The 72,089-nt window shown below is 44.6% G+C and overlaps 1 long non-coding RNA gene across 1 annotated transcript; it reads left to right on the top strand.

The window, feature by feature from the left end:
- Window positions 1-58,315: 58,315 nt before the first annotated feature.
- Window positions 58,316-65,641, top strand: LOC141278088 (uncharacterized). The gene is made up of 2 exons (XR_012330358.1): window positions 58,316-59,553; window positions 62,830-65,641. It is a non-coding gene; the product is annotated as an uncharacterized lncRNA (long non-coding RNA).
- Window positions 65,642-72,089: the final 6,448 nt, after the last annotated feature.

Below are 72,089 nucleotides of genomic sequence, written 5' to 3'. Positions count from 1 at the left end.
AAGTTCTTCCACCCGCTCTTACCCCACTACCCAGTCTGAGACAGGTGGTGTCTGAAGATCTGGGGAGTATGCGTACGTGAGGACTGGTCTATTCCATTCAAGGAGCTCAAGCTTTATTCAAGTCGCACTCCAGACTGGATTTTATTGGAACCAGTCTACACTCTCTTGGGTGCTAACTTCCTGAAGTTGGCTGGGAAGAGTACACATTATGGGAAAATCCAGGAATGTCTAGATGTGGTAAACATACCAACGTTCCTCTGGTATGCACAGCCAGACTCTGCTCCTCGACTAGGTTGTTGATCTGTTTACCCTGAAGGCAATTAAGCCTGAGCTCCTCTGGAACATCTATTTCACATTCCTTATGTCCTTCTGGAAAGCTTCCATTAGAAATATCTTTGTGTATTTGTGTATTTGTGTAGTGAGGTGGATGGACCTAGAGTCTGTCATACAGAGTGAAGTAAGTCAGAAAGACAAAAACAAATACCGTACGCCAACACATATATATGGAATCTAAAAGAAAAAAGGTTCTGATGAACCTAGGGGCAGGACAGGAATAAAAACACAGATGTAGGTAATGGACTTGAGAACACGGGGAGAGGGAAGGGTAAGCTGGGAGGAAGTGAGAGAGTAGCGTGGACATATATACGCTACCAAATGTAAAATAGATAGCTAGTGGGAAAGAGCCGCATAGCACAGGGAGATCAGCTCGGTGCTTTGTGACCACCTAGAGGGGTGGGATAGGGAGGGTGGGAGGGAGACGCAAGAGGGAGGAGATATGGGGATATATGTATATGTATAGCTGATTCACTTTGTTATAAAGCAGAAACTAACACACCACTGTAAAGTAATTATACTCCAATAAAGATGTTAAAAAAAAAAAAGAAATATCCCTGTTAACTTTTCATGATAGCATCTCAGGCTGCCAGCAGTAAAATGAACCGAAGTAGGAGCAGTTAGATTAAATTCTAGATCAAGATGCTGAAACTCTTCTAAAATGGGGCCTAGAGACTAAATGCTCTAGGTTAGTTTAGATGCAATTTTTGCCTAAGACCAGGCTCTTATGATCTCTTCTAATCCTAGAACTCTGTAATCCTAAACTCATTGAAAAAAATTACATATCAATGAAAAGGCTACCACCAACTACATACTAAATACTTAATATATGCCAAGTTCTTTAAGACAGTAAGAACAGTCTTACTATTCTTACTGGCAATAAGAGACTGACAATGAGACAGTCTCTTATTTAATCCCCACAGTACACTTAAGAGTAGGTATGAATAACTGCCTTTTAGAGACAGAGAATCTAAGACTCAGAGAAGTCAAGCAACTCTGCGAAAGTCACACAGCTAGAGAGCATCAGATCAGAAATCAGAATCCAAGTCTGTGTGATACCAAAATCTTTACCTTTCTATTAGAGACAAGCTCAGTTCTTGGTGTGAGGCCAACAAAGTGAATTGTCTGAACAGTAACTGATAAAAATCTGGGATCATAATGGAACTGACATTACAGAAAGCATTTTGCATAATAAAAGAAAAAGGGTCTCCACCGCCTGGGAATTTCTAGTCTATAAAGCAACACGGGGCATGCCGCCCAGTGAGAAGAAGCTGAAATTGAATGATCTTATTCATGCCCTTCCCAATCCCACCCTAAGGTAGGGAAGCTAGGAGGTCATGGGCTCCTGGGATCCTCTCAATTCTTTTCCCACTATAGTTGTCCTCAAGCAACTACTATAAAGAGGTAATACAGTTCCAATTTTCACCGGTATGGCGCACACTAGATATCCTCACCAATTCTCCCAGTGAAGATGAGCAAAAGTGTTGGCCAAACATCTCTTTAAAAGCACTGATAAGATGGCAAAAAGCGGAGGACATTTAGAGGTCAAATAATAAGAAACTCAAGGAGGCAAATCTGCTCTCACCTTGATGGCATTTTCTATAGCAAGTGGATTTGAGCTTATATCTTAAACTTAAGGATACAGAAGGATAAAGATAAAAGTTGCAATTATATACACACACACCAGGCAAATACTAACCACAAGAAAACTGGTATGAGTGTATCAATATATATTAATATCCAACAAAATAAACTCTAAGGAAAAAGCATTACCAGGGTATTAAAGGCTCAATCCACCAGGAATATATATCAATTCTAAAATTTTATATACATAATACAATAGCTTCATTAGCTACAAAGCAAAAACTAACAGAGCTAGATAAATTTACGATGATTGTAGGAGATGTCAGCCTACATTTAATGCTGGGGTTCCTTAGAAAATAGCCTGAAGCAAAGTTTATCCAGGGGGTGCTATCCTAGGGAAGCAAGATAAATAAAATATATACCACCACTATCCCACCAATGCCCCCAGCCCCCATGCTATATGCTCCTCTTAGGGAAAGGCCAAGTCACGGAGTTAGTAGTTAAACTCGCTTCAACTGGTCAATCTATTTCTCCTCCTCCCTGGAAAACCAGACACGTGAAATCACAAGAAAGAGATACTGGGTGACCTTAAATCATGATTTACTTTCAACCAAGTCAACAAGCTTCCTTAGTAGCAAGAAGCATCTATTGAATCTCTAAGCATTGAAAAAGAAAATTGTATTAGTCAGGGTACCCCAGGGAAAGAGAACTAGGAAATATGTTATATATGCATATTTAGAGAGAAGATTTACTATAAGGACTTGGCTCACGTCATTATGACGGCTGACAAGTCCCAGGTGCCGGTGACCCAGCAAGCTGGTGTCCCAGGAGAGCTGAGGGTGCAGTTTTTGTCCAAAGGCCAGTTAAGCTCAAGATCAAGGAAGAGGCAATGTTTCCGTTCAAGTCTGAAAGCAAGAAAAAGCCCATGTCCCAGTTCGAAAGTGATCAGGCAGGAGGAATTCTCCCGTACTCTGGGGAGAATCAGTCTTTTTGTTCTATTCAGGTCTTCAACTGATCGGATGAAGCCCACCCACATGAGGGAGGACAATCTGCTTTACTCAGTCTATTGATTTAAATGTTAACTGCATCAAAAACACCCTCATGGGGGCTTCCCTGGTGGCGCAGTGGTTGAGAGTCCGCCTGCCGATGCAGGGGACGCGGGTTCGTGACCCGGTCCGGGAAGATCCCACATGCCGTGGAGCGGCTGGGCCCGTTGAGCCATGGCCACTGAGCCTGCACGTCCGGAGCCTGTGCTCCGCAACGGGAGAGGCCACAGCGGTGAGAGGCCCGCGTACCGCAAAAAGACAAACAAAAACCACCCTCACGGAAACACCTTAAATACTGTTTGACCAAATATCTGGGCACCCTGTGACCAGTCAAGCTGACACCTAAAATTAACTATCACAAATGCTATGCGCAGCATCCCTTCCATCCTTTGCCCAGAGGCTTCTTCACCAAGGAGCTCCTCTAAGAATTAGGGAAATGCTACTGTGAGCTCTGAGAGCCTGTACACCAACGTCCACCATGAGAGGGATCCAGGCACATCTTCATCATGACTGAGCAAATCAACTCTAACCAGTTCCTGCCCTTCTGGATCACACAGACCACTGCTCCTCATAGCACATCCTTCCAACACATGGTCAGGCTAAAGCAGTGCTTCTGAGACTAGAACGCGCATAGCAATCGCTCGGAGCTCCTGTTAACATGCAGATCCTGGTTCAGTCGGTCTGGGGTGGATCCCGAGGCTCAGTATTTCTTGTAAAGTCCCGGGAGCTGTTGACGCTGCTGGTGCACAGACCACACTCTGAGCTGTGAGGTCTAGAATAGCCATAGCTTCTTGACACCATCTCCAGAGACAGAAAAGGTCCAACTTTTCTCCTACTTCCCTTTCATTTATGACCAGGACTTGATCTATATCGTATCTGCTCTTACCAACTCCAGCCCTATGGCTTAGCCTTTATAACGAATAAGATTCAGTCAGAGAAACTGGCTTATCTATTAGGATACTCAACCGGAAATCCTGTCGAAGATGCTACAGTCCATTATACCTAGTCAGTGTGCAGAAGATGCTATCTGATGTCCTGTCACTGTTCCTCTAACACACCCGTAGCCTCAGGTGCACAGCGCTAAACAGCTTAGCTTTGTCCTGCTGTTGTTTCTGTGGCATTTTCTAGGTTTAACTGCCATGCTTCCCCCCAGATACTACAAGCCCTCAAAGACAACAATAACACCACCACCATATTTAATAGTAAACACACTGCAGAATGGTTTTGTAGTATGCCTGAGAACACACTGTCCCACCTCCACGTGACACACATCCTTAAAAGCAAGCTTCACCTGCTCTGAAAGCTCTTCAGAGGCCGATGAGAAGAGCACTTCTCACACCTCGATGTTTTGCTTATCTGCATATTTGCATATTTGTTTTGCATATTTCCCACTATAAACTGCTCGAAGATAGAAACTGTGTCTCACACACCTACGGTCTGTGCTGTTCAGAACACCATCCAGAATGAATGAGCGAACTGATTTTACATTTATAATGTATAACCACCCTGTCAAGTAGGTCACTTTTTCTTACCTCCATTTTGCTGACGAGGAAACCAAGGCTGAGAAAATAAGTGACCTGCCCAAGGTCACACTGGTTGTTGCCAAAATTCTGACAGAGTGGGAGTACTCTGCCACATTACCACCCTCCCAACTCCCTGAATCTTTACTAGATCGCCCAAGAGGTTTTGCTGAATTTGCCCCTCAAATGAAGGAGTGTGACACGCCCTGCTCCACAGGTGATGACTTAGTCACACATGGAAGTGTCATGATTTACCTGAGCTCCCAGAGCTAGCCACCGGCGGGTAGCGAACTGAATCCCAGCCCGAGTTCCCGTGTGTCACCAGCATTGACTTCACATCTCCACCCTTACTGGGGACCAGTTTCTGCACAGGGTCCAGTCCTGTGCAATTATAGTGCTTAACCCCCAGGATGATGACCCAGGGTTAACTGTCAACTTCAGAATAGGATTTTCCAAAAGCGACTCTTTCTAGCTTTCAAGTGGTTTGAGTTTAGCATTTTAAAATGTGTACTATGTAATATTTTTCCCTTCTTTGGCATTTAAAATTTTCCATGTGTCTAAGTGAAATCGAATATGTGAATAAACACAAATTAACTCATCAAAATGAAAGCGGTAAGAGAAGCCAGTTATTTCCGAGACTTTTTGCCAAAGCCTCCCTTTACTCTCTCCAGAGAGGCAGAACCAGCTGTCTGCTGGCATTCAGGTGACACTTTACAAACCTGGCGTCCATTTTCAATAATTATTGCACATAAAAGCCCAAAAAGAGAAGCTGGGGACACAGGTCTGTCCAAAATATAAAAGACACATAATACATTTAATTAGTAGAAATAGGAGTTGGGCTGGTGAGATACTTTATAGTCTTCCTTAATGTTTATTTTTTTCCTAAAACATGTTAGTTTTATAATTTTTTTTAAAAAACTCAGTAAAAGTTCTAAAAATAAAGTTTACTGTTGACATGCCAGGTGACCTGAATCAACTCAGTCATTCAAAGTTATCAGACTCTAGGTCCATCCACCTCACTACAAATAACTCAATTTCGTTTCTTTTTATGGCTGAGTAATATCCCATTGTATATATGTGCCACATCTTCTTTATCCATTTATCTGTCGATGGACATTTAGGTTGGTTCCATGCCCTGGCTATTGTAAATAGAGCTGCAATGAACATTTTGGTACATGACTCTTTTTGAATTATGGTTTTCTCTGGGTATATGCCCAGTAGTGGGATTGCTGGGTCGTATAGTAGTTCTATTTGTAGTTTTTTAAGGAACCGCCATACTGTTCTCCATAGTGGCAGTATCAATTTACATTCCCACCAACAGTGCAAGAGGGTTCCCTTTTCACTACACCCTTTCCAGCATTTATTGTTGCTAGATTTTTTGATAATGGTCATTCTGACCAGCTTGGGGTGATACCTCACTGTAGTTTTGATTTGCATTTCTCTAATAATTAGTGATGTTGAGCATCTTTTCATGTGCCTCTGGCCATCTGTATGTCTTCCTCGGTGAAATGTGAAGGAATTTTACTCCAATAAAGATCTATTAAAAAAAAGTATCAGACCGTTTGCATATCCCATAGCTAAAGGTGAATAAGAACTACAGGCCTCATCACCCATTACCATGCTCCGAGGAGTTGTGTGATCCAGACAGCAAAGCCCGGAACAAATTCTTCCACATATAAAAATATTTATTAGCGAGTAGGCACAAAAACAGCCGTCCGTGTAAGCTCTATGAAGGACCAGGGCTCGGACCTTTCCGTGAAGTGTTAACTCAAGACAGACTTAAGAACATTCTAGCAGTGGTGTTCAGCTACCACACTAGTGCGATCAGTTTGCTCGAACCATCTGTTAATATCTGGACGCAAGACAAATTGGTGTATCTGGCTTAGACAACACTCCAAAGTTTACAACTCGCTAACATTACCGGATTTCTACACCCTGTTCAAGCAAAGGCAAGGGTGTCTTTAAATAGTTCTAGCCAACTCACACATCCTGAACACCACTTAATTCTCCAATGAAAAATAGCTTCATAAATTTTAGGCTCATTAGGGAGCCCTCTAGGGCTGACCAGAGATTAATAGCACAAAACCCTTACAGTACTAACATATTAACAACCACTCCCAAAGGGTATGTCCAGTTAGAATATTTCAAATGTTAACTAACAACCCCATAGAGGATTAGGAATGAACACACACACACACACACACACACACACACATGCCATTGTCTATACTGAAATAAAGTAAATTTTAAAAGTAAAATATTTAAAAGTAAATTTTATGTACATATAACAGCTAGATAAAACAAAAGAATACAACAGTGACAGAGGGATTTTATGAAGACATACAAAAGGACAATGACGGCTTCTCCCATAAAAACAAGAACATCTTTTTAACCTTAGTTTGGTTCTTAATTACACAAAAAAATCACAGATTAGTCTCTTCATTTTAAATCCAGAACAGAGCTCGAAGTAAGTGACAAGACTTGCCCAAGGTTGTGCCGAGAATTAATGGCAAAGCCCAAACTGGCACGAATCTTTAGTCTTCCCAGCTTCTGGGGGGAAAAAAACTTTTCAAATATAAAAACGATCCAGAACTTTTTGTAGAAAATATATATGAGAAAATAAAAATACGAAGGTGTAATAAAGGTTATCCACAATTCCCGCACTGAGCCCCCACTGGTGCATCTCCTTCTAGACGTGAACACATCATATATCCACCCTTGTCATTTTAATTTACAAAATTACATGATACCTCACATGTAGTTTTCTGGACTGCCTTTATTTCATTTGGTTTTACATAGGAAACAATCCCCCATGATATGTAACAGCCTTCAAAAACATGATTTCTCTAATGGTTACATGACAGTCACCATATTATCATTTATTTATTCATTCCTCTATTTTTGGACATAAAGGTTATCTCAAGGAGTTTGTTAGAATCACTCTAAACTGACATTTTGCCCCTAGAAGGTAACCCTATGAAGGTAGGGGCTTTGTTTGTCTTACTGATCATAGGACCCTCAGCCCCCCAGGAGTATCCAGTACATAGTATCCAGTACTCTATAAGAATGGATGACAGATGGACATGGATGGATGGGTGGATGTAGATGGATGGATGGATGACTACGGATGAATGGATAGACATGGATGGATGGAGATGGATGGATGGAGATGGATGGATGGATGGATGGATGACTCTAGATGAATGGATAGATATGGATGGATGGAGATGAATGGATGGAGATGGATGGATGGATGGATGGACATGGATGGATGGATGGATGGACATGGATGGATGGATGGATGGATGGATGGATGACTCTGGATGAATGGATGGTTATGGTTAGATGGATGGATGGATGGATGGACAAATATGGATGGATGGAGATGGGTGGATGGAGATGGATGGATGGACGGATGGATGGATGACTCTAGATGAATGGATAGATATGGATGGATAGAGATGGATGGAGATGGATGGATGGAGATGGATGGATGGAGATGGATGGATGAATGGATGGTTATGGTTAGATGGATGGATGGATGGATGGAGATAGATGGATGGATGGATGGATGGATGGATGACTGAATGAATGGATGGATACGGATGGATAGACATGGATGGATGGGTTGATATGGAGGATACTTGCTTGCATCTCTGTTAACTTCCTGAAAGTCTTTTTAGTTTGAGCACTAATATTTATTCTGATTAAACTTGCTGTATAATATATAGGACACCAGTTTATCTGAAATGACTCTTGGTTCCATATTATATTTAAAATGTATTCATTTCTTATCAGACAATTATCTGAAATTATTTATTTACCTGCAATTCAAATTTAACTTGACTCGACCATATTTAGATTTCCTAAATCTGACAAACAGAATTCTTGATGTACCTTCACAAAACAGCCTGCCTAGAACGCCTCACTGGTCCCTGAGAAAAGCCTCAATCCTCTTAAAGAGTCTGAACCCACTGGCCTTTGGCAACAGTGAGTGCTGTAAACAGCCACTATCTTTTGAGCCCTTGATCTTCTTCATGACTCAAGACAAATGAGTAAAGCAATAGGAAAGAGAATCCCCAATCATGATAATCAAAGAGACAGAGTACGATCTCTCCAAACACAAATCACACGTAGGCAAACACAGAGTAAAAATTAAGACCACTGTCCTCTCAAGCTAACCTTTCTTCCAGCTGAAAATTTCCGAACTTACAGGTCCGTGGGGATCTTCACTTCTCAGTGGCACCATTTCATGCCAGTTTCCTCCTGGCGTAACCCCTGCACTGCATCCTTTATCAGGCCTAGACCTCTTTGCCCCTCAATCTAAATGACTACAGAAATGTTCAGACACACCCAAAAGTAAAAAGACCAACACCCATCATCCAGCTTCAACAAATATCAACTCGTGGCCAGTTTTCTTTCATCTCATACCTCACCCACTCTCCTTCCCAACATCACTGGATTATTTTGAAGCAAATTCCAGATATCATATTATTTCATCCATAAATATTTTAGTGTGTATTGCCAAAAAAAAGATAAAGATTTCCCTATATGTCCTGTAAATTTATTTTAATAATAACTGGCTTGTTCAAATTAGCACCCAAATAAGGACTACATGTCAGTTTGATTTTTGTGTCTAAGTCTTTAATCTATAGGTTCACTCTCCCTATTCTCCTTGAATTTCATTGATGAAGGAACAGGGTCGTTTGTCCTACCGAATTGCCCACACCATAGATTTTTGTTAATTGCATCCGCCAAGGTGTGGCTTAATGGCCCCCTGTAGTTCCTGACTATAAACTGGCAGTTAGATCTAGAGGCTTGATTGGATACAAATTTCACTTTGGGGCAAGTATATTTCATGGTGGCTCTGTGTACTTCCTATTATATTACCTCAGGAAGTTCATGGTATCTGGCTCTCCCTTTTTTGATGTTAAATATTAACCAGTGGGTTCAGGTGGTACCAGCTTGATTCATACGTTGAAACGTCCCCCATCAGCTTTTTCACGCATTGGTTTTAGCATTCCCCTACAGATGACAATTACACAGCTCTATGGTTTCATGAAGGGTTTCAAAATAGTGATACTCTAATTCCATCTTTCCTTCTAAATTTAGTAGCTGGATTTTTCCATGAAGAAGACATTTCCCTGGTCCACCCTTCAGTAAATGAGTATAGTTCGTACCAGAAAGACAGAATAAATGCTTGATTTTTCTCCCTCTATTTTGCTAGTTTGCAGAATAATCAAAGGCGACAAACTCCTCCAGAGAAAACAAATGAGCTTAGCTTTGTTGTTTTGAATATCATTATGAATTCATGGATTTAAACACATGTATGTGCATAAAATATTTATGTGTATGTGTTTCAATCCACTGAAGTGATTATGCTTTGCAACGTTCAAACTGTCCCATTTTTGGCCAGTGGGAGCGTTCGTGCCCTTCTGATATGACCCCAGTAACCTTTAATGGCTTTCTTGCTGATCTGACAAGATGTTCTTTGCTCCTCTTGCACAGTTCCTGACCCAAATCTGGATCAGCTATCTCTCCACGGATGCTTGGTCACTTGTACATTCTTATTCACCTATCGTTTCAATCTCCCCCTTTGATGATCAGATCACTCCCAATGGAACACTCTTGTAGAGGGGTCCAGAGTAAGCCACTGTGGCATAAAAATTATTTTGAGGGGCTTCCCTGGTGGCGCAGTGGTTGAGAGTCCACCTGCCGATGCAGGGGACGCGGGTTCGTGCCCCGGTCCAGGAGGATCCCGCGTGCCACGGAGCGGCTGTGCCCGTGAGCCATGGCCGCGGAGCCTGCACGTCCGGGGCCTGTGCTCCGCAACGGGAGAGGCCACAGCGGTGAGGGGCCCGCGTACCGCAAAAAACAACAACAAAAAAGAAAATTATTTTGAGCTGCTCCTGAAATCCCTTATCTGCCTAAAAGCTGAGCCTCCCCAAAGAATTCAATTGTCATGAATCCCAAGTCACCATTACACTCAAAGAGACGGTGGCAAAATTATCACATCTCCCATCCACTCTCTTATGGGACCATGTATCTTTTTAAGAAGAAAGATAACTGTTTTACATTTAAATATTTAAATTTTTCCCATAAGTGACCTTCTCTCCCCTGCCCAGATGGTGTATAAACTCCATATCCCAAGTGCCCTTTGAGTCACATTTCTTTGTCAACTCCCATGTGTACATATGTGATGAAAGTCTGTTTTTTCTTTTGCTAACTTGTCAGACTGAGTTTAATTTGCACGACCCCGAACACTGAACTTAAGAGAGCAGAGGGGAAGTTTTTCCTCTTACTGTTCTGATTTTCCTCCTGCACTACAGATCTATATACTTAGGGGACTGGACACTGCCATCTCTACATCCACTAGACACCTTTCAGATTCAGCTTGTTCAGATATGAACTCCTCTTTCCCCCACACCTACTACTTCATCAGTACGTAGGTATCAGTACTGAGAGTCAGGTTAGAGCAAGACACTGCCATAAACATATGGACTTCATCCATACCCTTATGAAGTGGTCCTCTGCCTGTTCTGCCTGGACCATCCAGTCCTCTTGAAATGTTTCAGGACACTGAACCATATTGAGGACTCTCCACCAGCCACGTCCCTTAATTTGCATGAGCCTGTGAGAAAAAAATCCTTGAAGAGGTCTGGCTGCCTGAGCAGGCCAGTATCGAAGAAGAAGGAAAGGACACGGCTTCCTGGAACACGAAGCTATGTCTGATCTTATTTTGACACCGTCCTGGAAACAAGAGGCTGGGATGTAAAAGTCCAGTGGCTCTGAGATGCCCCTCTGGAGAAGCTGGAGTAGAAGGGAGAAAAGCACTAGAAAGTACAGAGCTTTTCAAGTGGACACGGCACAGACATCCGCCTGGGGGCAGGAAAGGCACCACGGGAAAAGGACAAAAGCTGTGGATAGCAGAGCAGAAGGATGGCAACCACTTGGATGTGAAGGACAAATCAAGATGGGGTGACCGACCTATGTTATTAGCAGCGCTATTCACAATAGTCAAGACATGGAGACAACCTATATGTCCACTGACAGATGAATGGATAAAGAAGATGTGGTACATATATACAATGGAACATTACTCAGCCATACAAAAGAATGAAATAATGCCCTTTGCAGCAATATGGATGGACCTAGAGATTATCATACTAAGAGAAGTCAGAAAGATGAAGACAAGTATCATATGATATCACTTATATGTGGAATCTAAAAAATGATACAAATGAACTTATTTACAAAACAGAAATAGACTCACAGATGTAGAAAACAAACTTAAGTTTACCAAAGAGGAAAGGGGGTTGGTGAGGAATAAATTAGGAGTTTGGGATTAATAGAGGCAAACTATTATATACAGGATGGATAAACAACAAGGTCCTACCATATAGCACAGGGAGCTATATTCAATATCCTGTGATAAACCATAATGGAAAAGAATATGAAAAAGAATATATATATACGCATAAGTGGATCACTTTGCTGTACAGCAGAAATTAACACAACATCGTAAAACAACTATACTTCAGTAAAAGCAATTTTTAAAAAAAAGACGGCGTGGCTGAGGAGGGAAAAGACTGGACATCCTGCCAAGCAGTCAGATGGGACCTCAGAGCACTGAGATTTTGATAAATGTGAACTTGGACAGACTGGACACAAAAGCAACACCAGGCCCTCACCATCCAAGCCAAGCCCCTGCCCCCAGCACCTCTACGTCCCAGATGCCACACCCATCAGTCACCAGCTCTATGGATTCTGGCTCCTTCTCTCCTACAATGAGGGTCTCTGCCTTACTTGATGGTCTCCCTCCTGGATTACTTACCGCACTGCCTCCTGGCTATTGTGGAATTTAGTCTCCCTCCCCTTCAAGCCCTCCTCTGTTGCACAGTACTCCAAACATTTGTTTGCCCCCCTAAAGTACAAAAATTGGAGCCCACCCCCAAAATAGATTTATATTTATGTGCAAATCGAAACTGCCCTCCTGAACCAAAATGTAGGTATATTTAAGAACGTGAACCAAAGAGACACTAAAAAAGAAGGAGAAAGATAAACGGGCAGATGTGCTGATACTTTCTTTCATTTCCCCCAATGAGTTGTCTTAACAGCCTCAGCTGCAGACTCCCTGCAAAGTTACTGAAGGAGCTTGGGATTGTTGTGCAGCTGACATCTTAGTCAGACAGGACCAGATTATGAAACCCTGATCGTGAGTCTTAAACAGCTAAAGAGAAAACTATTCTTAGGGCTGAAAGTGACAGGAAAGAGGTGAATTAAGGAATCTGTCTAAGATGTCACCTTTGACAGCAGAGAGTGAAGATAAATTCATTTCCTGGTCCTCCCTCCATTAGATTCAATCTACTCGATACACTCTTTGCCTACAGCTGAACTAAATCTTCCTGGCTGGATTTTAAATTTCGGACTGGCCCTGGAATAAAACACGGACTTGGGTGGCTAGATAATCATCAGATGTTGCTTAGCTGGTGACTCATCAGATCACACAAAGGTATTACAGGTATAGGAGCGAAGGACAGGGGCGCTTCTTGTAACAGGGACCCTGCGGCCTGGCAGCCGTCCCACCAGACGGCAGCCGTGGAAAGGCCAAGATGGTTCTTGCAAGATCAAAAACCAATTTAGTCTGGCCCTAAAATAGATCTTCAAGCTTCGTTCTCTTCTCCTGTTTTCCCATCAAAGCAAATTAGCCTAAAGAAAACAGCATTCCAAGTGACCAAAGGTTAGAAAAATTGTCCCGCAAGTGTTTTGAATTCTTTGTCACCCCCAATTTCTTTCACAACTGAGTTCGGTCCATCAGGGAGGTTCCTGGCATGGGGCTTGACAGCTTAAATGGCAAAACAGGATGTGTCCCTACCAGGACTCCTGCTTGGCTGCGATCTCCTGGAATTAATTGATCTTGTGGGGGTGGGGGGTTGGTGGTGGTAACTGTGGGGTTTTTTTTTTTCCTTTTCTTTTCTTTTCCTTTTCTTTCTTATTTGAGAGCCTCAGATGGGCAGACGTGGAACGGCTTCTCATTTGCAGGGAGCTTGGCTGGCCGGGGTGAGCTGAGGACGCGGGAACTGCCTTCTTGGCCAAGGCAGGAAGTCAGCTGTAAGAAGCTACCACTTTTCCACCCTGGGTGGCTTTTTCTTTTTTCTCTCTCCGTCATTCATTTTGGAAGAAAACAGAAGTTTAATTTCAAACAGAGCACAGACCCTGGGAAGGGAGGAGAAAAGAAGGTAGCCCAGGGCTCCAGGATGGCCCGGTAATTCTTGCCTCCACTTTTTTTCTTCCTTAATTAGGGATGCTGAACCATCAACTTGAAAGCCAGAGGATGGCTGGTGACAACGGATGGTGGCAGACGGTACCCAAGGGTCCCCTTTCCACGTGGCGGGGAGTTGGCATTAAGAGGTGCAGTCTCTCTCCAGCCACCTGGGCAAGTCCAAGTGTGAGGGTTTTTTTTTTTGCCATTCCACCTGAGAGAAGCCTCTGTTTCAAGGAATGCTTCTGCACCAATGGGTGAGAAGTTTTAGCAGAACACGCCGGCACTGTGGGAAACGGCGACATCATTTCAACACAAATTGGTTCTCTCTCCCCATTTTTCAGGTGCAGTTCAATCCCCCCAGTTTCTTCTCTTGATTTGAATCTCTTTCACAGATTAACTGCCTCCTTCCCACTGACCGTGTGATTTGCAGCTCTGCCCTCGGCCACTGGTGACTCCATAGAAGATGTGCCCAGAGGCACAAGGGAACAACCTTGCTCTGCTATGGACATTGAAAGGGCAGGTGGGCACATAGCAAAGGAAATGCTGTTTCTGTGGGTGGCATGTGACCGCAATTCATGTCATCGCTCTCAGATAAAACAACACACTCTTCCCCAACGGAAGGAGCAAAAGTGCATAATACAGTGTATTTATATGTTGGCTTGTCACAAGGAACCAAAAATAGGAAGTTACAACACGGTAATAAGGTATGGGGTAATATTTAGACATGCATAAAAAGGTCATTTTTAAGAGAGCGTTTCACCATTTTTATAACAATTCTGAATTATCCTTTTCCCACATCAGAGTGCAATGGACTTTGTACATTGGTAAAAGATGTATTTCCAGATCTTTAGGATGCTCCCAATTACTGAACCAAAATAATGCCCACTGAGTCACAGTTCTAGAAATATCTTCATCCCACAAGTTGTCTTTTCAACTTTCATTAATATTTTCCCTTGGGCTTCCCTGGTGGCGCAGTGGTTGAGAGTCTGCCTGCCGATGCAGGGGACACGGGTTCGTGCCCTGGTCCGGGAAGATCCCACATGCCGTGGAGCGGCTGGGCCCGTAAGCCATGGCCGCTGAGCCTGTGTGTCCGGAGCCTGTGCTCCGCAGCGGGAGAGGCCACAACAGTGAGAGGCCCGCGTACCGCCAAAAAAAAAAAAAAAAAAAAAATTTTCTCTCATACCACATTGCTATCTGTATTTCTAACAACAACAAAGAAATATTTTATCACCTGAAAAGCTGACAGTGTTTGCTGGGCCCCTCACCCCCTCACTAGCTATGTATGTAACCCCAGATGGCCACTGGACAGAGCACCCATGGGTGACAAAGCATGTAAAACTGCACCTCTGTACCACCTCACACCAGTCAGAATGGCCATCATTAAAAAGGCTACAAATAACAAATGCTGGAGAGGGTGTGGAGAAAAAAGAACCCTCCTACACTGTTGGTGGGAATGTAAATTTGTGCAGTCACTATAAAAACAGTACGGACGTTCCTCAGAAAACTAAAAATAGAAGTACCATATGATCCCGCAATCCCACTCCTGGGCATATACCCAGACACATCTGTAATTCAGAGAGATAACAGGAGCCCCTACGTTCATAGCAGCACAATTTACAACAGCCAAGACATGGAAACAACCTACATGTCCATCGACAGATGAATGGATAAAGATGTGGTACATATACACAGTGGAATACTAGTCAGCCATAAAAAGGATGAAATAACGCCCTCTGCAGCAACATGGTTGCAACTAGAGATTATCATACTAAGTGAAGTAAGTCAGAAAGAGAAAGACAAACACCATATGATATCACTTTTATGTGGAATCTGAAATAGGGCACAAAGGAACCTATCTATGAAAGACAAACAGACTCACAGACATGGAGAACAGACTTGTGGCTGCCAAGGGGGAGGGCGGAGGGAGAGAGATGGACTTGGAGTTTGTGATTAGCAGATGCAAACTATTATTGATACATTTAGAATGGATAAACAACAAGGTCCTACTGTATAGCACAGGGAAGTATATCCAAACTCCTGGGATAAACCATAACGGAAAAGAATATTTAAAAAGTGAATGTATATATGTATATAACTGAGTCACTTTGCTATACAGTAGAAAATAGCACAACATTATAAATCAACTATACTTCAGTTTTAAAAATTTAATTTAACTTTCCTTTTCCTTTCCACGCTACCCAGACAAGGACCTGTATGGCGTTGTTCTGGATTTCCACCATAACTTAAAGGGAAACTTTCACAGTGTCCGGAGCCCTTGATGTTCTGCAAATGAAGGAAGAGAATGTCCTCAAATTCCTCGCAGCAGGAACCCACTGAGGTGACACCAACCTTGACTTCCAAATGGAACAGTACATCTACAAAAGGCCACAAACTCTTAAAATGGAAATAGGTTGATGGAAAAGAAACAGTTTCTGGGCTTCCCTGGTGGCGCAGTGGTTGAGAGTCTGCCTGCCGATGCAGGGGACACGGGTTCGTGCCCCGGTCTGGGAGGATCCCACATGCCGCGGAGCGGCTGGGCCCGTGAGCCATGGCCGCTGGGCCTGCGCGTCCGGAGCCTGTGCTCCACAACGGGAGAGGCCACAGCAGTGAGAGGCCTGCATACCGCGAAAAAAAAAAAAAAAAAGAAACAGTTTCTAAAAAAATTAAAAATTTAGTTTAATTTAAAAAAATAAAATAAAATTGCACCTCTGCAACACTGAAAAAAACTACATATTATGGACCTTCAGGGTTGATTTGGAGCTCAACACCAAAATACAATGTCCCAGAGTACGTGCTAACTTATCAAGTACAACAGAGTTATAATTCAGAATCCGGCCAAGGACTGGCAGCAAAGACTGCCTGGCTTTCTTCTACATGGTTATAACTGGGGAAGACAGGATTTGAAAGTGGATATATGTGAGTTGAGAGAATAAGTCGCCGTCTAGCAGGGTTTCACTTCTATTGACCATGGAGATGGGGTTTCATTAGTCTTTGCCACTAAAATGATGTCCTCTTATCCAACTTCCCTGATGACTCATCACTCCTTTTTACGGGGCTTTTTAAGGAAGTTTTCAGAGGGCAGGATAAATAAGAATAGCTTGTGCACGAAATCTTATATCGAAGGCCATTGAATAAAGGTGTTTGAAAAATCTGCCTTGTGTCTGCGCCATCAGTGTGCTTTGGCTGCGTGCTTGTCATGCAGACCTATAAGCCACTGCAAGCCAACCCTGAATGGTGGTTCGGTGTGTAGGGTTTAGAACCAGACAGACACATCCAAGCGGTATTCTGCTTTTAGCTCTTTGACCTCAGGCAAGTGTTTATATGTTTAGCCTCATTTCTTAATTTGCAGAACAGAGGCAATAATATTGCACAGGGTTCTTGTGGGGATTATATACATAAAGTGTCTAGCACAGTGCCTGAAAGTAGGTAGATATTCAAATATTTTGAAGGAAGAAGTGAGTTTATTTCTCAGAAACTCTTCCTGGGGCCAATCATCCATTACCCAAATGATAAAAGAAACGGTTCTCAGTGTCTCACCCTGTGAAGTATTACTAATTTTCAGCTCCATCTGGATAATCTCTTTCTGTATAGGAATTCCACTCATGATTTTTTCTCATTACTCTTGATCACAATTCAGTTCTGTTTGGGGAGATAGCACTCAGAGGAGATAACGGGGGGACCTAAAATTCACTCTTCTCTTTGACACCCAATTTCATAGTGTCATCAGATGTATCTATCCAACTCCACTGGGTCACTGTCTATAAAAATAACATTTTCTAATTCTTTGGGACAATGGTAGAGATAAATTAGATCATTTTTGCACAGAGCTATTAGCTCCTTAAAATGAAAGAATATATTCGTTTTACGGCACCAATTACGTTCATTGTTAATTTATGTTATCAATTAACCTTCATATCATGATACTGCTTACACAAGACTATCTTCCCCTAGTCTTATCCCGCGCCCCCTCAATCCCCCCTTATATTTATCACTAAACCAAACTCTACCTGATTTTGCTTTCACTGGCATCAGCAATCCCAATTCTGGGATCTGAGGCTAAATGATTTGGGACAAACCTCTCGATCTCCTGCCAATTTGACAGGGTCATATGGTGATAAGAAAAAGAGGGGAGTGGGGGGCAAAACAATGAGATAACATTTAAGGTCATTTTCGACCCCCTGATTCTGAGATTAGAATGGATATTGAATAAGCAAAGATGGTTCCCTCCCCCCAAGCCCTCCAAAGTCCAGATGCCCATGCTGGGCTCTCCATCCTGCTCCACAGGCACCTGCATCCCTGCCCTCTCTGGTCCCGAGAAGCATTCCCAGCTCCTCAGAGGCAGCTCTCCATGTCTAAACTGTGACGTTAGGTTTGGCTGGGCTCTGCTTTCCCTGAGTAAGGCATCATCTCCACACTCTCCAAACTCCTCTTTCCCCTCCCATGGGGACAAACTCGGGAACAGGGCAAGGCAAGGGAAACGGCAAATCCTCCATCCTGTGCCCAGGCTGGCATCGCTACCATTGATTTTTTTTTTTCTACCATTGATTTTTAATCAAGACAGACTTCTGGTAGCAATTTCCTTTCTTAGACCAACCTCAGAGCATGGCACGCCCTACAGTCCTTTCAGTTAGGAGGAAAAGACAACATCACCACGAACGAGCAACAAAGGCCCTCCCCTCCATCATCCTCTGTCTAGCTCAGCCCTGAGATGGTAAGGAGATGGAAGAAAAGCCTGCCCAGTGACCAGCCAGACTGTCTCCTACTTCTTCATTTACCAAAACCTTAAATGAGCCAGGGCTTCCCTGGTGGCGCAGTGGTTAAGAATCCGCCTGCCAATGCAGGGGACACAGGCTCGAGCCCTGGTCCGGGAAGATCCCACATGCCTCGGAGCAACTAAGCCCGTGCGCCACAACTACTGAGCCCACGTGCCACAACTACTGAAGCCTGTGCACCTAGAGCCCGTGCTCCGCAGCAAGAGAAGCCTCCGCAGTGAGAAGCCCGCGCAGCGCAAGGAAGAGAAGCCCCTGCTCGCCGCAACTAGAGAAAGCCCGCGTGCAGCAACGAAGACCCAACACAGCCAGAAATTAAAATAAATAAATTTATTTTTTTTTTAATTCAAATGAGCCAACTCTGCTGCTGAGTTCTCCTCCCCAGAGGCCCAGAGCCCAACACTGACCTCACAGAACCAGGCAGGGCGGGTACAGAGGAAGACCCCGCGGGGCTCGCCCAGAGACCCTGGCTGGAGGGGGACAGGTGCCTTCCGGCTGAGATTCTGTTCGCTTTGCCCCCAGGGCGCTCTCTGCGGCAGAGAGAAGAGTTACACTCAAACCTTCCGGCACTGACAGCACGTGGTTCCACTCCTGCACCAGGTGTACCTGCACCAGGTGGAGAGGCCGGCGTGGGCACATACCTGGAAGCGACGTGACATGCGCCCGCACATGCACGCACACGCACGACCTTGCTTCCCTCCTCGCTGTGTGCCCTGCTCATCTCACCCCGTTCTGGTCCTGCCTGCAGCCCGGACTCGGATCCAGCGCCCAGCAGAAAGCAGTGCAGCGTGGGGCCAGCACCAGGACAGTCTGCGTCCCCACCCTGGTTCTCACACACAGGAGGCCCTCGGGATGCTGAACCCCAATAACAAGCACCTCCCTCCATCACTGAACCCGGTACCCTTAGACTAGTTCCAGGGACCTAGTAGCCGGTGGTCAGCCCCTCTGCCTCCACCTGTCCACCTCCTCACCCACACTGCCTGTCTTCTTCTCCCTAATCCATCTTTTCCGACTCACGTCCTGGGACCTTCTCTGCCCTCCCGCCTGCACGGAAACCCAGATCCAAAGCCTGGTCTAAACCCCTGGGCTTTCCAGCCTGTCCACCTGGTTCACAACCCCGCCAGCCTGGGGGGCTGCCTCTGAGCTCTTTCCCCATTTAGTGTCCCCACCATGTCTCCCCGCAGCAGACATCCACTCCTCAGTGAGACACGGGCAGAGGTTATTATAACCCTAGCCTAGTCCAAGACTGTGAGTGGTCCATTCTCCCCAATGGAAATACCGATTTTTAGTAGCATTTGTTCTCAGTTCTTACGTATTCAGGAAAATCGTGATTATTATTTTTCGTTGTTTCATTTCTTTTTCTTTTTTTTTTTTTTTTGCGGTACGCGGGCCTCTCACTGCTGTGGCCTCTCCCGTTGCGGAGCACAGGCTCCGGACGCGCAGGCTCAGCGGCCATGGCTCACGGGTCCAGCCGCTCCGCGGCATGTGGGATCCTCCCGGACCAGGGCACGAACCCGTGTCCCCTGCATCGGCAGGCAGACTCTCAACCACTGCGCCACCAGGGAAGCCCTCATTTATTTTTTTTATTGAAGTATAGTTGATGTACAATGTTTCAAGTGTACAGCAAAGTGAGAAAAATCATGATGATTTATTCCCAAACTCGCTCCTCATTGATACCCATTTCTGGGCCAACTGGAGCATGTCCAGGAAATGCAAACTAATTGTAAGCTCCAAAAAAAGTCTCCCATAATGAGAGAGAGAGAGAGAGAGAGAGAGAGAGACAGAGGAGGAAGAAGAAGAAGGGAGGGGGGGAGGGGGAGGGGGGAGGAGGACTTCCCATTAAATACATGTACAAGGTAAAGTAGCTGACATTTTTATGACCATTATAATAGGAGACTCGTATTGCATCTCACTTAACGATGAGAAGGTTTGCCACCTAGGTTAGCTCACTCATTTGCCTGGTAATATCAAAGCTTCAGTCAGACTAGCTGAAGGAGAAGAGGGGCTTACCATTCCAACACAAGTAGACTGGAACAGGAAATGCCTTATATTTTGAGGTAGACCATGGATCTAGCTACCGTGTACCTCTCTCTTAGCCATCACACTTGGTCCTTTTTTCTCTCTTTCTCTTGTTCAGCCTCCCCAGGGAGACAGGAATTGCTCAGGTTGGTTTAGTCAGATCTCCTCCAGTCACCCAGACAGCCAAGAGTCTGCATTTTGCAATGGGGAGAGTCAGGGGTTTGGGTGACTCGCAGGCGCCACCAAGCTTCAGAGTCAGCCCTGTGCATTTGATTTCCATGCATTTTAAAAAATATTTGGCACTGGTGACTCTCATGTAAATGCTAACGTCTCTGGTTAAAGAGAAAAGCAACGGATTCACTGGAATTTAAGGTCAAGCTGTCCCACCTGGTGTGAGCTTGTTGCATTTCTTGGACTGCGTTTTTTCTCACTGGTCTACACTCTTTGCTTAGGCCATCTCATCCGACCCTGTCATCTCCCAGTTCCTACCTGTAACATTCTTCTGAGCTCCAGACCTGGATATCCAATCCCTGTTTGCTGGCTACAGCTGGATCGTCCATCGTCATCTCAAACGTAGTGTACCCACACCTGAGCATTTGAACCCCTCAACTCACAACCTCCCTCCACCTCTAGTATGCACGTCCTCCAGTGTTTGTTATTTCAATAAATGGTACGTCTAGTCTCATTGCTCATGCCAGAAACCTGGGTGCATCGTGCCCCAGACTCCCTGCCGCCACCTCCCTCACCATCACCTCCAGCTGGTCCACCTCCTAGCCCGGTGGAGTCAACCTTGAAAGTGAATTGAGAATCCATCCACTTCTCACCTCCACTGCTCCATCCTCATCCAAGCCATCCTGCTCTCCTACCAGGGCTGTGCGAGAGCCGGCGGGTGGTCTCTCATGCCCCCTATTTTGCTTCCCACCCTCGTGCCCCACCCCCAAATCCCAGTGCAACAACCATAACAAACTTTTTCTGTTATGGTAAAATAAACATAAAATGTACCATGTCAACCATTTTTAAGTGTACAATTCAGCGGCATCTGTACATTGCTGTGCAACCGTCACCACACCCATCTCCAGAAATTTATCTTTCCCAGCTGAAACTCTGTACCCATTAAATAACAATGACACCCCATCCTCCCCACTCCCTCACCCTCCCCAATGGCAACCACCATTCTACTTTCTGCTTCTATAAATCTGACTAGTCTAGGAGCCTCACATAAGTGGAATCATACAGTATTTGTCCTCTTGTATCTGGCTTGGCTCATTTAGCAGAATCTTTTTAAGATTCACCCATGTTGCTGCATGTGTCAGAATTTCATTCCTTTTTAAGGCTGAATAATACTCCATTGTACAAACCTACCGCATTTTGTTTTTTCTTTCATCTGTTGATGAACATGCGGGCTGTTTCTCTTTTTGGCTATTGAGAATAATGCTGCTATGAACATGGGTGTACAGATACCTGTTTGACTCCCTGCTTTCAGGTTTTTTGGGTATTTACCCGGGAGTAGAATGGCTGGATCAAATGGTAACCTTATGTTTAATTTTTTAAGGAACTATAACAAAGTTTCAAAAACATTAGTTTTTGAAAGATTATGTCTTGGTTTCTTAAAAGTCCTTTGATGCCTTCCCACTGCAGCTGGTAAGCAGCTTAAACAGGTCTGATCTTCCTGGCCTTCCCCCGTTTCATTCAGCTCCTTTCTCGCCTGTTCCGGCCTCATGGGTCTTCTTCCCATCATTCAAGAACACAGAGCTCTTCCTTATTTCTCTCCCCCTGCGCAGCCTTTCCCTACGCCTGGAATTTCCTTCTCCGCTTGTACTCTCCTCCAGGTCTCAGTTTCAATATCACGTACTCAGGAAAGTCTTCCCAAGCCAGTCCTAGGCCTCCCCCATCTAAACCTGATGCTCTGATACAGCCCATGTCTCCCCTTGACTGGTGTAGGGTGATGCAGTCAGAGGTGCCGACTCTCCCTTTCTCACTCTTGCTCACAGTATGAGCACATGATTGAATGAATGAAGAGCCCTGTTACCTTGTGGGGTTTTATTGTTGTTATATTTCTTGCTGTTGTTTTGGAGCAGAGCTAAAGTCCATCATCATGACAGCAAGACAATACTTGTCTTCATAAAATGATGGTTGAGTTTCTCCTATTGGTGCTTGCCCACTTTTATATGCCATACCCTCTGTAATGGACTGAGTTCTGTCATCCCCTCCCCCACCCCCAAATTCATTTGCTGAAGCCCTAATCCTCCATGTGATGGTATTTGGGGGTGGGCCTCTGGGAGGTGATTAGGTCATGAGGATTTGCCCCTCATCTGATAGGATTAGTGCCCTTATAAGAAAATACACCAGAGAGCTTGATCTCTCTCTCTTTCTCTGAGTGCACTAAGGAAAGGTCATGTGAGGACACAGGGAGGAGGTGGCCATCTGCAAACCAGGAAGAGGACTCTCATCAGAACCCAACCACACCGGCCCCTGATCTCCAGCTTCCAGAACTGTGAGGAAAATGTTGTTTAAGCTGCCCAGTCTATGGTGTTCTTTATGACAGTGGGAGCAGACTAGTGTACCATCTTCCTCACAACATCACCTTACACTGTGAGACTACTCTAACTTGAGCGTGTTACTCGGCTTCCCTTCCTCGCCACTGTCATTCCATCTTGTGACAGAATCAGTTGTTTACCTGCCCGTTTCTGTCACCAGACTTAAATCAGTTGGGGTGGGATGCACATGTGATTTATTTTATTTTTTATCTCACCTGTTATTAGCCCCACCCAGAGCCATACACTTATCAGGTGTGTTTTTAAAGTTGGCTGAAATGATTTGGTGGCTTGGTTCCAATATACTTCTGGAAATCTTATAGTCTATGAACATAATTTCTCTCCAAAAACAGTTTCAAATCAACTTCGTCTCTCAAGTGTTAGATAATTGTCAGACATTTTAAATTTCTATCTAGCCATAAACAGAACAAACATGATACATCAGTTATACTAACTAGTGAGTGATTTAAGTTATGAGATTTCTCTCTACATCTGTGAATGTTTTATCAGCATTCAGATGGTGTGCCTAAGTTATTAAAATGTCTCTGTGTGTGTACACACGAATGGTAATGAAAACTAGCCTTTGTTGAGCTCTTACATGTTGTAAGCCCATAGTGTTGGGCTCCTATTCTATGTTAAGTGTTCTATATATATGATATAATTTACTTATCTTCATATATATATATCCTTCAGGTTTATGGGAAGGAAAATGGACTTTCACTAAGGTTGAGTAACTCTCTAAGTAATCTGGCAGATGAGGGGTAGCACCAGGATTTGAACTCAAGGCTGCCTGATCCCAAAGGCTGTGCCCTTACATATTTTCCGTGAATAATAAGAGTGGGCTTTATCTTCACTGAAATCCAGGCTAAGTCCTTTTCCTTCTTTGATGCATCTTCAGTGCAATGGAAAACAACCACCACCTTTGAGTCAATCTTATATCTCAAGCTGAGGGGGCCTCTCTGAGGATGGAAAGTACAGTGTAGGGAAAATATCTGGTCGTATAACAGTCATGGCAGGCTAGGTCATGCTGTAGGGAGAGAAACGTCAAAACCTTCAAGGACTACTACAAAAACAGTTTACTTCTGGCTCACAGTATGTTCATTGCAGGTGCAGGGAAGCAAAATTTGCCACCCTCAAAGTGTGTCTCTTCGGCATGTTGATTATTTTGAGCTGAAAACAATCAAGGAACAAAAGACTCAGGAAGAACCTTTGACCTTCCCCCAACTGCCTAAAGGAATGTAGATAAAGGACTTGTTCCGGGCAGGGAGCTATCATCATAGATCGCTATCGTATGAACTAAGTGTTCAGGCAGAAAGGAACCCAGCAGAGTCTGTTTGTTAAAATTCCTCTCTTTGTCCCATTGCCTCTGCCTGGGCAGCAAACATTTTTTCCCCTTGAAATCCCAAACCACTACCCCAACATGGTTTTTTTTGTCTTTAGCTGAAGATGGTATTTAAGGGTAGGGTTTTGGCCATTTTGGTGACTTAGTTTTTCTGGGTCTCTCCCATGTATACACATTATTAAACTTTTGTGTGATTTTCTCCTGTAACTCTGTCTCATGTCAGTTTAAGAAGAATCTAGTCAGCCAGAAGAATCTAGAAGGATAGAGGTAAATGTCTTTCTCCCCAATACACGTCAGTTGAGGCTCAGTTCCATGTCCAGAACTCAAGCTGGTGGCAGCCTCTACGAGAAACATTGTCTATCTTCAGACTGAAGGAAAAGTGGGGGGATGGTGAAAACCCACGATGACTTCACTGGTCAAACTCTCACGGCCAAACCTGATGGCACTGGGTGGGAATCGTAATCCTTACCCAGAAAGGAGCCGCTACTACTTTGAATAATATTACAGCCTATCATAGAATCCTTCTGTGGAAGAAACAGATTATTTCAATCTGGCAAGAACACTTTTGTTCTTTATTCCACAAATCCACAACAATTCCTGCCAGAACACTATGGTAATTACTTTTTTGTTTTTAGTTTAAAAAGACATTTCATCTAAGAACTTAGAATTCAGAGTGTACATATTTTAAGGTATATGAAATAGAAGTCTTTTAAATAAACACTTCATGAATATACTAAAACTAATTTTCCAAAATTCAAACACAGACTCTTCCACATATATGTACATTATATTTCCTGAATAACAGTCATTGATACAAAAACTAGAAATATTTTCACCATTAAATTTTGGCCTTGTACCTTCACTACAGCTCTCTAATTAGGCATTCGGTTTGTCTTTTTCTCATTTCTGGAGGCTGGAGGTCTGAGATCACGGTCCAGGAGAGTCTGGTGAGGTCCTTCTTTCTGGATAATAGATGGCTGTCTTTTTGATGTAACCCCACATGAGGGAAGCAGGGAGGGAGCTCTCTGAGGTCTCTTTTATAAAAGCCCTAATCCCGTCACCTTGGGGGTTAGGTTTCCGCATATGAATTTGGGGGGACACAAATATTCAGTCCATAGCACCGGATGAGATGAGCATTGGAATTGATACGCTGAGCAAGGAAGATGGATCAACCTCCCCACTGTGGGTGGGCTGCATCCAATCCACTGGAGGCCTGAATGGAACAATAGGTTGAGTAAGAATAATCTGCGCTCTTTCTCTGCCTGACTACCTTCCAGCTGGGACACAGGTCTTCTGCTTTAAGACTCAGACTCGGCTCTCTGGGCGTCCAGCTTGTCAACCTCAGGTCTGGACACTTCTCAGCCTCCATAATTGGCATCAGCCAATTCCATATACACACATATATATATGGAATATTTCTTAACATATATGCCTTATGATTATATATATGTGCATATACATATATGTATATACATAGTGTTTATATAATGTTCCTTATAGTTAATATATATTCCTTATAATTATATATTTATATAAGTATATGTATATATGTACATATATAGTGTGTATATAATGTTCCTTAAAATATATATTCCTTATAATTATATATATGTATATGCATGTATACATGGAGATACGTGTATCTGTATATATATATGGTGTGCGTGTATCTGTGTGTGTACATATATCTCTTACTGGTTCTGTTTCTCCAGAGAACCCTACTAACACAAACATATTAGAAAATCCTCCTTCTATACAGACGGAAAAACTGGTTTAAAGAGAGCAGACTTTTCTTGGGTCACACCACAAGCAGTCTTTCTGGACGCCAGGCTGCAGACTCCCAGCTTGGCCGAGCCCTCAGTGGGCTGAAGGCTCGCGGTGTAACCTCAAACTGGCCAGCACGCCTCACCCCACCCTCAACCCCGAGGCCGGGGCAGCACCGGCTGGAGTGGGCTTTGCTGCCAGCGGCTGCTTCCATGAACCTGGCTCCAGAATCCATCGGAGGTCTGCCTCGCCCACACCCAGTACAGGGAAGGGCCTCTGCCTTTCACTTGGGCTCAGCAGGCAGGAGGCAGGAGGTGCTTTCCAATGGTTTGGCTCTTAGGAGGGGATTTTCAAGGACAAGGTCAGAGATGAGTCCGCTTGGCTTTCTCTGTGCCAGCCAAAGTATTCTTAACTATAATTAAAACAATAATGAAAAGAGCCAAATAAAACGTGCAGGGGCCAAACTTTCCATGCCTTAAACCTGATAACCTGTTTTAAGACCAAGGAATTAAATGAGGTCAAGCAAATTCTTCTGTTCAGCTGAAGTGACCCCGCACAACTTCCTGCTTCACGGAGGGGCCCTGATCTAAGCAGACACAAACAGCAATTCACCCGTGAAGCTAGCCTGCAGTTAAACAGGCTGCGTATGACACACACATGGCCAACAGGTACTCAACAGGAAAGGTGCTCAACATCACTAGTTATCAGGGAAATGGAAGTCAAAACCATTATAGTAGGTCATACAGTTTTTCAAACATGAAGAATTTATATGTCCGTATCAACATTTTAGTCCATTTCTGTTTGTGTCTCAAAGCATTGTATATTCATGTGTCAGCAAATGGATGTGGAGTGATTTATTTGTATAAATTTGTCATTAAATTTACACCTTTCTGCACTTAGAAAAAATATATAGTGAAATATCACCTGACTTCTGTTAGAAAGGCTTTTATCAAAAAGACAAGAGATAAGCGTTGGTGAGGATGTGGTGAAAAGGGAACCCTTGCGCACTATTCCTGGGAAAATAAATTGGTGCAACCACTATGGAAAACGGCATGGAGGGTCCTCAAAAAATTAAATAGAGCTATCTTATGATCCAGCAATCCCACGTCTGGGTATTTATTCAGAGGAGATGAAATCAGTATCTCAACAAGATTTCTGCACCCTCGTGTTCATTGCAGTGTTATTCACAATAGCCAAGATATGGAAACAGGGTTAAGTGTCCATGTGAATGGATAAAGAAAATGTTAAATGTTACACACACACGGAATATTATTCAGCCACAAAAAAGAAGGAAATCCTGACATTTGCAGCAACATGGTTGAATCTGGAGGACATTATGCTAATTGAAATAAGCCAGACACAGAAAGACAAATACTGCCTGATCTCACTTATATGCGGAATCTAAAAAGCCAAACTCATAGAAGCAGAGAGTAGCATGGTGGTTGCCACAGGCTGAGGGTAGGGGGAAATAGGGAGATGTTAGTCAAAGTACACAAAGTTTCAGTTACGCGGGATAAAAAATTTCTGGAAATCTAATGCACAGCACGGTGAGTATGGTTAACAACACAGTGTGTACTTGAACTTTGCAAAGAGAATAGATCTTAAGTGATCTCACCACACACACACACACAAACACACAGACGCACAAGATAACTATGTGAGGTGATACTATTTCACAACATATACATATGCCAAAACATCACATGGTACACCTTAAATACACCATTTTTACTTGTCGATTATACCTCAATAAAGCTGCAGGGAAAAATAAAACAAAACAAACAAAAATAAAAAACCAGGCTCAGCATGAGATGCCTGGCTTTGTGATTCACAATTCTGAATGGGTAAATCACCATCCTTGGCCCTCAGGATTCTTATTAGTAAAAGAAGTGTAATAATATCTAACTCATGCAGTCATTGCAAAAATTTAAATGAGATTCTATGTATCAGGGTTTCTCAACCTTAGTGCTATTGACATTTAGACGAGATAACCCTTTCTTATGGGGGCTGCCCGGTGCATTGTATAATAGGATGTTTAGCAGCATCTCTGGTCCCTGACCATTAAAGTAACATTCTCCCCAGCTGGGATGACAAAAAATGTCTCCAGACAATGCCAAATGGCTCCTGGTAGGGAGGGTGGGGTTCGCCCTTGATTGGGAACCACTGCTGTATTTTGGAAAATCATAAAGCATTGCCCAATTGTTGACTGTTATTAACACGCAATAATTTTAAAGTAACCACTTCCAAATCTTGACTGGTTATACTAATATATACAGAGGAGCAGTGGCACTGAAAACGTGAGAGCCACTGAGATTCTCCATGGGGATGTTGAACAGTTGTTGTTTGTCAGGCTGAAGTCCTGGTTGTTTCATGTTTCTAACAAAGTTTGAGCACAGGGCAACTGCTGATCGAGAAGGTAGTCAAGTGGTCCCTGAGCTTACAAGCAGCAGGGGAGAGCCAGTGACCAAATGCACAGGGCTCTCTCCCATCTGTGCTGTGTAGCCCCCAAACTGTGTCTGATCTGAGAACTGGGACCATTTCTTCATCTTTGTTCTCTCAACATCTGTCTTAGTCCATTTGGGCTGCTATAACAAAAATCCCATAGACTGGGGACTTAAACAACAGACACTGACGTCTCACAGTTCTGGAGGCTGGAGGTCCAAGATGAAGGCACCATCAGATTCAGTCTCTGGTGAGATTCTGCGTCCTGGTTTGTAGATGGCCATCTTCTCATTGTACCCTCATATGGTGGAGAGCAGAGAGGAAGCAAGCTCCCTAGTATCTCTCCTTATAAGGGCACTAATCCCATCACAAGTGCTCCACCCTCATGACCTCATCACCTCACAAAAACCACATGGGGGGTTAGGATTTCAACATATGGATTGAGGGGGGACACAAACATTCTGTCCTTAACAGCACCTGACACATGCCTGACACACGCATGACACAGGGAAGGTACTTAATAAATTTTAAAGTTGCATCCTACAGTCGTTCTCAACTTTGCCAGCATATTGGAATTCTCTGGACAGCTTAAAATATACAGTTGAACTTTGAACAACACAGGTTTGAACTGCACAGGTCCACTTATATATAGATTTTTTTCAATAAATGCATAATACAATACTTCACAATCTGAAGTTGGTTGAATCTGTGGATGGGGAATCGCAAATACACAGGTCCAACTATAAAGTTATCCGGAGATGTTTCGACTGCATAGAGGGTCGGCACCCTTAACCTTCATGTTGTTCAAGGGTCTACTGTAAATACTGATACACAAGCCCTATTCCTGGAGATTCTGATGTGGGGCAGGCATTGGACATTATATGCTCCACTGATGATTCTAACACGTGGTCAAGATGAGAACCACTGGTATAGAAAGAATATATAATGGAGCTATTGCCCTTCACTGCACAGGTGAAAATAGTCCAGAGGAGGATTCCCACCTGGACAGCTGCTTTGCTCTTGTCCAACGTTCAGGTCATCAGTGGTACCTGCCAGCCAGCCTAGATCCTCCTATCTCTCTCAGTAGGCACAGTCTCCAGTGCACTCCTTCCTCCACTTCTGTTTTAAATTCCCTTGAATGTTTATTGTGTCTCCTCTCAAGAGTCAGAGGCCACTTCACCTTACATCAAATGTCCTTCCTGGTGAAGTTCCAGAACCTTCATATAAAGATGACATGATGAAGAGGAAAAGGGAAGGACAATGTGGGGGAAACAGGTGATGGGGGAAGGAATCTCGACTCAGAGGCCTGATAAAAAGAAAAATTATTAACTAACTCACAAGTGTTTCAGTAGTTGATAACTGCTTGGGTGACTCCTCTGGAGAACAAAGCCTTGGGAATTTCAGTCATATTGGCAGAAGGGAATTTGGGGCTTGAAGAACCTTCTCAGCATCCTTCAAAGCACACCAATGATCGGCCCTCTCCTCTACCTGTGTGTGGAGCTCCTGCTAACTCCCTTGGAGCTGGTGGAAGGAGTAGGGGACAGAAAGTAAAAAAACTGCAGAAGGAAAAGTGGAAGAAAATAGATGTTTTTTTTTCCCTGGCTTTGGTACAAAGAACCTGTGGAGCGGGAACACGGGCAAACTGCCGGTCTTGGACCGTTTCTTAGTTCTGCACTTTGGGCAGCTGCCACTTCAAGAGCAAATACACAACCTGGCTCTGTGGTATTTAAGGCCCTGATTTTGTGCATGTTTCTTTTCCTGTTGATTTCTCATGGCATCAGAGAGCCCACATAAGGGCAACGATCCACTATAATCCCCTTAAAGAAAAAGTTGAAAACAGAACCAAGATCTTCCTAGTTTCTTATATGCTACTCTGGAGACGAGGAGCAATTAATATTTATGCTCTTAGTTTTCTGAAAGCTCTCAGCACGTAGAAGTCATGAACTGCATTTTTCAAACTTCAGATTATTTAACATTTGACGATAAGTGACCTGACGAGATACAGTCACTTAGAGTTTTCATATATGGAGGTGTAGGACCTGCTTTGCATGGATCTATCTGAATTAGTGCCTTCCAGAAAAACCAGTAGCCAAATAGAAATACTTTTATGAAATTATGTCAAAGATATTTCTCGATTCCTCTGGGGAGGGGTTTTTTTCATCCCTTTTACTTTCATGGATATGTTGTAGGTTTTAGCCAAGTGTAGAAGAACAGGCATGAGTGAACGGGGTCGGTAAAAATTTTACCCAGTATGGAGAGCTTTGTTGAACCCATTGGCAAGATAGCAGTCAGACACCACATTCTTGGTGAAAAGACTCTTTCACAGAGAGAGCGCATTCAAGAAGAGAATAAAACTTGAATTGCTATTGATAAAGCAAAGTTGGAAAGATGGATGGAAGGAGTGGGTTCCATGGGAAAGGAAAGAGAGAAAGAAAGGCAATGCAGGACTTGCCAAAGTACAGCTGGCTGTGGCCTAGAGCTCTTTCAAAAATGCCAGAGGCTTGGGAGTCAAACACTTTTCTCTCCTGGAGACCAGGGTGAAATGACAGTTCAGTAACTGGAAATGCCCTTCTCCAAGGCAGAGCCCCACTTGGAAAGTATTAAAAGAGTTAGCTAAGAGCCTTCTCTCCGTTAGTGATTCAATGGTGGAACCAGTAAGAAGCACAAAAAAATTCGAAGGAGGGGAGTTTTAAACCTGGACTCCGTGAATCTCTAGAAGGTTCAGGAATGAGCTCTAGGTGGTCTCTGGAAGCCCTAGATTCAGGCAGGTCAGGCAGAGTTGAGAAGAAGGGTTCTATGCCAGATTGGTCACATTTAGGTCTTTTCACATTATAACCACGTGCATTTTATTCTTCATTAATGCAGAGTTGAATACAAAGACTTTTTTGAGATAGTTAATCTTTCTTGATGTTCTCAAGTACCCGATAAATGTTCAAAGTAGAGGTAGTAAAGTAACATGTTTTGTAAATGTCTTTTCGTTAAAATCCAGAAGAAGTATCATCTTTTGGAAATGGCATGGCCAAAGGGCCTCTTGGAACATGTTGCATTTGTGCTCTGGTTTGAGAGGAGGGGGATGACAGGGGAGAGCAGTGGGCTCTGGGATAATCGGTCAGCCGGGGGGCCAGGGAATTGGCCCTTGTCCCCCTGGGTCTGCATTTGGTTTGACTTTGCTATGCATGTGGCGTATGCCATGGACAACTGAGCTCATTTTATAGCAGCTGGCCTTCCTAGGCGTTAAAGAGGTGGCCAGAGCTTGACCAAAGTAGAGTTGGTAAGCTATCTTGTACATTTTGTGTTAAGATTCATAGTAAAGGCTGTCTTCTGAAAAAGCACTTGTGGAAATTGTTAAAATCCCCTCTAAGCACTACAGATGCATAGAGTTGCCCACTGAGTTGACAGCAGGGAGAAAGCGAAGGGCTCTGGGCCAGAATGTTCCTATTTGGAAGGCGCTCTCCAGAGCACCTTGGTTATATTACATTGGAGCACAGTTTGTTCTAAGCTGCTCTGGTCCTTATCTTAGATCCTTATACGAACATCTGAAACGTCTAGTCTTCTTAGATTTTTAGAATTGCACAACCCATATTAAAAGTAGAGAATGTGAGGGAACACACTTTAGGGTTGGTTGGTTTTTTTCCCTGTGAATTCACAGGTATAATTATCTTCTGAGAATGGAATTGTTCAACTTGATCTCTTGGAGAAGTACACCAACAGTCACAAGGAGGGGGGACATCACATAAGTTGTTAGACAAATTCAGACTGTGGCTATGGTTCTACGTGTGTACTTTAGTCAATATTGGTGTGTATTTAAAGGACAAACAAGTTCTAAGTGCCCATAGCATATTAAGAGCAGAGGTAGTAAAATAATCCCTTTACAAATGTCCATTTGTCAGTTTATAGGAAGGACCTTTGTTAATCCACCTCTCAGATGGGGTCTTTTTATTATAATTAGGAGAAAAGAAGCACCTTAGACATGGAGTTTTAAGTCACTTTTGAGCAGTATACATCAGGACTTGTTCATTGGGTTAGCAGCAGAGGGGCTGAGGAAGTTCAAGGAATTACACAGGTGTGTTCATATCATCAATCTTGATAACCGTTGATGAATGTGTGCATCTCTTTTGGCTGTGCTCTATGAAAACACTGTCGAATAAGCAAACGGAAACATACCTTCTTGCTAATGTTTCAACAGGATGATCTGATCGCTCCCTTAGAAGCATTATACTTCCTGTACTCTTGCTTTATATCTCACTTTAAATTGATCATTAAAGGTAGGCAGTGGGGTTTTTTTCAGAATTTTTAAAAATTTTTAATTTATTTTTGGCTGCGTTGTGTCTTTGTTGCTGCGCATGGGCTTTCTCTAGTTGCCGTGAGCCGGGGCTACTCTTCGTTGTGGTGCGTGGGCTTTTCTCATTGTGGTGGCTTCTCTTGTTGCAGAGCATGGGCTCTAGGCACTCGGGCTTCAGTAGTTGTGGCACGTGGGCTTATAAGTTGTGGCTCGCGGGCTATAGGCACACAGGTTTCAGTAGCTGTGGCACGTGGGCTTTAGTTGCTCTGCAGCATGTGGGATCTTCCCGCACCAGGGCTCGAACCAGTGTCCCCTGCATTAGCAGGTGGATTCGTAACCACTGCGCCACCAGGGAAGAACAAGGTAGACAGTGTTTGAATTTAGCTTTGTCAACATCTTTATTCAGACTCCTGCTGCCCTTTCTTAATTCTAAAAAAATGTTTGTCTCCATGAAAGGCAAGATTACACTTTCCCCTGACTGAGTTGCTGTTGTGTGTATTCTCAGTTATCAAAATGCACATGGCGGGCTTCCCTGGTGGCACAGTGGCTGAGAGTCCACCTGCCGATGCGGGGTACACGGGTACGTGCCCCGGTCCGGGAGGATCCCCCATGCCGCGGAGCAGCTGGGCCCGTGAGCCATGGCCGCTGAGCCTGCGCGTCCGGAGCCTGTGCTCCGCAACAGGAGAGGCCACAACAGTGAGAGGCCCACATACCAAAAAAAAAAAAAAAGGAAAAAAAATACACATGGCTTTTTGTGGGCTCATACTTCTCTCTCTGGGAGCTCTACATCCAAACTACCCCTTCTATTCACTGTGCTATCCATACACAGGGTTTTCTTCCCTCCTCAGGCCTATGTCAAACCTCTCCCTGAATTTTCCTGGAAGGATTTATGATCTTGCAGGTCACAGGGTAACTGGAAAGCCTTATTTAATGCTGTCTGGAGGGGTGACCTTGCAGGTGAGTCATAGTGAAGTCCCTGGTGTCACACCCTGAGGTATTGGAAATCCTTCCAGGTCACTCACATACTCACACACACACACAGAGATTAAAAAAAAAAAAAAAAAAACTTGCTTCAAGTTGCACAGTAGGACAGGTGAGGATTTGAGGCCAGAATTGTTAACTCTATGACTTTCCAAGACAGTTAAAAGAGCATTAGTACCAGTTCATACCATTTGGATGGCTATCATGAAAACAAAAACAGAAAAAGCAGAAAATGACAAGTTGTAGCAAAGACATGGAGAAACTGAACCCTGGTGCATTGCTGTTGGGAACGTAAAATGGTGGAGCTGCTGTGGAAAACAGTATGGTGGTTTTTTGTTTTTTAATTAAGCATAGAATTATTCAGAAATTCCACTTCTGGGTATATACTCCAAAGAAGTATACACATACCTCATGACTTTGAGGCTTTGATAAATATCTGTGATGTCTGAAAAAGCATGAGACATACTATGGGATCTTAACCACGTAGCAACATGTCTTCAATTGTGTTTAAACACACACGAGAACTTAGAAGGGCAACGTCAGATGTAAACTCCTTGTGATGATCGATGATTTCTGTGTTCTCTGCTCTTTGTGCTTTTCAGTTTCAATAGTGTACATATTCATTTTGAAAGTTTAAAAACAAAACATTTTATTTTTAAAAATCATATGCTGAAGCTTTTATGTATATGTGCATATCTGTAGGAAGAGGATTCATTTTTATGGACTCAAAGTAATTGTGAACCCCCCAAAATTCAGATCAATTATGATCTCTTGATGTTCTTTTTTGATCTTTTTCTTTTTTGTGGTAAAATGTATGTAACATAAAATGTACCGTTTTGACCATTAAGTATACAGTTCGGTGGCATTAAATTCATTCACATTTTGTGCAACTATCACCAGCATTCATCTTCAAAACGTTTTCATCTTCCCCAACTGAAACACTACACCCATTAAACACTAACTCCCCATTCAAGCCCCACCCCAGCCCCTAGCAACTACAATTCTACTTTCTGTCTCTGTAAATTTGACTACTTTAGGTACCTGATATAAGCAGAATCACACAACACTTGTCTGTTTGCGTCTAGCTGATTACACTTAGCATCATGTCCTCAGGTTTCACCCAGGTTGTAGCGTGTGTCAGAATTTCATTCCTTTTAAAGTTTGAACAACATTGTATGAATACACCACATTTTATCTATTCCTCTGCAGATGGACAATTGGGTTGTTTCCACCTTTTCGCTACTGTGAATAATGCTGCTATGAACATGGGTGTACAAGGATCTGTTTGAGTCCCTGCTTTCAATTCTTTGGAGTATATACCTAGAAGTGGAATTTCTGAATAATTCTATGCTTAATTAAAAAAAAAAAAAAACACCCTACTGTTTTCCACAGCAGCTCCACCATTTTACATTCCCAACAACAATGCACAAGGGTTCGGGTTCTCCATGTCTTTGCTACAACTTGCCATTTTCTGTTTTTTTTGTTTTCATGATAGCCATCCAAATGGTATGAACTGGTACTAATGCTCTTTTAACTGTCTTGGAGAGTCACAGACTTAACAATCCTGGCCTCAAATCCTCACCTGTCCTACTGTGCAACTTGAAGCAAGTTTTTTTTTTTTTTTTTATCTCTATGTGAAATTGTTTCCTCATATCTAAAATGCGAAGTTCAAATTATTTACATAGCAAATACATACGGCGTGCAAAACATTGGGCTAACTCCTGCCAGGTGAGAAGTGGAGAAAAGGACGTGGGGACGAACAAGATAGAAGACACCGACCTTCCCCAACCGTTCCTGCTCTCAAAGGGCTTCACAATCTGCTTAGGAAACCAGCCTGGATTCAAGTGATATGAGGAGGAGAGGAGGGGAGAGTTATCAGAACTGCAAACTGGAGCACTGTCATTCCAAACACCAGCCCAAGGGTGCTAACTAGCCTTATCCAGATCCGGACCAGAGAACACGTACCCCGCTCACCCCTGTGCAATGACATCTAAACGGGTCCAATTCCCCCTCTTCCACTCAGTACTCTGCAATCCCTTCCCTTGACACCCAGCCTCACAATCCAAGTTTAGTTCTAGAAGACAACAAGTATAAAGAAACTTGGCTGCTGGTGTCACAAAAACACATCAGAAAGGTTTTAGATGACTCTCAAAAAGTGAGTTTTTGAAGTTACTCTTTTTCAAGCAACAGAAGAGGTGAAGTTCTTTAAGCTTTCATAAGACTGAAAGTTGATAGGTTTATAGTACCTGTCCCACAAGAACACTGGAGTAGATTTGAAATTATAACACCAAAATTCTTTTTTGATTTACCTTTCTCCATTATTTCAGATGTCATTCTGAGAAACCTCTGACTCATTTCTGAACAGATCATTTCAGCCACCGGCAACTCTGTCACTCATGTAATTAATTCCTCTCTACAGGCTCTTTATTTCTTCCTTTCTTTCTTCCTATCTTTTCTCTTCCTTTTTTTCCCCTTCTTTCCTTCCTTCTTATTAGTCACTAGACTTAGACTTATATAACTCTCTATATATAGACTTATATATATAACTCTCTATATAGACTATATATATATACTATATATCTATAACTCTATATATAAACTTATATAACTCTCAACAATGAAATATAAGTATTATTGTAATTATTTTTTACAATCTGGGAAACTGAGGCTCAGAGACATTAAATAACTTGCCCTCTCTTTTGAGGGTTATTAAAAGTTAATTTTAAAGCTAATGAAAAGGAAGAAAAAACTTGAAAAAAATAAATCAATAAGACCGCATATTTTTATAGCCCTTAGCAGAAGGTAGAGCAGAGGAAAATAGCATTGAACAAGGATTAAATGTTAATTTCTTTATAACTCTTCTTGTTGTATTACAAAAACTGATCATGTGTTCCCAAAGCCACAATATAATTAACTGGGGGAAAAAAAGTCAGGAAGAGGGGGAGTGAGCAAAAGAGGAGAAGGAGAAAAGTACACATCTTGGCTGGTGGAAAACCTAGTAGGGAAGCAAAAGAGAATTTCTACATGGAGCTGAGCTTGCATTTAAGGTTTGCAATTTATTGTGAAACCCATCAGTGCAAGGGTGTTTCTCCAATAATATTCAGTAGTTCAGTTCACATACAAAGGAAATAGATCACTGGATTCAACCAGAGCTGGGAGAGAACAGAGAGACTCTTTTTTTTTTTTTTTTTTGAGGTACGCAGGCCTCTCACTGTTGTGGCCTCTCCCGTTGAGGAGCACAGGCTCCAGACGCGCAGGCTCAGCGGCCATGGCTCACGGGCCCAGCCGCTCCGCAGCATGTGGGATCCCCCCGGACCGGGGCACGAACCCGTGTCCCCTGCATTGGCAGGTGGACTCCCAACCACTGCGCCACCAGGGAAGCCCCAGAGAGACTCTTAATACATCATTATTGGCCTGAATAAGAATGGTCCCTATTCAGGGTCCCAAATTAATTGATATAAATACAGAGATTATAGAATATACCAGAGAGGAAGAAAATGAGACTTGACATTTACCAGGGATCATCAGAGTGAATAATTTTTGCCCATTTTGCTACTGAATTCCCAGCACCTAGAACATACAAGGGGCTCAATAAATATTTGTTGAAAGGCTTCCCCCTGTGAACATCTATCAGACACCCGCTGTCGGCCTCCTGCTAGACACCCAGCTAGGACGCGGGGAAAGTGGGTCTCAAGTGGCAAGAGGCCGGCTGTGGACCACGCCTGCAGGAGGTGAGGCTGAGCGCACACAGCCAGCCCTGGAGAACTGCCCTGGCCTCCCAACCTTTGTGTATGACACCTTCCCAGGTCATCATGAGGCTGGGGCTCTGTGCAGTGGCCTGAGTCCAGGGCCCCGGGCAGGGACGCCCTGCTGGGAAGAATATTTCTCCCCTTTACACTTTACACGTGCTTCCCTTCAAGCCCCTGATGTGTGAGGCTCCTGGGATTTTTCTTCAGTGGAGTGAGTGACATCAATCATGACAAAGCCACAGCAGATGGATCATAGTGGTCAGGCGTAAGCATGGAATGAGCGTCTCTGTTTCAAGTCAAAACATCACAGTGGTTTAGACAGGATGTGGCCGGCTGCTGTCTGCCAGCAGAGGCTGGAGCACAGCTCCGGAGAAGGGCAGGAAACCTCCCATCCTTCTGACCCTCCAATCACGTCTGAGCTTCCAAGAAATAAAACTGCCAGACAGTCGGGTTGTCCTCGAACCTCAAGGCCATCATGGCACACCTACCTTACAAAGAAAGAAGCAGTGTACCCTCAGAACCCCCCCACCGGTGCCTGTGGTCTGCAGATGGGGTATTGCAGACACACCTGCCCCCAGGGACAGGCTTGAGATGGGGCAGGTGGCCCGATGAGCACATGGGTGGGGAGGGAGGGGGTCCTCAGACACCCCAGTGGCCCTCCGCACTGCAGGAGCCCTGCACCCACCCCTTCCCCCTAAATGAGGGGGAAACTCCAGAAGGGCCCACCCCGTCAACTGTAGTGATTTCTCGGGAAGTGGATTTAGGGTGAAAATGCCACAGTGCAGTGAAAAAGGGCTTTCGAGTTTTTACTTTATACATTTACATGATCTGAACTGTTCTCATGAGTGTACATTGCTCCTCTAACACTGATTTTTTTCAAATCCTTCTTCACCCTGGGAATCACTGAGATGCTTCCCAAAGATTCTGTACCCATCACCCCAAACGTGAAGCCTCCGTCCCCTCCAAAATACACAGGCTTTGCAATTTCTCCCTCTCCACACATCCCTGCTCCGATCTGCCCCTCTGTGTATCCCACCCACAGCTTCACGAGGTTTCCAGCCATTCCCAGCCTCAGCCGCCATCCTCCAAATTATAACACATTTTACATAAGCACCCAGAAACCCTAGTCAAGGGCTAAGCGTTGGTCTCTGTGGCTGGCAGGTTGCACATCCGGCATCACCTTGGTAAGAGGGAGTCCGTGATTAGAGGTCCGCACACAGCCTTCATCTCTCCTGCCGTGGCCACCCTGTTCATGTCCAGCCAGCACTGAGGTTGATCAAGGTCAAATGCGCAAACCATTAATGCCCCTTCCATGTTGCTTGTTCCCTGGGGGGTGTTAACATGTGATAAAACTACCCTCACATGTCATTCCATTCCTGTATGTCCATCCTCACGTCTCTACCCCATGCTTCCTGGTCCCCAGACTCCCAGCCTCACTCCTTCCAGGACCCTGACCAGCTAGACACGCCACCTGCCACGTTGAGTCAACACATATTTTAACCTCAGGCCACGCCTCCTTCAGCACAAGGTAGGCAACCAGGTTCAACACCCAGAGTTCTTCCCACTGGGAGGATTTTCCCTCTCTGCTGTCCTCCAAGGCCACTCCCAAGGGCTATAGCATAGCCGTGGGTCATTTTTGACTTGTACCCACACACTGAGCTGATATGTTTATAAACCAAGTTCAAAGACGTTCCTCCACCATTTTGCTGCTAATTCCAAGGACTTCAGTCAAATCCTGTTAATCAGCCCCTGGGGCCTTCATCTTTTCTCCTACAGAAGGCCACGGCTCTGTCAGCATCCCGTCTTCTTCACTGAAACCATCAAAATCTGTGAACAGATCTGAGATTCTACCCTCAAAAGCTCACAAGTCAGCCTGACACAGTTCCTTAGCTGCTGGCACAAGACTCCTGGGCCAGAGACAAATGATACTTTATTATTCAAGAGTATCAGCATTTCCACTTATTCCCCAAAACTTACATCCCATGAGACAGCAAAGCGACTGCCAGGTAACATGTGTATGTACATTGGGTTATACAATAGGAGGCAAATTCTGAGCTAAGGGAACCCAATTCTTTTATAATAGGTGGTAAGACTCCCTGACCGTCACTCCAGAGGGGGACACGATCTTTATTATACTGGACAGTAAGCAACCGGCCTTCACTCCAGAAGGAGATACTCTGCTCCCAAGACTGCTTACTACACAAATATCCTCGAGAAGATCATCTGAAACAAAAGCTGTGAGCGCCATTGCTCACAAGACACATAGAAACGTGAGAGGTCCGTGGGAGAAGTGTCTCCCAGCATAACCTGGCAATTCCATTTTGGGGATTTATCCTACACATATAATCGCACGTGTGCAAAAAGATGTATGCACAGGAATATTCTTAAAAGCACTGTTTGCAAAAGAAAAAGATCTCAAACCACATAAATGACAATCAATAGAGAACTCACTAGATACATTATGGTACAGCCAAACAGTGGAATGGAATAAAACGCAGTCATTAAAAAGAATAACTTTTGGGCGGCTTGTGCCAAGCCACAGAAGAGAAGCCACTCTTGAAGTAACTGGGTCAGGACAAGTCCATTCCCCTTTACCACCGACGGGTCCGGGGATGGTTAGGTGAGCCGTGACGTAAGAGAAAGTCTGTTGGGAGATTCTACGTCACTTTTCCTCCTTGATAACAGAGCAGACAGTGTAAGGGAAAGTCTTTGCCCTGCCCTTTCCTTCTGGCTTGGGCTCTGCCATGAGAGTACAGAATGCATCTGTCACTACCTGTGACGGGAGACGTCGCCAGCACACAAAAGACAGCAGAGTGGAAACAAGGGAGAGTCTGGCCCTTTGTGACTTCACTGGGATAGGATCTGACCCTGGAATCCCCTCCCTCCGGGTCAGGCCTCTTATTATATGATAGTAACAGACCCATATGAACACTTCTGGTCAGGCCACCGATTACTTACATCTTATCAATTCTGAACCTCTGATCCAGCAATTGCACTTCCAGGAATTTATTTTAAGGACGTGATGGAGCATTTGCTCATTGATTCATCAATGATTATAAACAGCATAGGGACTTCCCTGGTGGTCCAGCGGGTAAGACTCCGCGCTCCCAGTGCAGGGGGCCCGAGTTCGATCCCTGTTCAGGGAACTAGATCCCACGTGCCACAACTAAGAGCTCGCATGGTGCAACGAAAGATCCTGCATGCTGCAACGAAGATCCCACACGCAGCAACAAAGATCTCGCGTGCCGCATCTAAGACCCGGTGAAGCCAAATAACAAATATTAAAAAAAAAAAAAAAAACCACCAGCAGAGGTGCTGTTCTTAACAGTAAAAATAAGCTCAAGACAAACTTACACATTCATTAATAGAATGTGGGTTAAATAAATTATAATTGTACAGGCTGATACTAGTCAGCTATTAAATATAATACTGTAAAGAGTATGCAATACCACAGAAAATGCTGACGATATATTATTATATGGAAAAGCAATCAGGTCACAAAGCAGGATGTTTATTATTTCCCTTTGTATAGAATAGACATATATGCATAGAAACGCAGAAAGCAAGAGGCAAATTAAAGATATAAAACCAGGGACTTCCCCAGCGGTCCAGTGGTTAAGACCCCCTGCCTTCCAATGCAGGGGGTGCGGGTTTGATCCCTGGTCAGGGAGCTAAGATCCCAGATGCCTCGTAGCCAAAAAACCAAAACAGAAGCAATATTGTAACAAATTCAATAAAGACTTCAAAAATTGTCCACATCAACAAATCTTTAAAAAAAGAAAAAAAGATATGAAACCAAAGTCCTAATGGCAATTCTCTGTGGATCGTGAGACTTTGAACATTTTTTTCTTATCTTAGTTCCATCTATTTGGATTTCCTAATTTTTCTACAGCGAACAAATGCTTCTTTCTCTGTACTTTCCACAGAGCCTAGAAGGGTCTTGGACCCCAGTAGATATTCAGCTAATGCAAAGTTCATGGGATGGGGTTGATCGGGTTGGCCTTTTCCTTTTAGATCATTCTTACTGCTTCATTCACAAACTACTTAAAATCATCCTAAGCTTAAATTCTCAAAAAAGAGTGACTGTGCCTCATCAGACGTTTTAGGTACTCTGTATAATTTCTAGAAGTCTGGACCTCTTTCTGCCGTCACCCATACCTGGCCCCACCTGATGCAGCTACCCATCCCCTTAGGGGAGGTGTGTGTGGCAGCAGTGGGGGGAGTCACCATGGGATGGGGGGGGCTGCAGAGCTGTTGAGCGCATGGGACTGAAAAAGGTGTATAAAGAATACAGCCTCCGGGGCTTCCCTGGTGGCGCAGTGGTTAAGAATCCGCCTGCCAGTGCAGGGGACATAGGTTCAAGCCCTGGTCCAGGAAGATCCCACATGCCGCGGAGCAACTAAGCCTGTGCGCCACAACTACTAAGCCTGCACTCTAGAGTCCGCGAGCCACAACTACTGACGCCTGCGCACCTAGAGCCGGTGCTCTGCAACAAGAGAAGCCACCGCAATGAGAAGCTCGCGCTCCATAATGAAGAGTAGCCCCCGCTCGCCACAGCTAGAGAAAGCCCGAACACAGCAACGAAGACCCAACACAGCCAAAAATTAATAAATAAACTTATTTAAAAGAAAAAGAATACAGTCTCCAAGCCAAGCCAATTTAACAGCCACCAAGAACCACATCGTTCTTCTTCCCCTTCCTTCTTTCCCTCATTCCAAGAGTGACTATTTAGCATCCGAAATATGCCAGGGATTCAGCTAGGATTTGGGGATATTGAGATGAATGAGCTATAGTCCCCGCTCTTAATTAGCTCATCATCTAGTAGCAGAGAAATTTAGCCCAAATCATTAAAGTTCAGTACTTTCACTGCAAGAATAAGCTAGTGTACAAAGAAGAGTAAAGGCAAAGAACGAGGGGATAGTTGATCATTTGGGTGCGATTGAATCAAGCAAGCTTCACGGAGAAGGTGACCTGTGAACGGCGTTTATGTCTGCACTCCGTGTAGAGACGGGCAGAGGCAAGAGAGAGCCCGGGGCAGTGGGGGGTCACAAACGGGGGGATCCTCACACACTCGGTACCTGGGCCAAAACACTGTAACACACACACACACACCCGGAAACTTCTTTATAGTGATAATCATGAAACTAAATTAATAATTACAAAAGCCAGAGTAGAAATGCAGAACATGACATTTTCCTTGTATTAAACTTTGTGTATATATAAGCATACAGTTATAAAAACACTCAGTAAATTTTTTTTTTTTTTTTTTTCCATACGCGGGCCTCTCACTGATGTGGCCTCTCCCGCTGCGGAGCACAGGCTCCGGACGCGCAGGCTCAGCGGCCATGGCTCACGGGCCCAGCCGCTCCGCGGCATGTGGGATCTTCCCAGACCGGGGCACGAACCCGTGTCCCCTGCATCGGCAGGCGGACTCTCAACCACTGCGCCACCAGGGAAGCCCCAACAATCAGTAAATTTTAAGAAAATCAAAATATTTGCCAAAGGTAGAATTTAGGCAACTACTACTTTATATCAAGAACAATTTCTTGATTCATTCTTTGGTTTTAAAGCAATTGACAAACACAACACTGTAAAGCAATTATACTCCAGTAAAGATGCTAAAATAAATAAATAAAGCAACTGACAATTAAAAAGACGTTTTCATTTTAGAGATATGGTTGTATTCAGTACAATATTTCACGCACAAGCTCACAATTGCTCTTGCGAAACAAAAATATACTTCCCAGTTCACACAGCTTCACTGGTTTAAATTTTATTAAAATACTAATGAAAACTTCCAGGTGTGCACACAGAATGAGGAAAGTGAAATAACTCAGGGTCTGTTTCTCTGCCTTTCCAATTTCTGGCTATCACAGTTTATTTGACTCTACTATTTAAATATAAAAATATATTGTGCTCCAGGGGCTGGAGTAAGCCCCTGTGTCCAAAGTGAGCCCAAATGACTCCAAGCTATTACCAACTTATTCTCAACACAAAGGTGTGTCGCTAAGTCCACACATGTTCGCGGCTGACAGTGTAACTGGGAGTTCTCTGAGTTAACTTCCATGTGTAAAACAGTATTTATGAACAAACAAGTAACAAAAACCTGCTCATTTGAAACTTACGTAACTAAAACCCAACCATAACCACAGCAATTGTTAAAACCTACACCAGCAAAAGATCGCTTTTCTGGGAGGTCTGTTTTATCGCTGACATTGCTTAGAATTGCCAGCTCATGGTGATAATAAATAGACACAGTTTTAGTCCATTCCAGTGTTGTTTAGAATCCTCTACAGACGACATAGCCATTAGTGCTTGTGCCCAGGGCAGGTGGGCTCCACTGCTGCATCCTCGGCATAAGTATTTCATTTCAGCTGAAAGTTTGGATTGGAGAGGAGCGGAGACAGAGGGGCCTTTCTATCTATCTGTCTGTCTATCTACCCATCCATCCATCCATCATGTGTATGTATGTATCTATCTATCTACCTATCTATCCACCTATCTATTCATCCGTCTATCACATCTATCTATCCATCCATCATATCTATCTATCATGTGAGGAATGACAACAGGTATATAGATAGAGCTCAGGCAGAAACAAGCTTTGATAGAATCTGTGTTTCCTTCCACCAAGAGATCAATCACCCTGACAGATGGAGAAGAGGGATCCTCCTACTTCACTCTATTCTCTATGGAAAGTTTAGCTAACGCTTCCCAGCCCCACAGAAGGCTTCAAGCCTTCCTGTGCAGCGGTAGGATCCCCAGGGTATGACAAGGGACAATAAATACAAGAGATCAGAGTGAAACAAACTCCAACTCACTGCTCCCAGGGTCAATTCCATCAGTGCTTTCCTGCAACCTGGTGCTTTGGGTACTTTGTCATTTCTTTCACCGTTTGGTATCTTTGCCTGCCGCCTTTCCATATAGACAAAACGTAGTCCATGCCTCTGCTTGCAGGGACATGCAATCCTGAGAGCTGTTTCAGGAACCCGGTGTACAGAGAAGCCCTCACGTTTTACGAGGACAGATGCAGAGGGAGATACTCTTTCCCAGCCCGAGGACTACTGACCTCAACGCTGTCAGGAGACCCTGATGATGCTAATTCCACACAGAACACATGTGCGTTTGCACCCAACAAAGCGTCTCCACGACTATATCTGTAGCAGCTCCCAGGCGGGGCTTCCTTAGGGAACTAGCAGGAGGCAAAATGGAATCAAAGGAACCACGCCCTGCATTAGGGAAAAGCAAAGGGTCCCAGGGACAGGAATTGAACACAGGGACAACATGCCTACAACAAGAGATAGATAGATACACAGCTACTTTCCACAGCAGCAGAGTAAGAGGTAAGTAGTGAATATGGGCAGTTGAAAAATAGAAAGTCAACTCACATTCCCTTGGGTGGGGTCTTCTCCATATTTCTTTTCTTTTCTCTCTCTTTTTTTTTTAAACCAAAGGAGGATTTATAAAACATCATGGTAAGTCTAGACAGGCTGTGTCATCATAGGTACATGTTTATACCCACTCCACTAGTTACTAGCTCTGTAGTAGTAGGCAGAGAACTTAACTTTTCTGGATCTTAATTTCAACATGTTTTTAAGAAGAAGTTAAATGACGTAGGTGAGAAAATGTGCCGAATGCCTGGCATCCTGACGCTGTTCAGAATATATTAGTTTGCTTCTACTAAAGTGAATTGAGTCATACACAATAATTTATTTCATACATCTGTAGATCACGACAATTGGTCAACATTTAAAAAAATCATTTTTAGGAAGGTTGTAAACATTCATTAAAAACAAAACAGTATCATGAATCCTCATGTACTTATCACTCGCTTCAACAATCATCATCTCATAACTAACCTTGCTTCATCTACTCCCTGCCATCTTCCTTCTTCCAGATTATTTTTGAAGCAAATGATCTCAGACATCATACCATTTAATCCAAAAATATTTCAGTAGATCTCTAAAAAAATAACTCTTTATAAAACAATCAATATGGGCTTCCCTGGTGGCGCAGTGGTTGAAAGTCCGCCTGCCGATGCAGGGGACACAAGTTCATGTCCCGGTCTGGGAAGATCCCACATGCCGTGGAGCGGCTGGGCCCGTGAGCCATGGCCGCTGAGCCTGTGCGTCCGGAGCCTGTGCTCCGCAGCGGGAGAGGCCACAACAGTGAGAGGCCCGCGCACCGCAAAACAAACAAACAAACAAAACAATCAATATACTTATTATACCTTAAACATTACCAATAATTCCTTTGTGTCATCAAAAATCCAATTGGTGTTCAAATTTCTAATTGTCTCATAAATGCGTTTTTTACAATTTGTTTGAGCCAGTTTCTATATGAGTTTCTCACATTGGGTTGAGGATCTGTCTCTCAAGTCTCTTTAGATTCCACACCCCCATCCTCACCCACATCTTTTATTTTCAATTGCAATATTTTGTTGAAGAAATTAGGTGGTTTTTCCTGAAGAGTTTCCCGTCCTTTGTAGTTTGCTGATGCATTCCCATGTCTTTAACGTCTGTCCTCTGTATGTCTTGTAAATTGGTGGTTTGATTTTTGGCAAGACCACTTCATAGGGGTGGTTGACCAGCATTTTTTAAATGATGCTTTTAAAATGATTTCCTTGGAGATTCCAGAAACAAGAAAGATTTATGTTGATCAGGAAGGCAAAGACAGTGTCCTGACTGGATGTTCAGTGGTGATTAAATAATAAAGCTCACTCTCGTGGCTAAGTGTTAACAGATTAACATACTACACAGTAAATGGGAAGTTTAGAACTAAGTCTAATTGTAGGCAGTATTTTAAAAGGTGATCACACCTTTAAGACCTATTTATATTACCTAAATAAATTAGAGAAGTATATATTACATCTCTTGATCTTTTCCTAATTACAATGAGTATATTCACAAAGCTGTTTTCTGAAACTTTTAGGGAGATGTGTGTCAGGGGTGTTGAGAAGACTCTATGTGAACTCAATGGCATCCACTACAAATAGTGATGCTCTCTCCTCAGTAGCTTTTCCACTGCAAAGCTGTTTGCAAGGATTTTCATCACCTGTCAGGCTGGGACACCAGATTGTAGACCCTCAGATTCCCAAACTGTATTATTTAAGCTTCTGTCATGACCAAGGTGGTGCAAGTATAGAATTGTGGTGGGTGGAAGGAAGGAAGGAAGGGAATAGTTTGAACATCTGTGTCTCCTCAAAATTCAAGTGCTGTAATCTAATCTCCAAGGTGGCACTTTTGGGAGGTGATGAGGTCATGAGGGTGGAGCCCTCATGATGGGATTAGGGTCCTTATAAAAGGGACCTCAGAGAGCTCCTTTGCTCCATCCACCATGTGAGGACACAGTGAAAAGACGCCATCTATGAACCAGAAACCAGACCCCACCAGACATTAAATCTGCCAGCATGTTGATTTTGGACTTTCCAATCTCCAGAACCATGAGAAATAAATTTGTGTTGTTTATAATCCACCCAGTCTATGGTATTTTTCTTATAGCAGCCCACATTGTCTAAGACAGGAGGGAGGGATGGAGGGATGGAGGGATGGAGGGATGGAGGGATGGAGGGATGGAGGGATGGAGGGATGGAGGGATGGAAGGAAGGAAGGAAGGAAGGAAGGAAGGAAGGAAGGATGGAAGGAAGGAAGGAAGGAAGGAGGGAAGGAGGGAAGGAAGGTTAGGAAAGGAGGGAGGGAGGGAGGGAGGGAGAACGGGAGGGAGGGAGGGACAGCGGAAGGGAGGGAAGGAAGAGGAAAGGAAGCCATTTGTCGCCTGTCTATTCTCAGGGCACTGAAATTGTCTTTTCTTTACGGCCACCCTTGGTAGCCATCTACATCCTGGGTGTATTAGTCAGGGTTCTCCAGAGAGGAGAACTAACAGGGTGCATATATAAAGAGAGATAATATTTCTTATAATAATAAAAGGAATTAGCTCACATGATTATGGAGGCTGCTAAGTCCAAAATCCACAGAGTGGGCAGGCAGGCTGGAGGGCCCCAGAGAACTGATGCCCCAGTTCAAGTCTGAAGGCCATCTGCTGTAGAACCAGGAAGAGCTGGTGAGGCAGAGGTCATCTGCTGGAGAATTCCCTCTTGCTCAGGGGAGGTCAGTCCTGTTCTACTCAGGCCTTCAGTTGATTGGATGAGGCCCACCCACATCATGGAGAGTAATCTGCTTTACTCAGAGTCCACCAATTTAAATGTTAATCTCATCCAAAAACACCCTCACAGAGACACCCAGGAGAGCATTTGACCACATCTCTGGGCACCCCATGGCCCAGTAGAGTTGACACATAAACTTTACCATCACTCTGAGGAGCTGAGAATGATGCCCTGACTACAGCTTAGTTATCCCACATCCTACTGCAAGAGCCTCGTCTTTGGCCAGTGCTGAGACCTGCTCTGCTCTCCAGGCCCAGGACAGGGCCTTCCCTGTGGAAAGTCCTGAAAAATAACTATTACACTGAACAGAGGCTCTGTGGCAGGAGTGAAGGCATCACCTCCTCTCTTTACTCACTTAAATCTCATTCATCTTTCTGGGGGATTTTTTGTGTCCTACTGGAGGAGGTCATCTAGAGGACATGACCACCAGTTGACCTGTGAGCTGGACCCAGGCAATCAGAGGCTCCTCACCCCTCCCCTGTCCTTGGAATGTACATTGTGCTCACCACTCCCACAGTGGGAGCTCTTCCAAGGACACGGCCTTGGGAGAGTAAGGTGCTGTGGAGACCACCTGGGCAGAACACAGGACTGAACCCTGTTAACGCCTCCCTATAAACTTTAAGATACTGGCGGGGGCGGAGGTCTACTCACACGCTGGAGCCACCAACACAAGCTGTGTAAGTTCCCTTGCTTATTACACCTGCCACCTGCCCATCTGGAGTGGCGGCCTCTTTCTTTGGTCTCTCCCCGCCCTCTGTGTATGGGGGCCAGTATGCAAACCAAGAGTTTACTTCTTTGTTTTTGGTATAATGTGTAGGGAAACTTGTTACATTTTAGCAAAGCACATCAGACTTCAACTACCTGCTGATCTGAGCGATGGGTACCCGCCACACCATTGCCTCTCGCCTGGCCCACAAACCCATAGAGAAGCTGCATAAACAGTCCATTTGCAGCTGTCTAGAGGACTAAAGACCCTCCCAATGAAAATAAACCAAAAAGGCTAGGTTAAACTTTCAAAAGATGTTTTAAATGCACCTCTGAGAGGTAAGGCAATATCAAAGCGAGCTCGTATGTGGAGTTTCTCCTTTGGTAGATGCATGGGGTCCAGGGTCCAGAGATAAAACCCAGCACATGCTCAAGGTAGGGAGATAACCGCAAAAACTGGGACCACCCCCGACAAAGGGCAGCTCATCAGAATAAGAGGAATGAGGAACTCACCCAAGGCACACAAAGAAAAAGCAGCAAAACCTTCTTGTCTTGACATTGGCACTGGGTGGAAAGGAAAGAAAACCCTGCCCTTCGAAGTCGTTATCCGAAATCAGAATTCAGGCAGAATTGGGGTCTGAATTCACACCACCTGTGTGATCTGAAAGGCTCATTTGGATATTTAAGTTTAAAGTGGACAAGGTTGGTAAGAGTCCCAGGCAACTGGCAGAAGCGCATCAGCCCAGGCCTCGAAGAAATTCCACAGATGAAGTAACAGATGAAGGAAAATCACCGCTCACGATAAAAGGACCTCTAAACACAGAAGAAAGCAAACATGGGCAGCAGATCAGACTCGTCAGTACTTCCCAGAGGCTCGAATTGTCTGAAACAGAATGTATTTTTAAATGAGGTTTGCTGTCCTTAAAGAAATTAATGAGAGGCTTGAGAGCCAGAGCTAGGAACCAGAGACCCTAAGGGAGGACCACGCATATTTGAAAAGACACAAATTCGATAAACTTAAGAATACATCATAATTTTAAAGTTTTTGAGAGATTGAAGGTTGCATTAGAGACCGTCAGTATCCAATTGCAGTCATGTGCTGGGGGGGATCTGTGTGCTGGAACAAAGGCCTGAAGGAGCAATGTGGGAGGTCCCACAGAGGTAAGCTAAGCTGCGGCTTAGCTGACCCCAAAGGCGTAAGGTCTCCAATGTAACACAGGTTGATGTTTTATTTATACAACTGATCAAAGCAGGCACTCTTCGTTCACAGGGTAATTCAGGGGCTCAGGACCCTTCCAGCAGGTGCTTCTGCCATGCCCTGGACCCTCATTTTCATTAGGATCCAGGTGAAAACAGATCCTGGAGGTGCACCTGTGTCTTCAAAACAGTTCAGAAAGGGAACAGATCTGCTTCTGCTCCCATTCCATTTGGGCGGACCTCACTATAATCCCCTTATTTCTCATTTTTGGATGTTTATCTTTTTTTTTTTTTTTTGTGGTACATGGGCCTCTCACTGTTGTGGCCTCTCCCGTTGCAGAGCACAGGCTCCGGACGCGCAGGCTTAGCGGCCATGGCTCACGGACCCAGCCGCTCCGCGGCATGTGGGATCTTCCTGGACCGGGGCACGAACCCGTGTGCCCTGCATCGGCAGGCGGACTCTCAACCACTGCGCCACCAGGGAAGCCCTGGATGTTTATCTTTTAATCAAGAGTAAATGCCATTTCAGCACTTACTGAAGCCGTGAGCTTTCCGTACTGGACTCATCGATGTGATACTTAATTAACAAAAACGTCTAATATTAAACCATCAGTGCATGATGGGGTATTGCAATCTTGTACCATTTACCCAATATTTTATTAGAATTTTCGCTTTTCTGTTTATAAAGGAAAGGAGGAGGAGGGCAACTTTAACTTTTTTTTCCCCCATATGTGTAGCCTCAGTTGTCGGGAGAGTCTCAGGCTGCAAATACAGCGGAGGTTACAAACTCCTACAGCTTCTCATGTTGCAGCTAATCCGCATTGTAAACCGCCCCCCCTTCCTTTCCTTCTTCCTTTTCTTTGCATGAGATTTCTGCTTTGTAAATGAATCAGTGTATTGCCCACACATATTTATTACACTTAGAAGGTTATTGTGGTCCATAAATCCTTAAAGACATTAAGCTGAACTTTTTAAAGACGTAATGAGTAAATAGTTGTTGAAAAACAAAGTATCTGTGCTTTACAAGGCCATTCATATGCTTATTTTTTCAACATGTGCTGGACCTGCCACTAGGAGGACTGATTCCAGCCTCTGCTCTGCTGCACTCTTCCCTGGGGCGGGTCTTAATGCCACACCACCTTGAGCTTCCTTTTCATCTAGAAAGAAGGTACCAGATAGATGCGATATCCCAAATCCCTTCCAACAGCTCACTGTGGGAATTCCATAGATGACTTCTTCAGTTCAGAAGCCAAGAAAGATTATTTTCCCCTTTGGCTTCCTACCTGAAAGCAAGAGAGGTGTGGAAAAAGCACGAGTATGTTAGGTTTGCATAAACAATAAAGTGAGCACACTTCTCTGTCCCTGTCCCACGAGGAGCTAGAGAAAGCAAAGTGGCAATCCCGTCACTAAACCGTGTCATGGGGGACTTGTGAGTTTGATCAGTCATTAATCATTGATCAGAGCAGATAGCAAAGCAAGTGACTGTCAGCCCAGCTCTTTGCACTGGAATAATGCAGTCTCTCATTTCCTGGAATTTAATGACAACAAAACCAATGTGAAATGCGGCTTCCCTTAACAAGAAAGAGTCACCATCAAAGGAGGCAAGGATATAATGGATATCTCTTCAATCAGTGGTGCTGGGAAAACTGGACAGATACATGTAAAAGAAGGAAATTAGAACACTCCCTAACACCATACACAAAAATAAACTCAAAATGGATTAGAGACCTAAATGTAATACTGGACACTATAAAGCTCTTAGAGGAAAACATAGGAAGAACACTCTTTGACATAAATCACAGCAAGATATTTTTTGATCCACCTCCTAGAGTAATGGAAATAAAAACAAAAATAAACAAATGGGACCTAATGAAACTTAAAAGCTTTGGCACAGCAAAGGAAACTACAAACAAGACGAAAAGACAGCCCTCAGAATGGGAGAAAATATTTGCAAACAAATCAACGGACAAAGGATTAATCTCCAAAACATATAAACAGCTCATGCAGCTCAATATTAAAAAAACAAACAACCCAATCCAAAAATGGGCAGAAGACCTAAATAGACATTTCTCCATAGAAGACATACAGATGGCCAAGAAGCACATGAAAAGCTGCTCAACATCACTAATCATTAGAGAAATGCAAATCAAAACTACAGTGAGGTATCACCTCACACCAGTTAGAATGGGCATCATCAGAAAATCTACAAACAACAAATGCTGGAGAGGGTGTGGAGAAAAGGGAACCCTCTTGCACTGTTGGTGGGGATGTAAATTGGTACAGCCACTATGGAAAACAGCATGGAGGTTCCTTAAAAAACTAAAACTAGAACTACCATACGACCCAGCAATCCCACTACTGGGCATATACCCTGAGAAAACCATAATTCAAAGAGTCATGTACCACAATGTTCATTGCAGCTCTATCTACAATAGCCAGAACATGGAAGCAACCTAAGTGTCCATCGACAGATGAATGGATAAAGAAGATGTGGCACGTATATACAATGGAATATTACTCAGCCATAAAAAGAAACGAAATTGAGTTATTTGTAGTGAGGTGGATGGACCTAGAATCTGTCATACAGAGTGAAGTAAGTCAGAAAGAGAAAAACAAATACTGTATGCTAACACATATTTATGGAATCTAAAAAAAAAAAAAAAGGTTCTGAAGAACCTAGGGGCAGGACAGGGATAAAGACGCAGATGTAGAGAATGGACTTGAGGACACAGGAGGGGGAAGGGTAAGCTGGGACAAAGTGAGAGAGTGGCATGGACATATACACACTACCAAATGTAAAACAGATAGCTAGCGGGAAGCAGCCGCATAGCGCAGGGAGATCAGCTCGGTGCTTTGTGACCACCTAGAGGGGTGGGAGAGAGACGCAAGAGGGAGGAGCTATGGGGATATATGTATAGCTGGTTCACTTTGTTATAAGGCAGAAAATAACACATCACCGTAAAGCAGTTATACTCCAATAAAAATGTTTAAAAAAAAATGCTGAGCCAAGGGTAAAGGAGGAGGCCAAGGAAACAGAGCTGGCAAACAATGCAAGCGCTGCAAGCAAAGCATTTTCATGGTTGGCGGGACTGGAAATCAGTGCAGCTGCTGTGGAAGACTATCGGAGGGCCCTCAGAACTTAAAGTAGAACTACCACTTCATCCAGCCATCCCACTTCTGGGTATGTATCCAAAAGAACTGAAAACAGGATCTCGAAGACATATTTGCACACCCATGTTCATTGCAGCATTATTTACAATAGCCAAGATGTGGAAGCACCCTACCTGTCCATCCAAGAATAAATGTGGCTTGTGATTTATACACACTGGAATACTATTCAGCCTCAGAAAAGAAGGAAGCCCTGTGATATGTGACAACATGGATGAACCTTGAGGAAATCGTGCTAAGTGAAATAAGCCAGTGAGAAAAAGACAAATACTGCACAATTCCACTTCTGGGAGGTACTGGAGTTGTCCAATCCACAGAAACAGAAAGTGGAATGGTGGGTGCCAGGGGCTGGGAGGAGAGGGAAGGGAGGGTTTCTGCTGTGCCGTGGATGTAGAGTTTCAATGTCCCAAGATGAAAAAATTCTGGAGATCTGCTGTAGAGTGATGTGTATATAGTTAGTACTACTGTACTGTATATTTAAAATTGTTAAGAGGTTATAAACAACAAGGTCCTACTGCATAGCACAGGGAACTATATTCAGTATCCTTTGACAAACAGAATAATGGAAAAGAATATGAAAGAATATGAAAAAGAAAACATATGTATAACTGAGTCACTCTGCTGTACCGCAGAAACTAATACAACACTGTAAATCAACTATACTTCAATAAAATTAAAAAAAATAAATTTGTTAAGAGGTTAAATTTATATGTTTTTTTACCATGATAAAAAAGACACATTTGGACTTCCCTGGTGTCACAGTGGTTAAGAATCTGCCTGCCAATGCAGGGCACATGGGTTCGAGCCCTGGTCCAGGAAGATCCCACATGCCGCAGAGCAACTAAGCCTGTGCGCCACAACTACTGAGCCTGCGCTCTAGAGCCCGCGTGCCACAACTACTGAAGACCACGCGCCTAGAGCCTGTGCTCCGCAGCAAGAGAAGCCACCGCAATCAGAAGCCCATGTACCACAATGAAGAGTAGCCCCCGCTCACCACAACTAGAGAAAGCCCGCACGCAGCCAAAAATAAGTAAATAAATAAATTTTTTTTAAAAAGACAGATTTTCAGGCTTTAATCTTGCCTGGGAATTGGGGAAGTTTTCAGAAAGGAGATGCCATCTCAGCTGAGATTTATAGGAAGGACAGAAGTTAGCCAGGGAAGCAAGGTCAGGGGGAAGGGGTTTTAAAGCCAAGGAAACACCCAGAGCTGATAAAACTGGGCAAATTCTCGGGAAGCCAAGGTTGAGCAACTCTTGCTGAAGGATCAGAAGTAGTGAAATCAAAGAGGACTATGGGCCAGTAAATTGTTACCCTTTATCTGTCCTAGCAGACAGGAATGATAGGATATCCCAGTGAAAGATCAATGCAGGAAGAGGCTTGAGGTCCCTCCCAGCAGCCCTTGACTTGCTGTAGGTGACTCAGGGACACCATTCCCACAAGGCACGTTAGCAATAGAGGTGACCCCAGGCGTCCCAGAGAAGCTCTCTCTGTCCTGACCACCCAAGTGCCGCCCTCTGTGATCAGCCGGCTCACATCTGCCTATAAATCCTGGTCGGGGAGATAGGGTCAGGGTGTAGATGCATAAGAATGAATCTTATCTGCCTCTGTAAAGACAAAACAAGAGCAAGAGCTGGTTCATGACAGCAGCAACACAGGCGTCATTGGAAAATTACAGACAGAATGCATCCCCCCCCCACCCCGGTCATCAACCACGGTGTCCCGAGAGGTGTAAGCCACGAACACCTGGCTGAACCCAGCGCTGTCCAGACCATCGCCTCAGTCCTACAAATCAGAGCACGAGGAAACATAGAATTTAAACGTCCTGTACGCCAAGCAGCAAGGGAGCAATGGATACAATTTGGGTCCTTTCACTTTATCAGAGAAAGAAATTAAACCTGTACACATCAGCACGGGTTTTGGCCTCCGTGGCAAATACGGAGCTGAACACACACATCCTCAAGGAGCTTAGGAACAGGCAGAGTAAATGAGACATTATACAGATTATCAGAACAATGGTTGGTGCAGCAAAGAAAGCTCTTGAAAATGATGAGAATCACTCATAGGCACCATGTGCGGGGCTCTTTTTTGGCACTGACAGATTCGGGAAGCCTTCCGGGAGCCTGTGCTTTGGGGTGCCTTGCAGACATCCACCGGGAAGACCACCCACGTCACAGCTGGAATGTGCTGAGATTGAGAAAGCCCATGAGGATGAAGGATGCACTGACTGATGAATAGATGGACCATGGCCTCTTCCGTCCCCTACCTCCTTCCTTGAGCTCGCTTCCACAGGCATCACCCAGGACATTCTAAACTGTTACCTCGGAAGGAACAGCCCCGGGCTCCTGGGGCCAAAACACAGACGTGGGTTTAGCTTGGCTTCTGCCTACACGTCCCCAAGTGGGTCACAGCATGTGTCCCACTGTTTCTTTTAGCTTTGCTCAAGAGACCAGACCGATTTACAAGATAAGTAGATGGCTAGCCAAGAAGTCTCTTCCTTCTCCCCTTTTTTCATTCTGGTAAGTTCCTTAACTAAATAGAACCCAGTGACTGACAGCCACTTCAGTTTGAAAATGCAATTTATGTGTTTGTTCATCCACATTCTGGACAGATGAACAGACCAATGCCCCTAGGAAGTTGTCAGCAGAGGGAAGAGGGGCTAGTCTCTAGAGACACCTGTGACTCAGGTGTTAAACGAAACTGGGGTCCCTGGAGTAGAGCTAGAAATACCCACAGAGGTGAAAGAGGACCCCTCAGTGATGTGGCGAGATGGAAAGGGCTGTTACTCACAGCTATCCCCCTGCTGCCACCTCCCACGGCCTCCAACGCACCATCACAGAGGGACTGATTCGTCCACAGAACCAGCCCCAGCTCACATGCAAAGGCCCTGAGACAGAAACAGGTCTGAAACAGGTCTGCTTGCACCCACCCTCCACGTGCCCTTCCCGGTGGCATCCTGCCGCAGCTCCTACAACGGAAAATATTCCACTTTGCTTCCAATGGTGCCCCCCCCAACCGTGCTGCACCCACAAAGTACCTGCAAAGAATAGAAAGCACGCTGACTCACAGCTCGCCTCCTGATTCTGAGGCTCACTCTCACCTGGTCCCTGAAGCAGCCCTGCTCCCGCCCTGGGGTCACAGGAATGCAGCCTTTCCGTCTTTTATCTACTCTCTCCCTGGGGCTCAGACATCATCCCTGTGTCCTCGCTTGGGAACAAGGAGCATATTTTAGTTTCTCTCAGGAACCCACACAGAATGATTTCTCCCGTGAAAGGCTATTCCCCAGCCACAAGCCTATCAATCACTGCAAATGCACAGCAGGCGGGCGGGACACGGCCACCACCCCAGCACTCAGCAAACTCAGAATCTCAGTTCATGCTCTGCTGGAACACAGAGGGAGGTCATCAAGCAGCAAAAAACCACCCAGTTCCCCATCATGCCCAGGGAAGCCGGGTTGCCGATTGGAGACCCAGACGCCGTCTCAAGACTGGGTTGCTCTCTTCCCTACACCTTTGTCCTGTACAAGTGAGGTTCAGTCTTCAATGGTCCCTTCGCCTCAGGTTCCTATAAAACGGGTCTGGGAGTCCCTTTTATGACTGGAATTGTTGCCAAGGAGTTTCCGACGACACCCACAGAGATCAGTCTATAGAGGGTACCAGTTTCAGTGCACAAAGACATACTGAGAAAAGCCAACTCCCAGTTTCCAGTCTGACAGGTGAAGAGCTTGGAAGTCACCCTGCTAACAAGAAAAAAAGCTGAACAAATGGAAGATGGACAATTCTTGTTAAACCCCTCAGAGAACGGGGGTTGCAGGGCAAACTGCTGTCCCCCAACTTGGAGGGATAGACAGGCAAATACAGAGACTGACAGCTTCCTGGGAGCAGAAGCCCACAGCTGGAGACAACACCTGTAGGAACACATTAAGCTGTGATGGACTAGTTTCTAGAGATCAGTGGGGACAAGCTTGAGAATTAAAAACACTAAGGGGACCCAGGGTTTGAGGGGTCCTCACACTTTTGTGAGTGTTGCCCCCAGGAATCCTACCAAGTTCTCACTGTAAAGATAAGAAAAAACCCCTCTTGTTCTTAGCAGTTAGAAGGAAAAACATCGTGTTCTTGTTAATAAGACCTGCCCTCAAGGGGAACTATTTACCAGAATCTAACCAACTGGGGCTTTACCAAAACCCAGCTGACCTGGGAGAAGAGAACGATCCAGTCAGGCTCACAAAAAGATGGAGACCCAATTGTAAGCCTGGGAAACACTTCCCCTCCCCCACACCTCCCACCTCAAAAACAGGGCTCCTGCATAATCACAGGGGATCACAGCTAAAAGAATTGCAAGCCTCAGACCCTATTTAAGGAGTCCCTAAGAAAATCCAAGACAACAGAGGAGACAAAAATAAGAGCACTAGAGACAAGTTTAGCCTCTCACACCAGAGCTACAGCAAACAATAAACACAGCATAACGCCTAGCAGATAAACATAAACCTTATACCAGACGCCCATCTACCTCAGTTCCTTCTCCTGATACATCATATCTGACTTTCAACAGAAAAATTACAAGGCATAATAAAAGGCAAAAAAAAAAAACCCCACAGTCTGAAGAGACAAAACCAGCATCAGAACCAGATTCAGATACGGCAGAGATGTCGGAATTATCAGGCTGAGAATTTAAAATAAAAATGATTAATAAGGGCTCTAATGGACAAGGTGGACACCACACAAGAACAGATGGGTAATATGAGCAAGGGAGATGGAAACTGTAGAAGAGAATCAAAAGGAAATGCTTGAAATAAAAAACACTGTAACAGGGCTTCCCTGGTGGCGCTGTGGTTGAGAGTCCACCTGCCGATGCAGGGGACATGGGTTTGTGCCCCGGTCCGGGAAGATCCCACGTGCCGCAGAACGGCTCGGCCCGTGAGCCATGGCCACTGAGCCTGCGCGTCCGGAGCCTGTGCTCCGCAATGGGAGAGGCCACAACAGTGAGAGGCCCGCGTACCGCAAAAAAACCCAAAAAACAAAAAACACTGTAACAGAAGTGAAGAATGCCTTTGACAGGCTCATCAAGAGACTGGACATGGTCAAGGAAAGAATCAGTGGTCCTGAAGAGGTGTCAACAGTAACTTCCAAAACTGAAAAGCAAAGAGAAAAAAAATAATGAAAGGGATGGCGCAGAATATCCAAGAACTGTGGGACAACTACAAACAGTATAGCGTACACGTAATGCGAATGCCAGAAGGAAAAGGAGAGAAAGAAACAGAAAAAAAAAAAAAAATTGAAGTAATAATGTCCAAGAGCTTTCCAAAATTAATGACATACACCAAGCCACAGATCCAGGAAACTCAGAGAACACCAAGCAGAGTAAATATTAAAAAAAAAAAAAAAAAAAACTACACCTAGGCATATCATATTCAAACTGCAGAAAATCAAAGATAAAAAGAAAATCTTGAAAGTGAGGGGGCTATGTTCTAGTTTGGTGAGAATAGGACTGAGTTGACGCCCTGCATTCAATTTGTGCTTTTCCTGGAATTTCTTTTCTGTTCTTTCCGGAGGGGGAGGGCCGAAAAAAGGACCATTCCAGGGCGCGGCGCTGGGCTTGCCACATTTGGGAGCGCCGCCTGAAGTTGGGCGCACAGCCTCCCGACGCCCTGCCGTTGGGCTGGTGGAGGCCGCAGCACTGCTAGGGTTGTATCAGTCCTCCTGTTTGCACTATTTCTTTTTGCGACCATGGCCCCGCCTTAAGTATTTCTAATTAAGAAACAAAACCTCAGGAGACCGAAACTTAACCAGCCGCTCTCGCTTCTATAATTACGCCTGCTGACCCCCCCCCCCGCAACCGTCCAACCAATCAGACGGCGACTAGTGTCTCTGTTTAAAAGTCAACCAATCGGCGACTAGCGTCTCTGTTTAAAAGTCAACCAATCGGTGACTAGCGTCTCTGTTTAAAAGTCAACCAATCGGTGACTAGCGTCTTTGTTTAAAAGTCAACCAATCGGCGACTAGTGTCTCTGTTTAAAAGTCAACCAATCGGCGACTATATTTGTACCGGTCTATAAAAGAGCTGTACTAATCTCCGCCAGGGCCTCTTAGCGTCACGGGCAAGGAGTGCGCGGAGGTCCAGGTTCGAACCTGCAATAAATGACCCTTGCCGTTTGGCTTTGACTCTCGACTCTGGTGGTCTTGTGGAGGGGCCTCGCGACCTTGGGCATTTCATTTGGGGGCTCGTCCGGGATGCCCCCAAGCCCACCAGACATCAGGTCAACGGGTCATCGCTGACAACCGATCGGTAAGTAAGCCGGCTCAGGGTACCTTCTGTTTTGGGGACTAGGACAGTCCTGGCGGACGCGCTATAGGACACCTAGTCGGGTGTGGTTGGAGACGTCCACCACGACCCATCTGGGGCTGGCAGCCCATCTGAAGCGCGCACGCGATAACCTCCCCTTCCTCCTTTTACAGACTCCGCTATTGGGACTGCTCTTAATCACTTTTGTTTTCAGAGTAACCTTTTCTAATCAATCTCTTACAGGACCTAGACATGGGCCAAGCACAGAGTACCCCCCTCTCCCTCCTTCTCGCTAATTTCGGGGATGTAAAGTCCCGAGGACACAACTTCAGTCTGGATATCTGGAGAAGAAAACTAATTACCTTCTGCCGCTCTGAATGGCCAACTTTCGGGGTTGGCTGGCCCACCGAGGGTACCTTTTGTCTTCCTATAATCCTAAAAGTTAAATCTAGAGTTTTCTTGCCAGGAAAAGAAGGCCATCCGGACCAGATCCCCTACATCCTGGTATGGCAGGACCTGGTAGAAAACCCTCCTCCCTGGATGACCCCCTTTTTGTCATCAGGGTCATATAAGATCCTTGCGGCCCGACCAACTAAACCTCCCAAGCCTCAGACCCGAACTGCACCCATACTCTCTGACAGCCAAGACCTCCTTCTCCTAGACCCCCCCCCATATCAATCTCCCCCTGTGGCCCCACAACCAGTCCCCCTTCCTGCTCCTGGCTCTGCTCCTCTCCCCTTGGTAGAACCTCCTGCAGCCCCTCCCGGAGGGCCACCCAGGCCAGAACCGGAGGACCGAGAGGCAGAGGCACTACCGGTCCCCCTGCCCAATGAAAATAATTCCCAGGGGCCGGCTGGGCGCACTCGCGGACGCACTCAGCGCGACCCAGGGTTCCGCCATCCTGATTCTACCAGAGCCCTACCCCTGCGAGAAATAGGCCCTCCCGATGAGACAGGGAACCCCCGACTCCAGTATTGGCCATTTTCTACCAGTGACCTATATAATTGGAAAACCCAGAATGCCCGTTTTTCTGATAATCCTAAAGACTTGATAGCTCTTCTAGATAGCGTTATGTTCACTCATCAGCCCACCTGGGATGACTGCCAACAGCTCCTCCGGATCCTATTCACTACCGAAGAACGGGAGCGAATCCAGCTGGAGGCGAGAAAACTGGTTCCTGGAGATGATGGTCAACCCACCGCTAACCCTGACCTCATCAATGCAGCCTTTCCCTTAACTCGCCCCCCGCAGGATGATTGGGACTATAACACCGGAGAAGGTAGGGGACGACTGCTCATTTATCGCCAGACTCTAATGGCGGGTCTCCGGGCTGCCGCGCGTAAGCCCACTAATTTGGCCAAGGTATATTCAATCATGCAAGGTAAAACAGAAACTCCCTCCTCTTATTTAGAAAGATTAATGGAAGCCTTTAGGCAGTATACCCCTATGGATCCAGAGGCCCCCGAAAATCAGGCCGCCATTGTAATGTCCTTCGTTAACCAGGCAGCCCCTGATATTAAAAAGAAACTCCAGAAGTTAGAAGATCTGGAGGGCAAACAGATACAGGACTTACTCCGTATCGCCCAGCGCGTCTTTAATAACCGGGACGCCCCAGAGGATAAACAACTTAAAGCCACTGAGAAAATGACTAAAGTCTTGGCCGCCATTGTTCAGAAAGACCAAGAGGGCCCCCCAGCCACTCGACCTTCCAGGCGACCATTGGATAGAGATCAATGTGCCTATTGCAAGGAAAAGGGCCACTGGGCTCGGGAATGCCCCAAGAAAAGGCAGCCTCGCCCCAACCAGGGGCAATGGCAACCGAACGCCACCCCAGTCCTGTTTACACATGATACAAAGTAGGGGGGACGGGGTTCGGACCCCCCCCCCGAACCCAGGGTAACCCTACGAGTGGAGGGGAAACCAGTCCAATTCCTGGTGGATACAGGGGCACAGCATTCGGTCTTGGTTAAGCCCCACGGGAAAATTTCTAACAAATCCTCCTGGGTCCAGGGAGCTACGGGAGTTAAACGTTACCTTTGGACCACTCAGAGAACTGTGGACTTGGGCACGGGAAGGGTAACCCATACCTTTCTGGTCATTCCCGATAGCCCTTGCCCCTTACTGGGGAGAGACTTACTCACTAAAATGGGAGCACAAATTCATTTTCGGCCAGAGGGGCCAATCGTAACAGACCCTCACGACCAACCCATATCTGTGCTCACCCTGAACTTGGAAGATGAGTACCGACTTCACCAGGAACCACCCTCCCAAAATCAAGATATAGAGTTATGGCTTCAGCAGTTCCCCGAAGCATGGGCAGAAACAGGGGGGATGGGACTAGCCAAACACCGCCCAGCCCTATTCATAGAGATCAAACCGGGGGCAGATCCTGCACGTGTCCGACAGTATCCCATGCCCCTAGAGGCCAAGACTGGTATCACTCCTCATATTCGCCGGCTTCTTGACCTGGGGATACTGCGTCCCTGCCAGTCGGCCTGGAATACACCCCTGCTGCCAGTCCGCAAACCTAACAGTAAAGACTACCGCCCAGTGCAGGACCTGAGGGAAGTTAACAGACGGGTCATAGACATCCATCCTACTGGCCCAGATCCATGGGGTTCGGGAAGACCTACGTGACCAGCCCCTACCGGATGCACAAGTCACATGGTTCACTGACGGCAGCAGCTTTGTCCAGCAAGGTCAGAGGTATGCGGGGGCAGCAGTAACATCAGAAACTGAGGTGATATGGGCAGAGACTCTCCCCCCAGGGACCTCAGCCCAAAAAGCTGAATTAATTGCCCTGACCCAAGCTCTCAAGATGAGCAAAGGCCAAAAAGCTACCATATACACAGACAGCCGGTATGCTTTCGCTACCGCACATATACATGGGGCAATATACCGAGAGCGGGGACTACTCACAGCAGAGGGCAAAGACATCAAGAACAAAGAGGAAATCCTGGCCTTGCTAGCGGCCATATGGGAACCCAAAAAGCTAGCCATTGTACACTGCCCGGGGCATCAAAAACCCACGAATCCAGTCACCCGAGGCAACAATTTGGCAGACCAGACGGCTCGAAAGGCGGCACACACTCCAATACCATTACTTCCCCTGCAACTGCCGGATCCAGGCCCCCGGGAACTACCGCCCCAACCCGACTACTCGGAGGATGACATCAGATGGATGAGCAAGCTTCCTCTAACCCAGGTTAGAGACGGATGGTGGCGGGACGCTAAAAACAATATCCTCCTTCCTGAGAGACTAGGAACCCTGGTCCTTGAACGGATCCACCGTAGCACCCACTTGGGCGCCCGACGGCTACAGGATCTCATCAGGCAGACTGGACTTAAAATTAAAAATGTCTCCGAGAAGACTGAACGACTGGTTGCTGACTGTGCAGTCTGCCAACTCCATAATGCCAGCACCCACCCGCCAACCACTGGCATCCGGGAGAGAGGAAACCAGCCTGGAGCCTACTGGGAAGTGGACTTCACGGAGGTAAAGCCTGGCAAATATGGGTATAAATATTTACTGGTGTTTATAGATACCTTTTCAGGTTGGACTGAGGCATTCCCAACCAAGAATGAGACTGCACGAATAGTAGCTAAGAAGCTACTAGAAGAGATCCTGCCCAGGTATGGCTTTCCAGTTATGATAGGGTCCGACAACGGGCCAGCCTTCGTTTCTAAGCCTTACAGCGGATACACGAGACAATCTGGCCCAAACTAAAAGAGCTATATGCAACAGGACCCCCACCTACTCCACACCAGCTCCGGCCAGGTGACTGGGTCCTTGTCAAACGCCATCGACAAGAGACCCTAGAACCCAGGTGGAAAGGACCTTACCAGATCATCCTGACAACGCCGACAGCCATTAAGGTGGACAGCATAGCTGCCTGGATCCATCACACGCACGTCAAGCCGGTGGACCCATTTTCTGACCTCATCAAGTCCACTAAAGCTGACGTCACCTGGACTGTTGACCGGAGTAAGAACAATCCCCTCAAACTGACTTTGCGCCGTACCCTCCCCCATGATGACCAAGGTACTGCTGATAGCCCTAATGATAGTCCTAACCCTCAACCCTCGGGCCACGAGAGGAGGATTCGGCCCTCCCCCCAATAAGAATACTTTAATACAACTACTGTATGGTGCACCGTGCGAGTGCAGGGGAGGTACTATGGAGACTCCTGTTGTTCCCCGAGGGTATACTCATATGCAGGACTGCGGGGGCATAACTGCGTATCTTGTTCAGGAATATAGGGTTACCGGGGCCTCTCAAAACTGGCAATGCTACCATAAGCCTAAGCCACTTCCCCCTCGAGCTACTTGCCCCTGTTCTACCTTCCAGGAATCAATGCATAGCATGTGCTATTCCTCTTACCAGCAATGTATAGGGGCCAATAACAAGACTTATTTCACAGCCATACTACAGAATAATAAAAGCCCCACCATTAGTGATGATAATAAATACCTTCAGGCTGGATGCACTGGCACCCCCGGGACCCCGGTATGCTGGAATACCAGGGCCCCCACACATATGTCAGACGGTGGGGGGCCCCAGGACGCAGTGCGCCAGATAGAAACCCGAAGACAAATAGAAGAGGCCTATCGGCATCTGTACCCACAGCTCAGCTACCACCCCCTAATTCTCCCTAAGGTCGATCCCTCTGAATTGGACTCCCAGACCATGTCCATACTAGAAGCTACTTTTGCGCTTTTGAATACCACCAACCCCAACTTAGCACAGGATTGCTGGCTCTGCCTTCCTCAAGGACCGCCCCGCCCTATAGCCATCCCCACCTTCGCCAATTTAAATATCAGCGAACGATGTAACCCTACTTCACTCCCCGAGCCGTTCCCCATACAATTTTCAAAATTTTCAACCACCTTTAATACCTCATGCTTTGTCAAGAACGATTCCCTCTCTAACGCCAGTATTGACTTGGGAATCCTTTCATCCACTGGATGTAGTCAATATATCCCCGTGAACTCCTCCCTCTGTAGTCCTAATACCACTGTCTTTGTCTGTGGAAGTAACCTAGCATACACCTATTTACCCCCGAATTGGACAGGGGTCTGCACCCTGGCCACCCTTCTCCCCAATGTAGACCTGATCTCGGGAGACACCCCGTTGCCCATTCCCAGCTTTGACCTCTGGGCAGGCAGAACCAAACGAGCCATTACAGTCCTACCCCTCCTGGTAGGATTAGGAATTACAGGAGCTGTGGCCACAGGGAGTACAGGTCTTGGGGTCTCCCTTCACTCCTATAGTCAGCTGTCTAGGCAATTAATAGAAGATGTAGAAACTCTCTCTGGGACCATTCAGGACTTACAGGACCAATTAGATTCGCTGGCCGAGGTGGTCCTACAGAATAGGAGGGGCTTAGACTTACTGACAGCTGAACAGGGTGGGATATGCCTCGCCCTAAAAGAAAAATGTTGTTTCTATGCAAATAAATCAGGCATTGTAAGAAATAAGATCCACCAGCTCCAGGAAGACCTAGCTCGCCGCCGGCAAGAATTAGCGGATAATCCCCTTTGGTCAGGATTTCATGGGATGCTCCCCTTCCTCCTCCCCATCCTGGGCCCTCTACTATGCCTCCTTCTCCTCCTCACTATAGGCCCCTGTATACTCAGTAAAGTCATGAATTTTGTTCGCGAAAGAATAAATACAGTCCAGCTAATGATATTAAGAACACAATATCAGCCCTGCGAGGCCTCAGAAATTGAAGAAACGGAGCCTTGAGGACCCAAGATTGGCTCCTCTGGTTCATGAGAAAGGGGGGAATGAGGGGGCTATGTTCTAGTTTGGTGAGAATAGGACTGAGTTGACGCCCTGCATTCAATTTGTGCTTTTCCTGGAATTTCTTTTCTGTTCTTTCCGGAGGGGGAGGGCCGAAAAAAGGACCATTCCAGGGCGCGGCGCTGGGCTTGCCACATTTGGGAGCGCCGCCTGAAGTTGGGCGCACAGCCTCCCGACGCCCTGCCGTTGGGCTGGTGGAGGCCGCAGCACTGCTAGGGTTGTATCAGTCCTCCTGTTTGCACTATTTCTTTTTGCGACCATGGCCCCGCCTTAAGTATTTCTAATTAAGAAACAAAACCTCAGGAGACCGAAACTTAACCAGCCGCTCTCGCTTCTATAATTACGCCTGCTGACCCCCCCCCCCCCCGCAACCGTCCAACCAATCAGACGGCGACTAGTGTCTCTGTTTAAAAGTCAACCAATCGGCGACTAGCGTCTCTGTTTAAAAGTCAACCAATCGGTGACTAGCGTCTCTGTTTAAAAGTCAACCAATCGGTGACTAGCGTCTTTGTTTAAAAGTCAACCAATCGGCGACTAGTGTCTCTGTTTAAAAGTCAACCAATCGGCGACTATATTTGTACCGGTCTATAAAAGAGCTGTACTAATCTCCGCCAGGGCCTCTTAGCGTCACGGGCAAGGAGTGCGCGGAGGTCCAGGTTCGAACCTGCAATAAATGACCCTTGCCGTTTGGCTTTGACTCTCGACTCTGGTGGTCTTGTGGAGGGGCCTCGCGACCTTGGGCATTTCAAAAGAAGCCAGAGGAAAGAAAAAACATCCTACCTACAGAGGAACTAGGATAAGAATTACATTGGCCTCCTCTTCAGAAACCATGCAAGCAAGAAGAAAGTAGAGTGAAATACTTAAAGTATCAGAAAGAAAATAATCGACCTACAACTCTGTCTCCAGCGAAATTATCCTTCAAAAGTGAAGAAGAAATAAGGACATTCAAAGAAAAACAAATAATGAAGAAATTTGTTGCCAGTAGAACTGCCTTGCAAGAAATATTAAAAGAAATGCCTCCGAGAGAAGAAAAATGATATAGGTTAGAAACTCGGATCCACGTAAAGAAAGGAAGAGCATTAGAGAGGAAATAAGTGAAAGTAAAATGAAGTATGTTATTTTCTTATTCTTAATTGATCCAATAGATAACAGCTTGTTCAAAATAATTGCAACAATGCATTTGGTGATTATAGCTTATGGATAAGTGAAATCAAGGACAACAATGCTACAAGAGACAGGAGGGAGGAATTGGGAGTACTCTGTTACACTTGCACTATGAAGCAGTATAGTGTTGTTGAAAGTGGACCTGAATTAGCTGTAAACATATATTGCATACTCTAGGGCAACCACTCAAGAAAGTTTAAAAAATATATATATAATTGATATGCTAAGAGAAAAGAGAAAATGAAATCATATACAATGCTCAGTTAAAACCAGAGAAGGCAGAAAAAAGGGAGAAGGGGGAAAAAAATGAAGAACCAAGGGCAATGAATAGAAAACAGTTACAAATACGGGAGATATTAAACTATTATAACTATAACAATAAACATTTTAAATTGAGTTTTTGTTAAATGAGTAGAGTTTCTGTTTCCAAGTTCTGGAAATGAATAGTGATGAGAATTGCACAACATTGTGAATGTACTTAAGGCCACCGAATTGTACACACAAAAATGGTTAAAATGGTAAATTTTATGTTGTGTATATTTTACCATGGTAAAAAATTTTTTTAGAAAAGGGATAGAGGAAGACATATCACGTTACCACTAACTGAAAGAAAGCCTGAGTCGTTATATTAATATCAGACAAAGCAGAACAAGGACAATTATCAGGGATAAAGAGGATCATTATGTAATGACAAAGGGGGCATTTCTCCAAGAAGACACAACAGGTTTTCTTTGTGTTTTTTTTTTTTTTGTGGTACGCAGGCCTCTCACTGTTGTGGCCTCTCCCGCTGTGGAGCACAGGCTCCGGATGCGCAGGCTCAGCGGCCATGGCTCACGGGCCCAGCCGCTCCGCGGCATGTGGGATCTTCCCGGACCGGGGCACAAACCCGTGTCCCCTGCATCGGCAGGCGGACTCTCAACCACTGCACCACCAGGGAAGCCCGACACAACAGTTCTTAATGTGTACCTGCCTAAAACAGAGCATCAAATTACGTGAGGCCAAAACTGATAGAACTGCAAGGAGAAATAGATGAATCCTCTATTACAGCTGGAGACATCAACATCCCTCTACCAGAAATGGTCAGATCCAGCAGGCAGAAATCGATAAAGACACAGTGGGACTGAACAGCACCATCAATCAACTGGATCTAATTGACATTTATAAACAACTTCATCCAACAGCAGCAGAATATAAATTCTTCTCAAGCTCGTACAAAACATTCACCAAAACAGACCATATTCTGGGTCAAAAAAAGACATACAAAGTATGCTCTCAGGCTATACAAAGTATGCTCTCAGGCCACAGTGGAATTAAACTAGAAATTAACAATAGAAAAATGGCTGGAAAATCCCAACATAATTGGAAATTTAACAACACACTGCTAAATAACACATGGGTCAAAGAAGTCTCAAAAAAATTTTCTAAATATTTTCAAGAAAATGAAAGTACAACCTATCAAAATTTGTAGGACACGGTAAAAACATGTTAAAGGGATATTTTTAATGTTGACTGCATATATTAAAAAGAAACATCTAAAATCAGTGATCTAAGCCCCCACCTTAGGCAACTAGAAAAAGAAGAGCAAATTAAATCCAAAGTAAGCAGAAGAAAATAAATGACAAAAATTAAAGTGAAATCAATGAAACTGAAAACAGAAAAACAATACCTGAAAATCAATGAAACCAAAAGCTGGTTCTTTGAAAAAAATCAATAAAATTGATAAACCCCTAGTTAGGCTAACCAAGAAAAAAAGAGGGAAGACACAAATTACTAATATAAGAAACAAAAGGGGAACATCACTACAGATCCCACGGACATTAAATGGGTAATAAAAGAATATTATGGATAACTCTAGAGCCACAAATTTGATAACTTAGATGAAATGGATGAATTCCTTAAAAAACACAATCGACCAAAACACACATGAGAAAAAATAGACAATCTGATAGGCTATATCTATTAAAGAAATTTAATCAATAATTAATAGCCTTCCTAAACAAAGCACCAGGCTCAGATGGTTTCACTGGTAAATTTTACTAAACTTTCAAGGAATAAATCATATCAATTATCTTCCATCCGTTCTAGATAATACAGATCTTCCTCAACTTACGATGGGGTTAGTCCTGCTAAACTCATGGTAAATTGAAAATATCGTAAGTTGAAGTGCATTTAATGCACCTAACCTACCAAACATCATAGCTTAGCTTTGCCCAACTTAAATGTGCTCAGAATGCTTACATTAGCCTATAGTTGGGCAAAATCATCTAACACAAAGTGTATCTTATAATAACGTGTTGAATATCCCATGCAATTCGTTGAATATTGTACTGAAAATGAAAACGGCATGTTGTAAGTATATCAGTTGTTTACCCTCATGATCAAAGGGCTGACTGGGAGCTGTGAACTGCCCAACATCATAAGAGAGTATTATACTGCATATTGCTAGCCTGGGAAAAGACCAAAATTCAAACTTTGAAATATGGTTTCTACTAAATGCATATTGCTTTCACACCATCGTAAAGTTGAAAAATCATAAGTCGAACTATTGTAAGTCAGAGACCGTCTAGAGAAGCAGAAGGAACACTTCCTAACTCATTCGATGAGCATCCCCCTCATACCAAAACCAGACAAAGACATTACAAGAAAAGGCAGTGACAGACCAATACTTCTCATGAACACAGATGCAAAAAACCTCAACAAAAAATGAGTAAATCAAATCCAACAATGTATGAAAAGAATGATAACCACAACCAAGTGGGATTTATTCCAGGTATGGAAGGCTGGTTCAACACTCAAAAGTCAATATATTCTATCTGGTCAATAGGCTAAAGAAAAAAGAATGCCTATGTTTTTCTAAATAAATTTAATTTCTATTCCAAGTCATATTTTACTAGGGTGGAGAAATTTAGCCTCAGGGAATGTAGGGTCCCCCATTTTCCTTGGGCTGATGTCAGAGTTTTGGGGAGGGGCAGTAAGACATGGCAGTTGGCCTTCATTTTGGTCCCCACGCTAGCGTTCCCCAAATGTCCACAGCCCCCCCATCGTGGACTCTGACAGTTTGTCTCAGAAGCATCCTTTGTTCAGGGGCCTCTTAAGACCTGGAAGCCCTTTCTCTCTTGCTTCCATGCCATGCCCATGGGCTCAGGAGTCCTTCTGCCACTTCTGAGCACAGGGGCCACAAAGAACTTTGGGGGGCTGACTGTGGTCTCCAAGGCCTGGGTCTCTGGAGCTCCCCCCCAGGATGCTAACCCAGTAGGTATGCACATAGCTCCTCTCTCAGGTGCCTCTACCTTGCTCTTTCCTTGCTGGGCCTCCCTGTCTCCTCTTTCCTCCATCCCAGGGGTTATATTTCAGTCACTTGGGATGGAGGTGGGGGCAGCCTGTTGCCTTTCAAGGAACCTAGGCCTCCATTCCACTCCCATAAGGACACAGGCTTTGGAAAAATAAACACCAAAGACACACACATTTTTCTGCTTTCAGTCATGTTAGATCCCCTCCAAGGCAATAAGCCCATGACAGCACTGTTTAAATAGAACAAATAGAACAGGAGGAAAATAGGGAGCATGGAAGAAAAGTAAATCACTTAATAGAAATTCCAGATAACACCCCACATGTGGAAAGTCTAAATTCATAGTCAAAACTCAGACATGAAAAAATGGAACTTCCTGTACCATTTCATAACTGAGCTCCTATGTTTGTTGAGAGCAGAATAAAACATGGTCTTGCCAAGTCAAGGTAAACTTATTTCAGGATTATTTTTCTCCTCTTTCAGAGTAAATGCTTGGTTATTTTAGGGTTCCCTTCCTTTCTTCTCATTCCCACCTTTCTGGAAGTGATATTGTAATAGGGAAGAACATATCTGACTCCATATTGGATCCATTTCTTTTACTTTAAACTTTGTATTCTATTGCTTTTGCTACCAATTAATCACTAAAAGGATGTTGCCTAGAGCTTAAAGTATACATAATGGCCCATCTCCGGGACCCTGCCTCCCATGCCCGACTGCTAAGCTAAAATACCTTTAAGCTCATGGGAAACATCCTGACCACGCCCACCTGTGAGTGGCTGCAGGAAAGAAGAAACTAACACATCTCCTCTGGAGTCTTGCTGGAACCAGGGAAATATTTGCAACAACTTACCACCTTTTTGACTTTACCTTCTCACCTCCCCTTCTTCACTCTATAAAAGACACTGGCATCCAAACGGGGCAATATGGTTCTCTGGGACACAAGTCCACCACCTTCTTGGTCTGATGGCTTTCTGAATAAAGTCACTATTCCTGGCCCCAACAACTCATCCCTCAATTTCTTGGCTTGTCATGCAGCAAGCAGTACAAGCTTGGACTCAGTAACAATATGAGTTCCAAGGTGCTCATATGTTATCTTGTCGTGAGAAAAAGAGAGGCATCTGGTCTATAGTAATTTAACCCATCAAAAGTGTATGTCTCACGTGTAAAGTCCAAATGGATATTTCTGGTCAGGCTCCCTTCTTTATTTTCATCCAGGGACCTTGACTTCTTCTATCTTGTGGCTCTGTCTTCCTCTAGATCCTCAATGTTCTCACTATTCAGTGAGAAGATGGAGAAGAAAGTGAGTCTCACGCATAGGAGGTTTTCTAGACCAGCCTAGAAGGAATGTAGACACATTCCATTGGCCAGGACTCAATGCTGTGGTCACATATACACACAAAGGAGGCAAAAAAAACCACCTGCACAGGGTTTCCCTGGTGGCGCAGTGGTTGAGAGTCTGCCTGCCGATTCGGGGGACACGGGTTCGTGCCCTGGTCTGGGAGGATCCCACATGCCGCGGAGCGGCTGGGCCCGTGAGCCATGGCCGCTGAGCCTGCGTGTCCGGAGCCTGTGCTCCGCAACGGGAGAGGCCACAACAGTGAGAGGCCCGCGTACCGCAAAAAAACAAAACAAAACAAAAAAAACACTAGCACAATCTAGCTGTGTGCCTAGGAAGAAGAAAACAAGGATATTGATAAATACTACTGCAGCAACATTCCAATCCCACTGGACATGTATTTTCCACCTTCAGGCAAGTCAAGTTAGCAAACATTTGTTGAACACCTTCCATATACTTGGGACCGTGCAAGTTTCTAAGGACACAATGTGAACCAGACCCAAGCTTGCCATCAAGGTGCTGTCAGTCTGGAGGGAGATAGATGGAGATAGATGATCTCCAACTAAAATAAAATAATGTATGTACACTGAAAACAATAAGACACTGAAGAAAGAAACTGAGGAAGACACAAATAAATAGAAAGATATCCTCTTATCCCGTGTACATGGATTCAAAAAATTAATATTTTTAAATTGTCCATATTACCCAAAGCTATCTACCAATTTAATGCAATCCTTATCAAAATTCCATTGGCATTTTTTCACAGAAATAGAAAAAAACAATCCTAAAATTCATATGGAACCACAGAAGACCCCAAATAGCCAAAGCAATCCTGAGGAAAAAGAGCAAAGCTGGAGGCATCATACTTCCTGATTTCAAACTATACTATTAAGCTAAAGTAATTAAAACATAAAAATTATGGTGCTGGTATAAAATCAGAAACATATGGAACAAAATAGAGAGCCCAGATATAAACCCACCCATATACAGTCAACGAGTCTTTAACTAGGAAGCTGAGACACACAACGGGGAAAGGACAGTCTTTTCAATAAATGGTGTTGGGAGAACCAGACATCTATAGAGCAAATAAAAAGAGCTGTACCCTCGTCTTACACCACTCACAAAAATTAACTCAAAATGGATCAAAGACTGAAACATAAGACCTGAGCCTTAAAACTCCTATGGGAAAGGGAAAGGGAAAAACCTCCTTTACACTGGTCTTGGCAATAATTGTTTGGATATGACACCAAAAGTAAAGGCAACAAAAGCAAATATAAACAAGTGAGGTTTCTCAAACTGAAAAGCTTCTGTACGGGAAAATCAACAAAATGAAAAGGCAACCTATGCAATGGGAGA

The sequence above is a fragment of the Tursiops truncatus genome, chromosome 2, assembly GCF_011762595.2.
Source record: "Tursiops truncatus isolate mTurTru1 chromosome 2, mTurTru1.mat.Y, whole genome shotgun sequence".
Classification (NCBI taxonomy): Eukaryota; Metazoa; Chordata; class Mammalia; order Artiodactyla; family Delphinidae; genus Tursiops; species Tursiops truncatus.
This window is presented reverse-complemented; position numbering and strand designations above follow the sequence as displayed.